The sequence below is a fragment of the Phocoena sinus genome, chromosome 11 (genome assembly GCF_008692025.1).
Source record: "Phocoena sinus isolate mPhoSin1 chromosome 11, mPhoSin1.pri, whole genome shotgun sequence".
NCBI classification, from domain to species: domain Eukaryota; kingdom Metazoa; phylum Chordata; class Mammalia; order Artiodactyla; family Phocoenidae; genus Phocoena; species Phocoena sinus.
Window position 1 is genome coordinate 80,464,439 of NC_045773.1, and position 52,671 is coordinate 80,517,109.

Sequence of the window (52,671 nt, forward strand, 5' to 3'; positions counted from 1 at the left end):
GGTGGAGGGGGCAAGGATGGGAAGGATGCTAATATAAATATCATACTAATATAAATATTCACATAATTAGAAGAATTAGTACTAGGTCTATTTATATAGTAGGGGTGAAATAGTCAAGGTCATCGACCTTACGAGGGCGTTTGCCTTGGCAAGAAATTGGGATCAATTCTGAGAATGCGGGGAAGGGGAGGATAGGTGTGATTTCATAAAATTTTGAGACAGAGGAGAGGAAGTTGAGGACACTGGATTGTTGGGCCTTGCAGAAAGTTAAAATATCTTTTAGGCCGGGAGCGCTGAGTTGGTTACTAGCTTCAGAAGAGTTGGAAAAATCTGGAAGTGTGGCTGGAGGAACTGTGAACATAATCAACAAGGGATGCAGGCGTGGGCAACAGCAACCAACATCTCGATAGCCACGGGGCGGTCTGGGACCCCGGGAGGGGCGGTGGCTGCAACTCCGGCCCCGCTCCGCACAGCTGGGCCAGAGCAGCACCACTCCCGCGAGCAGGTGGCAGCGCCGCCCGCGGGGAGCCAGGCAGGCGGGGAGCGCCGGGGGCGGCGGCGCGCATTGGGGGCAGAGGAGCAGGCTGCGCCGCGGGCAGCCGGGAGCGGGAGGCGGGCCCGAGTGAGCGGGCCTCCGCGCGGTATTTGGCACGCACGCGCAGACGGGCCGCGGGGCCCCGAGGCACAGAGGAGGGGGAGCCAGAAAGAGGGGGGTGCGGAACGTATTTCCTCTCTGGCGGACAAATAATACCGGCCAAAGGAGAGGCCAGGCCGTCCGGCCCTTTAACCGTGTAGGGGGGGCTGGTGAAGAAAGGGGGGTCGGGAAAGGGGGAATCCTGCTCCTTTAATTCCCTCCCCTCTTCCTCCTCCCCGAGTTCTCGCCGACGCCGCCGCGCGCGGGGCCTGGAACACACGCCACGAGCCGCCCCCGCCCCTCCCCCCTTACGCCCACGCGGAGCCGGCCCCGCGCGCGCGCCCCGTGCACCCCCGCGCCTGCGCGCTGCCCAGGCCCTGCCCGTGTGTGGGGGCGCAGTCGGCCCCGGGGGGGGTGGGGGAAATAGGGGGGGAAAAAAACAGCGCGCGGAACCCGGCCAGGTGAGAGGCGCGTGCACTCAGGGTCGTGGGGCGGGGGGGGGGGCGTGCCACGGAGTTCTGAACGTTGTAGGGGGGGGGCCGTGCACGATGCGTGCAGGCAGGCAGGAGACGTTAAAGTCGCGTGCAAACGTGCAAGGGGGGGTGGAGGAATGAGGCAGCGGGTAAAGGGGGCGGGGTGAGAAGAGGCTGCAACCGGGGCCACCCTAGAATCCAGGCCTCTGCTCCCGCTTCCGCCGGCCTTCCCCCGTGGGCGCGCGGGCTCGCCCCATCTTCGCGGGCTGTCGGGCTGGGGGGTGTGGACGCCGCTGCCCCGCCCCCGGGAACCACGCCTCCCTCCTTTCGGAGGGAGAGCGCCTCCCCGGGGGCTGGGGAAACTGAGGAAGAGGCTTGAAAACTGGATGATCTGATGCTGGGAGGGCCAGGCAAGAATGGGGGTGCGAGGCCTGGAGCCTTGGCCTAGGAAAGCCGGAGACCTTTGTCTCTGACCGGTTTCCTTCCCAACCAGGGTGGCCCACCCCCGCCACAATGGCCTCTGGGGTGGAAGTCCTGCGCTTCCAGCTGCCCGGCCACGAGGCCGCTACGCTGCGGAACATGAACCAGCTCCGCGCAGAGGAGCGGTTCTGCGACGTGACCATTGTGGCCGACAGCCTCAAGTTCCGCGGCCACAAGGTCATCTTGGCCGCCTGCTCGCCGTTCCTGCGGGACCAGTTCCTGCTGAATCCCAGCTCTGAGTTGCAGGTCTCCCTGATGCACAGTGCACGCATAGTGGCTGACCTGCTCCTTTCTTGCTATACGGGCGCCCTGGAATTCGCAGTCAGGGACATTGTTAACTACCTGACGGCCGCCTCCTACCTGCAGATGGAGCACGTGGTGGAGAAATGCCGGAATGCCCTCAGCCAGTTCATCGAGCCCAAGATAGGCCTCAAAGAGGATGGGGTCAGCGATGCCAGCCTTGTAAGCAGTGTCAGTGCCACCAAATCCCTCCTCCCTCCCGCCAGGACCCCGAAGCCAGCCCCCAAACCCCCACCCCCACCCCCTCTCCCCCCTCCACTCCTGCGGCCTGTGAAGCTGGAGTTCCCGCTGGATGAGGACCTAGAGCTGAAGGCCGAGGAAGAGGATGAGGATGAGGACGAGGACGTGTCTGACATCTGCATCGTCAAGGTGGAATCGGCCTTAGAGGTGGCACACCGGCTCAAACCTCCCGGAGGCCTGGGAGGAGGCCTGGGCATCGGAGGCTCTGTGGGCAGCCATCTTGGGGAGCTGGCGCAGAGCAGCGTGCCCCCCAGCACTGTGGCTCCACCGCAGGGCGTGGTGAAAGCCTGCTACAGCCTGTCCGAGGACGCAGAAGGGGAGGGCCTGCTGTTGATCCCAGGAGGCCGGGCCAGTGTGGGGGCCACCTCAGGCCTGGTGGAGGCAGCAGCGGTGGCCATGGCTGCCCGGGGGGCGGGGGGCAGCCTGGGGGCGGGGGGCAGTCGGGGACCCCTGCCCGGAGGCTTTTCCAGTGGCAATCCCTTAAAGAACATCAAGTGCACCAAGTGCCCGGAAGTGTTCCAGGGCGTGGAGAAGCTGGTCTTCCACATGCGGGCGCAGCACTTCATATTCATGTGCCCGCGCTGCGGCAAGCAGTTCAACCACAGCAGCAACCTCAACCGCCACATGAACGTGCACCGCGGCGTCAAGTCGCACTCGTGTGGCATCTGCGGCAAGTGCTTCACACAGAAGTCCACGCTGCACGACCACCTCAACCTCCACTCGGGAGCGAGGCCCTATCGCTGTTCCTACTGCGATGTGCGCTTCGCTCACAAGCCTGCCATTAGGCGGCACCTCAAGGAGCAGCACGGCAAGACCACGGCCGAGAACGTGCTGGAGGCCAGCGTGGCTGAGATCAACGTCCTCATCCGCTAGCGCTAGCGTGGCAGGCGCTGGGTCCCTGGGCTGGGGGGGAAGGGGGCTCCTTGGTCCAGGAGAATAGGGGGGTGTGGGGAGCAGGGGCAGGCAGGTACGGTGGGGAGCCTGAGCAGACACACACATCCTGAGGGAGGGGCCGAAGATTCCTTAGAGAGAAGACCCTGCCTCTTCAGAAGAAAAGGATGGACAGGGAGAGAGTTCTTTGAGAAGGCCAAGGGAATAGGGGGTCCCAGAGAAAGATTTTCTTCTCTTGGAGGTGCATGGATATGTGGAGGGAGGGAAAACGTCCCATGGGATGAGGAGGGAAAAAGACTGGAAAATATTTTATTCCTGGCTACGGCTGCCCAGGAAGAGGTTCTGGCATTTCGTGAGGTAGTGGGTGGGTGGGTGGGAATTGGGAGGGAATTTGGCAGGAGGCAGCTTACCTGCTCCTGCTTGGACTAGATCCTTGGGAGAGGGAGTGGTAGGGGGAAAGGATTATTGAATTCCGGAAAAGGAAGGGGGAGACAGTTCTTGCATGCTGGGGAAATGGGATGGATACAAGGCTCACCAAAATTCTAGGGAGAACAAAGGAAGATGGCAGGTAAGAGAATACGGGGGGTGAGCATCCTGGGTAGATACTGGGAAGGGGGGTACAATAGCAGGAACTACGAATAGTGGTGGGGTGGGGGGTAGGGCACTGAGATGAGAGGCGGCAAGGAGGGCTGTTGCGGTGGGGGAGGGAGAGGAGTAGAGACTTATACAGTATTTTTTAAGAAAACAAAACGTATTTTTTAGGATTTTTTCTGGAGTTTGGGGTTTTAGTTTTTCTGCTTTTGTTTTCCACAAAATAAAAAAAATACTTTTTTTTCTTTATACTCTATCTGGCAACTGCGTGTAAATGACTATCCCACCCTACACCACCTCACCCTCTGATGCAATTTTCTAAGTACCCAGAGAACACAACTCATGCAGGTCTCATGCCTGAAGGAGCCTCGAAAGGGGAAGGGGAGTGTGACAAGTGGGCTCCTCTGGCCAGAGACCCTCCCAGTTCTGCATCCTCAACTCCTGGCAGATACCTCACAGCCCAAGTGTTCCGTGATTGTTTGGCGGAGGTGTTAACAAATGACCTACTCTAGTTGAGTTTGGTATCAGGGCTAGGGATGGGGTGTAGGCGTGATCATTGTGCCCACCAAAATTGTAAGCTGGAGCCTGTGTTTGGGCGTTTTTGGTCTGGGGAACGGGTTCCTGTCCTGAAGAAAGATAAAAACTACTGGGTTAAGATGCGGAGAAGACTACAATTCCCAGAAAGCTCTGGAATAGTTCTTAACCGAAGAGAACTACAGTTCCCAGAAGGCCTTGAATTGGCCTCAGGTGCCCTATACCCTATCCACTTGCCTGTGTCAAATATCGCCTGTGAGATACAGCCATTTTCCAAACTTTGACCAGATGTAAATACCTAAAGAGATGGTACTCTAAATACTGCTTTCAAAGTTGTGTGTCCTGGTGTAATATCACCCATACTTCCACTGTCGGCTGGGCTATGACCAACGGTGTGCCTGCTATGCTTGTGAAGTGTTTGGCAAAAAAAGTTTACTTATTAGAGTGTTACCAGACAGTAATGACTCGGGCCTCTGGGGGCTTACCTGGATCTCTAGTGCGTGTGGTGGCATGACATGTCTGGCATAAATGGAAGAGACATTTAGCCCCAGGTTTTCAAAAGGGATCGCTGCTCCAGGGGACACCTGAAACTGCATGCTAGAACCAGCCAAGAGTAAAGGTGTCCTCCGCGCGTCCCCATCGCCCCCTTCTTGCTCGTTAGAGAAGCAAGGCCAAAACTGAGGCCGAGTCTTCTATCTAGTGACCGAGAAGCTAGAAAGCAACCAGAAGCGGGAGAAGCACACATGGGCAGGACTGGAAATACAGCCACTGCCGAGAGCCGGGAGGCTCAGTCGCTCCGCTAGTCACCTAAAGCCAGGTGGCAGATGGAGTAGCCACACCTGGACCCAGGCGTGCCTCGCCTTCGGTTCCCAGCTAAGCTGAGGCCAGGAATGGCAGGAATTCTCCCTTGCAGCCCCCAGCTTAGTACAGGAACTGCCATCTCTGAGGCCGCCCTCCGGGGAAAATGGCCAGAAAGTGCGTAGTGGCTCCTTTAAGGCTCCTCCTAGCCCGCCTACTCGCCCACGTGACCCGGGGCGGCCGCGCGCCGGCTCGGCCCCCAGCGCAAGCGGCGATGGCGGCGGCGGCGGGAGCTGCAGCGGCGGCGGCCGCCGAGGTGCGGAAGGGGAGGGGGAGAGGCGGGTGCATGCCCGCGCGCGCGCCCGGGGGAAGCGCGCGCCCGTGCAATGCTCCGGGGGTGCATCGGGGCCGGGGGGCCCGGGCGAGACTTGCAGCAATCCGGAGGGCCAGCACCGGGGGCGGATGAGGGGACCAGGGGGTGGGAGGTGGGGGGAGTGGGCACCGAGGCGCGCGTGCAGCCGCCGGCTGCCCCCGAGTGGGCAGCGGGCGCCGGCGCCCCAGGAACACGCGCGAGGGGCACGAGGGGCCGTCCACCGGGCTGGGGGACAGTGGGTGCTGGAGGGGTTGGTGCCCGGGGTCCCCGCGGCCTGGGGGACAAAGGGGGAGAGGCGCGTGCAGCCGGGAGGAGGGGGCGGGGCCGGGGTGCGGAGGCCCCGCCCCCTCCCCCTCCTCTCTTCTCGGTCCCTGAGATGCGGGGTCTACCGAGAGGGAGGGGGCTGATGCGGGCCCGGGGGAGGGGTCGTGCGGCCCCTCCGGGCAGCCGTGGCCGCGGAAGGGGGGGGACCCATAGAGGAAGAGGTAGGCCCCGGAGCCTCCTGTCTCTTCCCAGGGCCCAGGCGTCCTGGGCCCCTCAACTTCCTACGGGACTGACCAGCTCTCCTATCCCTTGTGTCCCCTCCCAGGGGGAGGCCCCCGCTGAGATGGGGGCGCTGGTGCTGGAGAAGGATCCCAGAGGAGCCACCGAGAGAGGTGAGTGCAGCAGAAACAGGCCTCACTGGACCTTCACCTCCGCCAGCACAGGATCTCTTTGAGCCCTTAGCCCTGAACTTTTTCTCTTCCATTACAGTTCATGGCTCTTTGGGGGACACCCCTCGTAGTGAGGAGATCCTGCCCAAGGCCAACCCCGACTCCCTGGAGACTGCTGGTCCCTCATCCCCAGCCTCTGTCACGGTCACCGTCGGCGATGAGGGGGCTGACACACCTGTAGGGGCCACACCGCTCATTGGGGATGAACCTGAGAATCTCGAGGGAGATGGGGACCTCCATGGGGGCCGCATCCTGATGGGTGAGAGGCCAGGGAGCCTGGGGGTGAGGTGGGGCATTCTCTGACTTTGTCTTCCCTCTTATCTTGTCTCCTGCCTGCTTGCCTGTGTTTTTCAGGCCACGCCACGAAGTCATTCCCATCTTCCCCCAGTAAGGGGGGTGCTTGTCCCAGCCGAGCCAAGATGTCAATGACAGGGGCCGGAAAATCACCCCCATCAGTCCAGAGTTTGGCTATGAGGCTGCTGAGTATGCCAGGGGCCCAGGGGGCAACAGCACCAGGGCCTGAACCCCCTCCGGCCACAGCCAGCCCGGAGGGGCAGCCCAAGGTCCATCGAGCCAGGAAAACCATGTCCAAACCAGGAAATGGACAGGTGAGGCTTAGGGGGAGGTTTGTGGGGGTGGGAGAGACAGGGTAATTAACCGTGAAACTCTTGTGGGCTGCTTTTTTACAATTTACCTTCAGGTCTTTTCTTCTCCAGTCACTGCTTCAGGTATTTACCAAGGTGCTACTGTGTGTCAGTTTCTCTACTGGGGCTTAATCTGGAACAGACAGGTTTCTATCTTCCTGGGGTTTACATTCTTAGGCAGAGGGGAGTAGAAAACACTAATGTTAAAGAGTTAATTATGTAGTTAATGTCTTAATTACTCTTATAATAATGACTAGAGAAACTTCAAACCACTTTTCTTTTCTACCTCAAAGCAGGCCCCAAGGGAACTTCTCCCTTCTTTGAAACTGCCCCTGCTGTTTTAAAGGTTTTACTATGAATCTCTACAGGGAAGGAGCTGAGGGCCACAGAAACATCCGAGGAGGGAAATGACAAGAGCCCCAGAATCTCAGAAGCTTTATGACAGTGTTTTTAGGGCTCTTGGCATCAGTGTTAGATGTGGGATGTGCTTGACACAATTCTTATTATTGGCACAGAACTTCAGATGGCATTTTTTGAGGGTGTGGCTCACCACCCCACCCCGACCTGGGGCTTGGCTCTAAGCTAATCCAGGCAGAACCATAGATGCTCCCTGACCCTAAGTGTGCTCCCTTTCTGCCCCCAGCCCCCAGTCCCTGAGAAGCGGCCCCCTGAAGTGCAGCATTTCCGCATGAGTGATGACGTGCACTCGCTGGGGAAGGTGACCTCAGGTCAGTCCCACCCCCCACCTACCTGCGGCTTGCTATGGCCTGTGATAAGGGTTTAGAGTACGGGCCTCACTCCTTTCTCTCTTTCCAGATGTGGCCAAAAGGAGGAAGCTGAACTCAGGAGGTGGCCTGGTGAGCCAGGAGAGGCAGGGAACAGGGCCTGGGCCTCTCCACCTGGGGGGGCTGCTCTGAGGGATCCTAGGAGCTGGGGCTCCATCTCGCCCTCAAGGGAAATGGGGTGTTGGTGAGGGAGTGCCAGCAGCTTCCATTTTTTTCTTTAAATCTTTTTCTAGTCAGAGGAGTTGGGTTCTGCACGGGGTTCGAGAGAAGTGACCCTGGAGAAGGGGGACCCCGGGTCCCTGGAGGAGTGGGAAACGGTGGTGGGGGATGACTTCAGCCTCTACTACGATTCCTACTCTGTGGATGAGCGGGTGGACTCTGACAGCAAGGTGAGAGGGAGCCAGCCACCCTCCCGGCCAGTGCTCCCCCACGTCCAGGGCTCGCTCTCCAATCTTTCCTGCCCCACTTTCTTCTCTCTTTCCTTTTCTGAACACCCACTAACTCACTGCCCCATACTGTCTGTAACTTATTTCCAGCGTGTGCTCTACCCCATACCATCCCCTTGCCCCTCTCCACAGTGATAATCACCATCCTGGACTTCGGGTTTAACATCCCATTTTATGGTTTATTTGTTGTTTGTTTGCTTGTTTATTCCTTTGCTCCTTGTTTGGTTTTATTTCACATATATGTTTTTCTATGCAGCAGAATGCTTAGTCTTGCCTGTTTTGCTTTTCATTCGTTTTATCGTGGAAACTTTCAAATATACACAAAAGAGTAGAATAGTGAGCCCCCGGGTAGCCATCACCCAGCTCTAAGGCTTATCAATACACAGCTGACCTTGACTCATCTCTTCCTCCCCAACACCCACACTTACTGGATTATTTCAGAGCAAATCGCAGATACCATATCATTTTATCTAGAAATATTTCCACAAGTATCTCTAAACATAAGACCTCTTTCTGTTTTTAAAAAATTTACAAATAAATTTTTTTTTTCCACCGTGCGGTATGTGGGGATCATAGTTCCCCAGCCAGGGATCAAACCCATGCCCCCTGCAGTGGAAACGGGGAGCCCTTCCACTGGACCACCAGGGAAGTCCCTACAAATGATGCTTTAACACCATCACCTTGCTGCCAGTCAGTCTTCACATTTTCTCAGTTGTTTCATAAATGAGTTTTCGTCTGTCAGGTTTCAGTGGGGTCCACACGTTGATTTGATTATTTTTCTTAGGTCTCTCTTGATGTATAGGTTCCCTACTTAAAAAAAAAAAACAAACTTGCCATTTATTTATTGAAGAAACCAAGTCGGTTATCCTACAGAATTCTTCACATTTAGGAGTTGGCTGTTCGGGTGGGGATTAACACATAACTCTCTGCCCAATGTTGCATCACATCAGGCGTGGAACATTTGGTCTTTTATTAGTGAAGTTAAGATCAGTGGATTCAGGGGATATCAGCCTGACTTCATTATAGTGTTTCTAGTTTTTTTTGTTTTTTTTTAATCTTTGGCTGTGTTGGGTCTTCGTTGCTGCACGTGGACTTTCTCTAGATGCGGCGAGCGGGGGCTGCTCTTTGTTGCAGTGCGTGGGCTTCTCATCGCGGAGGCTTCTCTTCTTGCAGAGCATGGGCTCTAGGTGCACGGGCTTCAGTAGTTGTGGTATGTGGGCTCAGTAGTTGTGGCTCGCGGGCTCTAGAGCACAGGCTCAGGAGTTGTGGCGCACGGGCTTAGTTGCTCCTCAGCATGTGATTTCTTCCCGGACCAGGGCTCGAACCCATGTCCCCTGCATTGGCAGGCAGATTCTTAACCACTGCACCACCAGGGAAGCCCCTCTAATTCGTTTTTCATTTAGTGTATTCAGTCTTGCCTCTTTATGAGCTTCATCAAGAGTCTCCTACTATACGTGTGTTATCCAGAACGTATTCCTTTCTTTTCCTGTTTACTATTATGTTGCAAAGATTCATCATGTTGTTGCATGTCACCATAGCACCTTATTTTATTTATTTATTTATTTATTTTGCGGTACGTGGGCCCCTCACTGTTGTGGCCTCTCCCGTTGCGGAGCACAGGCTCCGAACACGCAGGCTCAGTGGCCATGGCTCACGGGCCCAGCCGCTCCGCGGCATGTGGGATCCTCCCGGACCGGGGCACGAACCCGTGTCCCCTGCATCGGCAGGCGGACTCTCAACCACTGCGCCACCAGGGAAGCCCCAGCACCTTATTTTTTATTACAGTATAATATGCTACACCCCCTCTCCGTATCCAACCCTTTCCTTCCTTTCCTGTTCACACTCATCAGCACCAGAGAGCCATCCGTGGAGAATTGTTGTTTTCTTGATCCCGCCTCATTCTCTGAGTCCCGGGGGTCGGATGTGTCCTGCTCTGCCTGTCTCCCATGTTCCCCCCAGCAGACAGCTGTGGCCTGGGGGTCACTGTTTCTTCAGCCTCACTTTGCCTCTCTTCCAGTCTGAGGTCGAAGCTCTGGCTGAACAACTGAGTGAGGAAGAGGAAGAGGAGGAGGAGGAAGAGGAGGAGGAGGAAGAGGAGGAGGAGGAAGAGGAAGAGGAGGAGGAAGATGAAGAGTCAGGCAATCAGTCTGACAGGGTAGAACTGGAGGCTGGCGTCCCCGGAGGAGTGGGGGCTTCGGGGACAGCGGTCTGAGTCCTCAAAGGAGGCTTTTATGGGCTGGGGGCCGGGCTCTTTAACGCTCTTCCTCCCCCCCAGAGTGGTTCCAGCGGCCGGCGCAAAGCCAAAAAGAAATGGCGGAAGGACAGCCCGTGGGTGAAGCCATCACGGAAACGGCGGAAGCGGGAGCCTCCGAGGGCCAAGGAGCCACGAGGTGAGAAGGCTCCTCTGTTTCGGGGTCCCCTCCTGCAGCCCCCTCCCGGTCCCCAGAGAGCATGCACGCACACACACACGCTCAGCATGCACGCCCGCATGTACCCCCGCATCCAGGCACCTGTGAGCTCGCACTCTCACTCTCTCTGTCTCTGTGTCAGGAGTGAATGGTGTGGGCTCCTCAGGCCCCAGTGAGTACATGGAGGTCCCTCTGGGGTCCCTGGAGCTGCCCAGCGAGGGGACCCTCTCTCCCAACCACGCTGGTAATTGCCAATTGCCGGGATAGGGAGCCACTAGGGGGCGCCCTCGGGGCCGGAGGGAATGGGGAGGAGGGGAACCCCGCTGGAGCTGGGGTGTCCGTGGCCAGACTTTGGGGGTTCTGGAGCACGGAGGGAAAGTCAGGGCGGGGGTGAGAGGCCCCAGGAGGGGTCCCGGTGGGTGAGAGGCTGGGCCTCCCTCAGCTCCCTCTATCCTCCATCCAAGGGGTGTCCAATGACACATCTTCGCTGGAGACAGAGCGTGGGTTTGAGGAGTTGCCCCTCTGCAGCTGCCGCATGGAGGCACCCAAGATAGATCGCATCAGCGAGAGAGCGGGGCACAAGTGCATGGCCACGGAGAGCGTGGATGGAGAGGTGGGCCTCTGGGCTGGTAGGTGAGTCGCCAGGGCATCCAGCCCCAGAGCCCAGCCTCACCTTTTGTCACCCATCCTCACTGCACACAGCTGTCGGGCTGCAACGCTGCAATCCTGAAGCGGGAGACCATGAGACCCTCCAGCCGCGTGGCACTGATGGTGCTCTGTGAGACCCACCGTGCCCGCATGGTCAAACACCACTGCTGCCCAGGCTGTGGCTACTTCTGCACGGCGGTGAGTGACCAGTGGGGCAGACAGGCAGCATGCCCCATGGGGGTAGGGGCTCCCAGAGCCTGGCCACATTGTTTTCCTGCCCCCAGGGCACCTTTCTGGAGTGTCACCCCGACTTCCGAGTGGCCCACCGCTTCCACAAGGCCTGTGTGTCCCAGCTGAACGGGATGGTCTTCTGTCCCCACTGTGGGGAGGATGCATCTGAGGCCCAGGAGGTGACCATCCCCCGGGGGGATGGGGTGACCCCACCGGCTGGCACTGCAGCCCCTGCCCCCCCGCCCCTGGCCCAGGATGCCCCTGGGAGAGCGGACACTTCCCAGCCCAGGTACTGGCTTTGCCCTTCCCTTCTGTCTGCTCCCTGCCCCAGTTCCCATCTCCCCTGAACGTTCACACCTTCTCCCACAGCGCCCGGATGCGAGGACAGGGGGAGCCCCGGCGTCCACCCTGCGACCCCCTGGCTGACACCATCGACAGCTCGGGGCCCTCCCTAACCCTGCCCAATGGGGGCTGCCTCTCAGCTGTGGGGCTGCCACCTGGCCCAGGCCGGGAGGCCCTGGAAAAGGCCCTGGTCATCCAGGAGTCAGAGAGGTGAGTAGGGGTTTCTCTCGGGCACAGCAGCTAGGACTGGGGCTGGAAGTGTGGAGCTGCAGGTGTGGGGACCGATGCTTGAATCTGGGGAGTCAACCCCCTCTCCCTCCCTCACCACGGCAGGCGGAAGAAACTCCGTTTCCACCCCCGGCAGCTATACCTGTCCGTGAAGCAGGGGGAGCTGCAGAAGGTGATCCTGATGCTGTGTGAGTATTCCACTCCTTCGTTCAGCAAACCCTGCCTGAGCACCGATTATGTATCAGTCACTGGACTCGGGGCCAGGACGGCAGCAATGAGGGACATCGTCCTTGCCCTGAAGGACTTCGTGTGGTGGGGGAATAACACGTGATGATGGGGACTGGGGACTGTTCTGAGTGCTTTGCACGTTCACTCACTTAAATCTTCCCAGCGGAGGCCCAGAGAGGTTAACTACCTTGCCCAGTGCACAGCAGTACTAAGGGGCAGGGGCAGGGCCGTTTGAACTCAGGCAGAGCTGGTGCTCGTAACTTCTTACCCTGATCAGTGCCGTGCTGCAGTGCAGGTGAGCACAAAGAAGGCCCAGGAGGGCCCCCGACTCAGGTTGGGGCCCTGAGAAACCTTCCTGGAGGAGGTGCCACCCGCCCCCTAGCTTGCTTACCACCTGTCCCTCCCTCTCCCGGTATGGCGGGCCCTCCCCGCAGTGGACAACCTGGACCCCAACTTCCAGAGCGACCAGCAGAGCAAGCGCACGCCCCTGCACGCGGCTGCCCAGAAGGGCTCTGTGGAGATCTGCCACGTACTGCTGCAGGTCAGTGCGGGCCCAGCCCTAGGACCCCCTCCCCTGCCCAGCCCCTCCCTGGTGCCAGCCTGCGTGCCCTCTCCTTGCAGGCTGGGGCGAACATCAACGCTGTGGACAAGCAGCAGCGGACGCCGCTGATGGAGGCCGTGGTGAACAACCACCTGGAGGTGGCTCGCTACATGGTGCAGCGCGGGGGCTGCGTCTACAGCAAGGTGCGCGGCCGGGCAGGCCAGGGCCAGGGCTCAGGGCCTGGGCTTGAGGTGCCAGCCAGCCGGCTCATCTGCCTGCATCGCCCTCAGGAGGAAGACGGCTCCACCTGCCTCCACCATGCAGCCAAAATTGGGAATCTGGAGATGGTCAGCCTGCTGCTCGGCACGGGACAGGTGGACGTCAATGCCCAGGTCAGCAGCCGGGCTTCCGGCCCAGCCCCCGGGGTCCTTGCCTCAGCCTCAGGCTTTAGGTCCCCTTTCTCCCTCGTCTGACCTCTGACCCTTTCCCTGCATTTCACACTGTTCCAGTCTGTCCCCGTCTCTTTTTCCCCCTTCATTTGTATTTCTCTTCGTTCTCTTCTGTTTTCTTTTTTCTCCTTATCACTTTTCAAAATGAGTTGTGGCCTTAATCTCTGGAACTGTCCAGTGAGATTCCTTACTAAGTCAGTTTTTCATGTGTTGGAGGTGTTTTAGTCTGTGTGTCATTCTTCTTGATCTTTGGGTTTTTTTATTTAATTAATTTTTATTGGCGTATAGTTGCTTTACAACGTTGTGTTAGTTTCTACCGTGCAGCAAAATGAATCAGCTATACATACACATACATCCTGTCTTTTTTGGATTTCCTTCCCATTTAGGTCACCACAGTGTGTTAGGTTCCCTGTGCTATGCAGTATGTCCTCATTAGTTGTCTATTTTATACATAGTATCAATAGCGTGTATGTGTCAGTCCCAATCTCCCAGTTCCTCCCACCCTCCCCTTGGTATCCACACATTTGTTCTCTAGGTCTGTGTCTCTATTTCTGCTTTGCAAATAAGATCATCTATACGATTTTTCTAGATTCCACACATATGAGTTAATATACGATATTTGTTTTTCTTTTTCTGATTTCCTCCACTCTGTGTGACACTCTCTAGGTCCATCCATGTCTCTACAAATGACCCAATTTTGTTCCTTTTTATGGCTGAGTAATATTCCATTGTATCTATGTGCCATATCTTCTTTATCTGTTTCTCTGTTGATGGACACTTAGGTTGCTTCCTTGTCCTGGCTGTTGTAAATAGTGCTGCAGTGAACATTGGGGTGCCCTTCTTGATCTTTGAATTGTTCTGTCCCTTGTCCAGAAGAAGCCCCTTGCCATAGGCTCCTGTGACTTTTGAAATGACCCAGTGGCCTTTGAGAGCATCCTTTTCAGCACCTATCCTGCCCCCGACTCAGGATCTACCATTTCTCTAAGAAACTCTGGTTCCTTTAAATGGGAAATATTTTTTAGAGACTACAATTTGTGTACCTAGGGGTGGTCAGCGTTGTTGGGTCCCTGCTTCTAGGACTTTTGAGTGGGCAGATCGAGGAAATAATGTATTTTTTCTTTTTTCTTTTAATTTTTTTTTTTAATTCATTTATTTATGTATTTATTTATTGGCTGTGTTGGGTCTTCTTTGCTGCACGCGGGCTTTCCCTAGTTGCAGCGAGCGGGGGCTACTCTTTGTTGCGGTGTGCAGGCTTCTCATTACGGTGGCTTCTCTTTGTTGCGGAGCACGGGCTCTAGGCGCGTGGGCTGCAGTAGTTGTGGCTCGTGGCCTCAGTAGTTGTGGCTTGCGGGCCCTAGAGCACAGGCTCAGTAGTTGTGGCGCATGGGCTTAGTTGCTCCGTGGCATGTGGGATCTTCCCGGACCAGGGCTCGAACCTGTGTCCCCTGCATCGGCAGGCGGATTCTTAACCACTGCGCCACCAGGGAAGTCCCAAGGAAATACATACTTTTTAAAAAGAGAAAAATCACTTCGCGGCCTTGAGCAATAGACACTTACTAGTCCCATTTTGTAAACGAGGAAACTGAGACCCAGAGCCGTTAAATGATTTGCCCAGGGTTCCACAGCCTGTGAGTGGTGGAGCTGGGACTCTGAGTGTGAGTCTGGCTCCGGAGCCTGTGCTCTTGACCCCATCTGTTTGGGTGAGCAGGGCTGGAGCTGCCTCTCCACGCTCCTCCTTCCCCCCACCCACCCACAGGACAGTGGGGGGTGGACGCCCATCATCTGGGCCGCAGAGCACAAGCACATCGAGGTGATCCGCATGCTGCTGACACGGGGCGCCGACGTCACCCTCACAGACAATGTGAGAGTTTGGTCGGGATATGGGAGGTGGGTTCAGCCCCCCCGCCCCTGAGCAAGGTGCCGGCTGGGTTCACACCTCTCCCCCTGCCACCTCCACAGGAGGAGAACATCTGCCTGCACTGGGCCTCGTTCACCGGCAGCGCCGCCATCGCAGAGGTTCTCCTGAATGCCCGCTGCGACCTCCACGCTGTCAACTACCACGGGGACACGCCCCTACACATCGCAGCCCGGGAGAGCTACCACGACTGCGTGCTGTGAGTCTCCACCCCTCCCCCACCTGGACACCCCTCTGCCCCCTCTCACAGCCCCGGACCCCACAGGCTTCCCGTCCCCTCCCAGGTTGTTCCTGTCACGCGGGGCAAACCCTGAGCTGCGGAACAAGGAGGGGGACACGGCGTGGGACCTGACCCCTGAGCGCTCTGACGTGTGGTTTGCACTCCAGCTCAACCGCAAGCTGCGGCTCGGGGTGGGAAATCGGGCCATCCGCACTGAGAAGATCATCTGCCGGTGAGCTTGGGCTCTCTTTACCCAGAGCGACCTCCGCCCCCTCCCCTGGCCCCTGGAATCCTCTGAGCCCCCCAAACCACCTCTGCCCCCCATCCACCTGCCACACGCACACGTCAACTAGACGCACCACGTAAAAACAGGGAATATCCAGCTGAATTAGAATTTCGGGTGAACAATGCATACTTTTTTAACGTTAGGAGGGTCCCATGCAGTATTTGGGACATACCTGTACTAAAAAAATTGTTCCCTGATACCCTGAAATTCAGATGTCACTGAGTGTCCTGCCTTTGATCTGGGAGCCTTACTCCCCACGCCCCAGTGGACCCCCAGAACCACCCTCTTCCCTCACCCAGCCCTCTCCCCACCTAGGGGAGTCCTCACCCCATGCTCTAGCCACCCAGCTCCATCTCCCCTCCTGCCAGGGACGTGGCTCGGGGCTATGAGAACGTGCCCATTCCCTGTGTCAACGGTGTGGACGGGGAGCCCTGCCCCGAGGATTACAAGTACATCTCGGAGAACTGCGAGACGTCCACTATGAACATCGACCGCAACATCACCCACCTACAGGTGAGTGCAGGGCCCTCCCTGGGCCTCCTCCCAAAGGGACACCCAGAGCCACCAGGTACAGCTGGGCACACTGTGGGCCAACGAGGGCACCTGGCCAAGGTGGTGGGGCTGAAAGGGAGCTCCGGTGTGGGCTTGCATCCACCTAGGGAGGGGGTCCTTTTTCTAGGACACGTGAAGGTATCACATGGGCTCATGGTGGCCCTAGAGACACCCCAATCAGCAACATCTCGATTCCCCCTCATCCCGGGACCATCACCATCACTGTCCTACAAGGTGGACCCTAGAGAAAGGACAGCAGTTGTGGGGCAGGGAGCACTGGAAGCTGAGGGGCCGAGGCCGATTCTGGGGGGTGAGCTGACCCTACCTCCCGCCCCAGCACTGCACATGCATGGATGACTGCTCCAGCTCCAACTGCCTGTGTGGCCAGCTCAGCATTCGCTGCTGGTATGACAAGGTACGTGCCCTCGCCCTGGCCGCACACACACTCATCCACTCCTTTGGGGGAGCTGGCCTCTGACACCAACTCCCTGGGACCTTGTCCCTCACCTTCTACCCTGTGGGGGAAGCAGCAAAGAGGGCAGGGCGAGACCTGGGGTTCCTAGGCTGTTGCCAGGACAGCGAGGGGCCTGGCCCAGGTATATGCAAACCCAGGGCGATGGTTTCGTGTTTCCTGTTGGATAAACTAAGAGCATATGTGGCCTCCCCCAGCCTGTCCTCCCTGTGTCTGGGTTGGGGTCAGCAGTGGATTTTTCTGTGAAGTCTTGGGAGTCCTGGGCAGCTGAGCTGGGCACCACACAGAAACCACTGTCCTCCCCTCCCTCAACCCCAGGACGGGCGGCTGCTCCAGGAATTTAACAAGATCGAGCCCCCGCTGATTTTTGAGTGTAACCAGGCGTGCTCCTGCTGGAGAAACTGCAAGAACCGGGTAGTGCAGAGTGGCATCAAGTGAGGCCCAGCCCCTCAGCTCCCCTCGCTCCCCTTTCTCCCTTCTCCCTCGGGGCGCTTCCAGGTCACGCCACTGAATATCACCCTCTCTCCCACCCCCAGGGTGCGACTGCAGCTCTACCGAACTGCCAAGATGGGCTGGGGGGTCCGAGCCCTGCAGACCATTCCCCAGGGGACTTTCATTTGCGAGTGAGTGGTGGGGAGGGGGTACTTTGGCTCCTGGGGGCGTGGGGCTGGATGCAGGGCACGGCTGACTCCCAGGCCTCCCTCTCTGCCCTCCTCCCTGATGGATCCCAGCTCTTCATGCTACCCCCACTCTGGCCAGCCTCCTCTGACCCCCATCCCCAAGCCTCCGCTCTGGCCAGACCACAGTGCCTGCGTCTTTCCCTCCCCTTCGGTGTATTTCCAAGCCTGACACTCCCTCTCCCCTGCCCTTCCCAACTGCGGAAAGCCCCGGTTTTACAGACAGACAGAGCTGGGTGTCCTTGGCCAAGTTCAAAACCTCTCTGAGCCTCATTTTTCTTGTCTGCAAAATGGAGGTGATAACAGCTACCTTTCTGTCCACCTCATCAGGGGCCTCAGGCCTCTCCATCCATCAATTCTTTCTCTTCCCAGTATCCATTACCTCTTCCTGTCCCCTGGCTTTTACTCCATAGCCTTCAAACATAATCTAGGTCTCCTTTGGCCTTAAAAAAAAGAAAAAGAGTCATCCAGCCCCAATTGCCTATTTAAGAGACCATTCATTTTTCCTCCATCATGTCATCTCTCAATTTGACTGAGGCAAGCGACCCCTGCCTCCTGGGCCTCAGTTTCCCCATCATCCACTCACTGCTCATCCCTGTCCAAATCTGCCTCTACCCTCACCCCTCTGCTGATGCTGCGTCTCAGCAGTCCCACTCCCTGACCAGTGTCTCAGTCCTCATTCTCTTGGCATCTGCCACCCCCCTCAGCTCTGGCTCCCATGACACCGTCCTCACCTGCGACCCATCCATTCTTCCTCTTCACCAGCTCCTCTCCCTCTACTTTCCAAACGTGGGTGTGCTCACCGCCAGTTCTTCGTAGCTCCTGTGGCTCCGTCCCGTCCCTGCTGTCCTCACCCCTCTCCTGTCCTCAGCCCAGCGTTGCCCCCATCTGCTGGGTGATCCCTAGTCCACAAACCCCCGTGTCTACGCCTGAACAGATTTCCCCACCCAGGCCGACTGCCCGCAGATACTGATCCCTTCACCCCAGAGGCTGGGCGCCGCCGTGCTCACCCGAGTCATCGTCTGGTGTGGCTCGAGCCCCTTCCTCTAACTTCCTCACCACTGCTTCTCCAGCTCATCCCTGGCCCCACTCTGTCGGTCCTGCCTGTTGATCTAGTTGTCTGGTGGGACTCCAGCTGGCGGGAGTGTGTCCTGTGTGTACCCTCACGTGCCTGTGTCCCCAGCTTCCTCCTCCTGTACCCACCCCCCTTCTGGGTGGGGGCCACCCAGCCCCTCCCTCCCAGATGATGTCCGCTATCCTTGGGGGCCCACTGTGCCTTGGGTCGCCCACCCCAGCCCCAGCTGTGCTGATCTGTGAGATTCACAGACAGCTGACAAACAGTGGAAGAGGAATCCTGGGACTGTGAGGAGAGACAGGGCCTGGAGCCTTCTCCCGGTAACGCCTGCTCACCTCCAGAACCACCACTCCCTGCCCAACAGGTATGTCGGCGAGCTGATCTCTGATGCTGAGGCTGATGTGAGAGAGGATGACTCTTATCTCTTCGACTTAGACAACAAGGTGGGCAGGAGACCCCTGTGCCGCCCTCCTCTCAGTCAGCAGATGGAAACCCGGGGAGGAGGGGCTGGGTGGTCAGGGGGGTGGGGAGGTTGGCCCAGCCAGCGGGGTGGTGGTAGATGTGATGAGTGACGCCCTCCCGTCAGGATGGAGAGGTGTACTGCATCGACGCCCGTTACTACGGCAACATCAGCCGCTTCATCAACCACTTGTGTGACCCCAACATCATCCCCGTCCGGGTCTTCATGCTGCACCAAGACCTGCGATTTCCACGCATTGCCTTCTTCAGCTCCCGAGACATCCGGGCCGGGGAGGAACTGGGGTGAGGCGTCCTGCGGCTCGGCCAGGGTGTGGGAGATGCAGCAAGTCCAGGACCAAAAGCGGGCGGCCGGCGAGTGCCTGATTTCCAGGCGTGGATTAGAGCAGAGCTTGTCCGATGTCGCTGTAAACATAGTCCTGAGCCTCACGGATTCTGAGTCAGTAGGTTTGGGATGGGGCCTGAAGAATCTTCACTTCTAGCAAGCTACCAGGCAGTGCTGGTGCCGCAGGTGCATTAGAACAGAGGAGGGCTTAGAGCCCCTCCAGAGATGGGGGTGGATGCTTTGGAGTGGGTCTGGGTCCCACAGACCTCTTGTGCTTCTCTGACAGGTTTGACTATGGTGACCGCTTCTGGGACATCAAAAGCAAATATTTCACCTGCCAGTGTGGCTCTGAGAAGTGCAAGCACTCGGCGGAGGCCATTGCCCTGGAGCAGAGCCGCCTGGCCCGCCTGGATCCCCACCCCGAGCTGCTGCCTGAGCTCGGCTCCCTGCCTCCCGTCAACCCCTGAGAGAGGACCACGACCCCCACCCCAAGCCCTGGACAGCCAGCTCCGCCACTTGCTGCCCACACCTGGGGGTGCTACCGTCTCCTCTCCCCCTACCCCTTCGCACATTCCTCGGTTAGATCCCAGCCAGGCCCTGGAGGTCTGACAGCCCCTCTCTCCCAGAGCTGGTTCCTCCCTGGGAGGGTGACTTCAGGGCTGGCCACGCCCCTGTTTCCCACCCTCAGCTGAAGTCTAATGAATTGAAGTTGGGCCTCTGTGCTAATCGGTTTCCTTTGTTCTCAATAAATGTTGGGTTTATAATAAACTGGGTGATTGCTGGCGGAAAAGCACACACAGCCAGAGGGAATGTGGGTCCAAGGGGGGAGAAAGAGGATGAGAAGCAGGCTGGACAGGTGTGGCTGGTGTGGATTACCCTCCAGGGCAGGGGGAGGGTTGTGAGGGGATTACTGTGGGGCAGGGTCTAGTCAAGGGCAAATCTCATCTCCACACTTAATCTTTGGCAGGAGGGTGTAGGCGTGACTGTACTATGATTGAAGTAGTTTGCAAAATTCTGAAGGGTTTTCTTAGAGCGTGGGAGTCCTTCAGGCCATGGTCCATGAGGCCCGAGGAAGCAGCCCTGACCTGACCCACGTACCAGGCTTGCCTTCCAGCTTCCAGCCCTCCAGCACGGAGTCTAGGAGGAACTAGAGTGTGTCGGGGACCACAGGCAGGGGTGGGGCTGTGACGTGAGGGTGGGAGGGCGGGGCTGGTGGCAGGTGAGCTGCCAGGTCTCCCAGGCTCCAATCACTCTGGAGACTGAGCCATGGGGGGAAAACAGGACCAGAACGAGGTCTACGGTGAGGCTGGGGTGGGGGCCCAGGACCCGGCGAGGGAGGGGAGGCCTGCTCCGGGGAACGGTGGCTGGGCCGGCACCAGGGAGAGGAGCAGAGGGGAGTCGTGGTCCCCGAGGGGAGGGCCCAGGGAACAGCTGATGGAAGGAGACAGAGTCGGGGTCCTCGGAGGAGGATGGGGTGCAGGGGCTGGGAGCCATTGCTGAGGAGACTTTGGGGTGTGAAGCTGAAGTCTGTGTGAGGAGGGGCGCTGGAGTCCCTGGGACGAGGGGGTGATGCCACGCCTGGACTCTGGGCACCTCAGGACAGGGCCCCGGGAAGCAGAGCCTGAAGGAGGCAGGGTCAGGGTCCCGAGCAGAGGAAGGGGCTCAGGGGCTGGGAGGAGTGAGCTGGGCTCTGGGCCGCTGTCAGGAGGAACAGCTTGGGGTCCCTGAGAAGGAGGCGGACTTTCAGCCTGGACTCTGGGTCTCTGAGGGGAAAAGGCGCTGGGGATCTGCCTGCCGGGGTCTGTGAGGAGTGGCGGCGGAGGGGGTTCTGCTGGGGGTCCCTGAGAGGAGTAGGGGCTGCAGATCTTGGTGGAGAGAGAGGGCTGGGGACCAGCCCCCCAGGTTCTCTGCTAGGAGGGAGTCTATCTCAGAGTGGGTTAGGAAGAGAGGCAGCACAGGGGCTCCTGTGAAGGGTAAGGCCTGAGGAGAAGGAGCGGGCAGCCTATCTCCAGCATCTCTGTGAGGGGCAAAGGCTGGGGGGCTGCCCCGAGGGGTCCTGAGGACAAGGGCAGGGGGCAGGGTGAAGGGGTCTACAGGGAGGGGGAGCTGGGACCAGCCTCTGGGATCCCTTTGAGCATGAGGGCTAGGGAAGGAAGGAACCCCAGGGGAGGGACCTTCCAGAGGCGAGGCTTGGTCCAAAGGGAGTCAGGGGAGGGAGCAGTGGGGACACCCCACAGACTTCCTGGAACAGCTTTGGGTCAATCATCGACACCGCGTCTGAGAACCACGGAGGGACAAGAGTCCAGAGCACCTGGGAGAATGGACCACACCCCTTTCCACGCTCTGGTTCAGCCCTCTGTCCTCCCTCCTCCCTGCCCACACGGGACGCTGGCTGCCTGGCCTCACCTCCTTCCTGTGTGTACTCAGGGAGGACCAGGAACAGGACGGGCCACAAACTGCCCGGCTCAGGTGTCACCCTGACTGCTCTCCCAGAGAATGGCAGTAGCCTGGGGACTAAGCTCCCTTCCGGGTGGGGGTCTACAGCCCCCCCCCAGCCAGTCCCTGCGGGAATTGATGACTTTGGCTGAGGGCCTTGAGGTGTGACCCATAAATGACCCATAAAAAGCTGCCCTTTCCCCTCCCTCCAAGGCCGCCTGGTTGGAGTTCACAGTGATCAGTGAAGCTGCTGACCAAGCCTTGATCCTACCTTTCCTGTTCTCTACTTTCCCCTCCTGCCAGCCCTGCCCCTGTCTATCTCCCCACAGACTCCTGAGGGCCAGGTAGGACCCTGGTGCAGGGTAGCTCCTGCTGTGGGGAAGGGTTTGGAGGGACTGGAAATGGGGGGAGAGACCCCTCTCAATGCCTCACTCTCCACACTCCTCCCCATGCCCTTCAGGGAAACCAGCCAAATATGACCCCTCCTTCCAAGGTCCCATCAAGAACAGGTGAGTTCTGGGCGCTGTGCTGCTGGGGTGGGGGGGCGGATGGGGGCGGTGTCTAGGTTTTGCTTCGTATTTGCTGAAATATTGGTAAGAAATTTGTGAGGAAAAAACCTCCTGCCCCAGGAGGGTGGTGGCCCTGGGGAGACTGTTGTGTGTGGAGGGGGCACAAGGGGGCCTCCCGGCTGCTGGTGATGTTCTGTCTTGGCCTGGGAGCTGGCTACACAGGCATGTGTCCTTTGGGAAAATTCATCCAGCTGAGCACTTCTGAACTGTGCCCTTTCCTGTTTTAAACTTCAGAAGAAAGTTTACCCACCCAGAAAAAGGTTTTCTTAAAGAGAATAAAATGAAAGCTACCTATGCCTACTTTCCAGCACCCCCCAACTCTCCAAAGCACTACTCCTCCAGACCATGCTACCCCCCACTCCCCAGCATCCCCTCTCCAAAGGTTTCCCCCATTTCTCTCCAAGGAGCTGCACAGATATCATCTGCTGTGTCCTCTTCTTCCTCTTCATTCTGGGTTACATCGCCGTGGGGCTTGTGGGTGAGTTTCTGGCAGTGCAGAGCTGGGCAGTGGCTGGGGGACATTATTGTCCCAAGGAGGGACCACACCCACAGCCTTTCCCTCTTAAGTCCCTGCCGCACTCCGGTGATTCATCTGTGTGTCTCTGTCTCCAGCCTGGGTGTATGGAGACCCCCAGCAAGTCCTCTACCCCAGGAACTCTACTGGGGCCTATTGCGGGATCGGGGAAAACAAGTGAGTATGAAGGCAAGAAGAGGGGGCAGGAGGGAGATGAGATGGGGGATGGGTAGGGGACCACTCCACTTCAGCCTCCCTGAATCTCACCAGTCCAGGCCACGTAGAACAGCCTCCACTGCTGGCCAGTGGCTTCTGAGTCCCCCTAGAATTAGGAGGCAGCAAAGAGTCATGGTTAAATGCACGGGTTTTAGGGTTCAGAGATGGTCATTTGAATCCCCAACTGGGCTAAGTAAGTTTTGGTTTGTGACCTCTGGCAAGGTACTCAATATCTCTGAACTTTGATTTCTTCTTCTGAAACACAAGGATGATTCCAGAAGCAAGGCTATCAGTCCCAGCATGCAGGAAACATTCAGTAAATAATAAAACCACTAACCTTTATATGGCATTCCAGGCAGGCAGTGTACTCTACACACACGAACTCATTTAAACCTTGTGAGGTAGGTGCTATAATTTTACATGCGATGGAACGGAGGCAGTGAGTGGTTAGATGACTTATTCAAGGTCATAAAGCTGGCTCCAGAGTTCAAGCTCTTAACCATTTTGATAGCAGTGGAGATGCTGAATTACTCCGGGCAATCTATCAGGTGTCTCCCATACCTCCCCAGCTGAGCTGAGCTTCCAGAGGCCAGGAACTGGGCCCATTGCACTCTTTTTTTTGGTTTTTTGGTGTTTTTTTACGGTACACGGGTCTCTCACTGTTGTGGCCTCTCCCGTTGCGGAGCGCAGACTCAGCGGCCGTGGCTCACGGGCCCAGCCGCTCCGCGGGATGTGGGATCTGCCCGGACCGGGACACGAACCCGTGTCCCCTGCATCGGCAGGCGGACTCTCAACCACTGCGCCACCAGGGAAGCCGCCCATTGCACTCTTGAGGCACAGCCCTGGCAGTCCCTCTCTTTCCCCAAGGCTTGACCAAGCCCTTATGCATACGCTTCCTCCTCTCCTACAGAGATAAACCATATCTCCTATACTTCAACATCTTCAGCTGCGTCCTAACCACCAACATCATCACGATCACCCAGAATGGCTTGGCGTGCCCCACACCCCAGGTCAGAGTCTGGGACCTGCCTCTGTCCCCAGATCTCCCCCAGGGTCTGGATACCAGCCCCTCAGCATGCTCTCTGCCCCCAGGTGTGTGTGTCCTCCTGCCCAGAGGTCCCATGGACTGTGGAAACGGACCAGCTCTCACAGTCGGTCGGGCAGGTCTTCTATGCAGCAAATAGGAACTTTTGTCTGCCAGGGGTGCCTGGGGACATGGTGAGCGCTGTTCCCAATGTCATTGCTAAGGAGGGTCCATAACGAGGGAGGGTGAGAGGGGGAGTTGGGTAGATGATCGTGGTGATAGAAAGGGGACTCACTCCTTCATCTTGCTCTGTGTCTGTGTGTCTGTCTGTCCTCCCCCCACCCTCCAGCAAGTGCTCCAAAGCCTGAGACAGGAGCTCTGCCCCAGTTTCCTTCTCCCTTCCGCTCCAGGTGAGAAGCCACATTCCTTCCTCAGACATCATCCAGTCCTAGATTTTTTTCCCTCAAACAAGGGAACCAGGCTCAGAGAGAAGCAAGTCACACAGCTTGTCTGTGACAAAATCGCACCAGGTCTTCGTCTTTTTTCTCTGCTGCATGAACAGCCTACAGTCAGATCACCAGGGCTTGTTATGTACCTGCTGTGTGCCAGGTACTGGGGACAGGTGAAGTGAAGATGAAAACTGCTCCGCTTTTGGACTACATCCTAGGTGGTGAGATCAGAGATGTTCACGAAGCGACTGCATGAGACTGCCACGAGAACATACGTGGGTGAATGTACACACATGCATTTATGTGCAGGCACAGGAAACAGACTGGAAGGATGTTCACCCAGATGTTAAAGTGACTGTGCTGGGTGGTGGGATCACAGATGACTTTTTTTGTTTTTGCTCTTTTTCCCAATTTTTTTTTTTTTTTTTTTTTTTTGCGGTATGCGGGCCTCTCACTGTTGTGGCCTCTCCCGTTGCGGGGCACAGGCTCCGGATGCACAGGCTCAGCCGGCCATGGCTCACGGGCCCAGCCGCTCCGTGGCACGTGGGATCTTCCCGGACCGGGGCACGAACCCATGTCCCCTGCATCGGCAGGTGGACTCTCAACCACTGCGCCACCAGGGAAGCCCTTAAATGTTATTTTTAATAGGAAAAAAAAATGTAACTATAGCATGAGAAAAGATATCCAGCTCTCAATAGGTACAATAGGAAATGTCTCCAATGAGTGCTCCAGGGTCAGATAGATCTGGATTTAAATTCCAGCACTTTCCAGCTGTGTGGTCTTAGGAAAATGACTCAACCTCTCTGAGCCTTGTTTCCTCATCTTTAGAATGTAAATGCAAAGCAAGCCTGCCTGGCAAAGCTGTTGTGAGGGTCAAGATAAATGGCTCTGTAGGCACATAATAGGTGCCACGGGAGATAGGGGTGGGGCCAGAAGGCTTCCTGGAGGGGGTGAGATGGAGATGGAGCTGAACAGGGCATCATGGATGGGATTTCTGGAGGAGGAAGCGCAAAGGTACAGAGGGGAGGGGAAAGTGGCTGGGCTCAGACGATGGGGCCTTAAAGCCTGGCCATGAGCTTGGGCACTCTCCAGGGCAAGGCATCTGGAGGTGTCTGGGCAGCAGAGTGACCTAGAGCCCTGGAATGCCAAGGTCCGGGCTGTGCCGTGTCTCCCGGGCACTCTGGCAGGGGCTGGATTGAAGGGTGGCAGGGGTGGGCGTGGAGGTGCTGTAAGAGGCAGGCCAGAGGACAGGAGGGTCTGAACCCAGGCAGTGGCAGGGTGGGGAGGAAGGAGCATTAAGAGACAGTGAAGGAGGCATGGGCTCCTGGGCCAGGAGCTCCCTTTCGGCTGTGGAATCAAGAGCAGCCCTCTGAGTGGGGCAGAGCCCTTCTCAACTCTGTCCCTAAGGGCACGACGGGCTGGGGTGGGGGCCAGAGACTTTCAAGACAAACTCTGGGCCCTCCCACCCAGTCGCCCGGTTCTCTCCCTCCAGCTCTGGGGCGTTGTTTTCCATGGTCCAATAGTACCGTGCCTGAGCTCCCAGGGATCTCCAACACGTCCATCGCCCAGGGCATCAGGTGGGCATTCCCTTGCCCCTACATCTCTGTCCCGCTCCCCCTTCCCACTCACAGCCCCATCTGACTCTGTCTCTCCCCACCAGTGGTCTTCTTGACAGCCTCAACGCCCGTGACATCAGTGTCAAGATCTTTGAAGACTTTGCCCAATCCTGGTATTGGATTCTTATGTGAGTCACCACATTCCCCTGCTCTCTCATCCTTCCCTTCCCCCGACTCTGACCCTCTATCCCTTAGCCCACCGTCTGAAACAGAGCCTTTGGGCAGGGGAGGTGGAGCCAGAGCTCAGAATGGATCCCAAGTCCAACAGGATTTATAAGAGAAAGCGTGCGGGGGGGGCTCTGATCTGGGGACATTGGGGGTTTGAGGAAAGGTATTTGGGGGCCTCTGAAAGGGGAAAGATATGGGGGATGTGGGGTGACCCTCATCTATGTTTCCCTGCCCGCAGTGCCCTAGGCGTGGCTCTGGTCCTGAGTCTGCTGTTTATTCTGCTTCTGCGCCTGGTGGCCGGGCCCCTGGTGCTTGTGCTGATCATAGGGGTGCTCGGCGTGCTGGCATACGGCATCTATCACTCCTGGGAGGAATACCGCGTACTGCGGGACAAGGGTGCCTCCATCTCCCAGCTGGGCTTCACCACCAACCTCAGCGCCTACAGCAGCGTTCAGGAGACCTGGCTAGCAGCCCGTGAGTGCCCTGCCCACCCATGAACCACCAGCCACCCAAGGGCTGCCCTGGCCATGACCCAGGCCACTCTGCCCCCTGTCCACCCTCAGTGATCGTGCTGGCTGTGCTTGAAGGCATCCTGCTACTGATGCTCATCTTCCTGCGGCAACGGATTCGCATCGCCATCGCCCTCCTGGAGGAAGCCAGCAGGTCAGGGCCTGTGTGGGAAGGAGAAGGGGCAGAGGGCAGGGGGGTGGGCCCAGGATGGGAGTGCTGGAAAGGTGGCAGAGCACTGGAGGAGAAAGGCAGCATAGCACAGTGTTTAACATTGCTGTGTGGCTTAGCCTTTCTGCGCCTCAGTTTAACCGTCTGTGAAATGGGGGTAATAATAGTTCCTACCTTGTAGGGTTGTCATAAGGATTAAGTTAATTAGTGTCTTGTCAAGTGCCTAAAACATGAAACAAGCCCTTACTCACCCTGAAGCCGCCCCTGGTGGCTTCTCTGTGGCTCTAGTTTCCTCTAAAGTCCCCTTGAGCCTGATTTATTCAGTTCAGTTCTTTTAGGGAGCTCCTACTATGTGCCCGGCCTTAGGGGGAAGGAGCAGGCCCTGGAGAGGGCAGAGGTGTGGCCTGTGCCAGGGTCAGCACCGTGAGAGGATGGGTGGGGACTGGGGGGTATCTTCACTGGTGTGCTGCTCTCATCTCCCTGCAGAGCTGTAGGACAGATGATGTCTACCATGTTCTACCCGTTGTTCACCTTTGTCCTGCTGCTCGTCTGCATTGCCTACTGGGGCATGACTGCTCTGTATCCTTTGCCCACATGACTGGGCCCTCCTGGAGCCCTTGGGGGTGGGGGGCAGGGCAATACTTTTGTAGACAGTATGCCTTAGTGTGATTGGAAGAAGGCACCCCTTCCTCCCAGCAGACACAGCCCTGCCTTGAAAAAGCAAGCACAGGCTGAATTTCAGCCCCTCTGTGCAGTGAACAACCTGCTCAAGCACCTGGAAAGGGGTTGCTGAGGAGGGGAACTGTGGAGGCCCCCGTGTCACCATGCTTTCCTTGACTCCCCTCTGGGTACCTGGCCACATCTGGGCAACCCCAGTACGTGTTCTGGGCGCCCAACGTCAGCTTGTCCGGCTGTGAGAATGTACCAATGAATACATCATGCAACCCCGTGGTGAGGATTTGGGGTGGATGTGGAGGGGCACCAGTAGGGCTGAGGGGACCTTAGAGAGCAACTGGTTCAAATCCCTCATCGTGCAGAGGAGACTGAGGACCAGAGGTGGCAAGGGGCTCACTCACAGGTCACACAGCAGGCCCCTAGCAGAGCCAGAAAGGGAGTCTGTCTGCAGACTCCAGATCTCCCGCTGAGCCACCCATTGTGCTGCAAGAGGATGCGTGCTGTGCCCGAGGGCTGGACTATGCCCTGGGGCAGGTGGATCTCAGAACTTCTCCATCCCTCCCCAGGACATTTCTCCACCTAGAGAACCATGAACCACTTCACCCTTTCAGTCTCAGTCTGCTCACCTGTAAAATGGAGATAATCTTAATATCTGTGCCTCAGCGTGGCCCTGGCCATGGCCCTGGCCGTGGCCGAGAAAATTAAAGGACACTGGGCACATGAAAGTATAATGGCTGGCACCTGATAAGAGCTGATAACTGTAGATGGGTTTTGTTTAGGTTATCTTTAGTTAGGCTTCCTCAGAACACACTATTCTAGGCGATAGGCAGGTGGGCTCCCTGGGGGCCTGGGAGAGTAGCTGCTACCCCAAACTCTCCCCTGTGAAGTTCCCAGGGAGTGAGGCTGCACTGCTGGGTATTTACTGTCAAAGCTTTCATGTGGCCACCACATCAGAACTGGGACCATGGGCTGTGCCCACAGGCGTTAGCCCCACTCTAAAAAAGGAGAGGGAGGTCGTTTACATTTAAGAAGGACCCATTATGTGCCAGGCACTGGCTATACAAAGCCCCAAATGAAGTACTTCTTGCTTTCAACTTGCTTATGACCTAGCGGTGGGGACTGAAGCAAACCCACAATTACATACAAAGTGGAAAGTGGTTATAAATTCTTGTTATAAAATTTCAAACAGAGCAGTCCCTCCCTTAGGAAGCTTGCACAAGCCTCTTAGATGGCCTCATCCACCAGAGGGCAGACAGCAGAAGCAAGAACTACAATCATGCAGCCTGTGGAAGGAAAACCACATTCACAGAAAGATAGGACGAAAAGGCAGAAGGCTATGTACCAGATGAAGGAACAAGATAAAACCCCAGAAAAACAGCTAACTGAAGTGGAGATAGGCAACCTTCCAGAAAAAGAATTCAGAATAATGATAGTGAAGATGATCCAGGACCTCGGAAAAAGAATGGAGGCAAAGATGGAGAAGATGCAAGAAATGTTTAACAAAGACCTAGAATTAAAGAACAAACACCTAAAAAAAAAAAGAACAAACACCTAGAAGAATTAAAGAACAAACAAACAGAGATGAACAATACAATAACTGAAATGAAAAATACACTAGAAGGAATCAATAGCAGAATAACTGAGGCAGAAGAACAGATGAGTGACCTGGAAGACAGAATGGTGGAATTCACTGCCACAGAACAGAATAAAGAAAAAAGAATGAAAAGAAATGAAGACAGCCTCAAAGACCTCTGGAACAACATTAAATGCAACAACATTCGCATTACAGTGGTCCCAGAAGGAGAAGAGAGAGAGAAAGGACCAGAGAAAATATTTGAAGAGATTATAGTCAAAACTTCCCTAACATGGGAAAGGAAATAGCCACCCAAGTCCAGGAAGCCCTCCAAGTCCATCCATGTTGCTGTAAATGGCAACATTTCATTCCTTTTTATGGCTGAGTAGTATTCCGTTGTATTTATGTACCACATCTTCTTTATCCATTCATCTGTTGATGGACACTTAGATTGCTTCCATACCTTAGCAATTGGAAATAATGCTGCTATGAACATTGGGTGCATGTGTCTCTTCCAATTAGTGGTTTTGGGTTTTTTTTTTTCAGGTGTACAGCCAGAAGTGGAATTGCTGGGTCATATGGTAGTTCTATTTTTAGCTTTTTGAGACACTTCTCACACTGCTTTCCACAGTGACTGCGCCAATTTACTTTCCCATCAGCAGTGTACAAGTGTTGCCTCTTCCTCACATCCCTGCCAACATTTGTTGTGTTCTTTTTGATGATGGCCATTCTGACTGGTGTGAGGTGATATCTCCTTGTGGGTTTGATTTGCATTTCCCTGATGATTAGCGATGTTGAGCATCTTTCCATGTGCCTGTTGGCCGTCTGCATTTCCTCTTTAGAAAAATGTCTATTCAGTTCTTCTGTCCATTTTTTAAAATATATATTTATTTATTTGTGGCTGAGTTGGGTCTTTGTTGCTATGCGCAGGCTTTCTCCAGTTGCATCAAGTGGGGGCTACTCTTCGTTGCGGTGCTCAGGCTTCTCATTGCGGCGGCTTCTCTTGTTGCAGAGCACAGGCTCTAGGCGCGCAGGCTTCAGTAGTTGTGGCGCACAGGCTTTTGAGCGCAGGCTCGGTAGTTGTGGCGCACGGGCTTAGTTGATCCGCGGCGTGTGGGATCTTCCCAGACCAGGGCTTGAACCCATGTCCCCTGCATTGCCAGGCGGATTCTTAACCACTGCACCACCAGGGAAGCCCCGTTCTGCCCATTTTTAAATCAGGTTGTTTGTGTTTTTCATGTTGAGTTGTATGAGCTGTTTTTACATGTTGGATATTAATCCCGTATTGGTCATATCATTTGCAAATATTTTCTCCCATTCAGTAGGTTGTCTTTTCATTTTTTGATGGTTTCCTTTGCTGTGCAAAAGCTTTTAAGATTAATTAAATCCCATATGTTTATTTCCTCTGCTTTAAGAGACGAATCTGTGTTTTTTACTTTTTATTAGGGAAATTTTCAGACACACACAAACATGGAGAATCCCTGTACTCAGATTCCATAACCTTCAGCCTTCTGTTCTTGCTTCATCTATTTCCCTACCCATCCCCCACCCCTTGAAATTTTTAAAAATTATTTATTTATTTGGCTGCACTAGGTCTTAGTTGCAGCACATGGGATCTTCGTTGTCACGTGCAGGATCTTCGTTGCAGCATGCAAGATCTTCAGTTGCAGCATGCAGACTTCTTAGTTGCGGCATGCAGACTCTTAGATGCAGCATGTGAACTCTTAGTTGTGGCATGCATGTGGGATCTAGTTCCTTGACCAAGGATTGAACCTGGGCCCCCTGCACTGGGAGCGTGGAGTCTTAACCACTGGACCACCAGAGAAGTCCCCCGTGCAATTTATTTTTCTTGAGTTTTTGTTTGTTTGTTTGTTTTGGCGGTACGCAGGCCTCTCACTGTTGTAGCCTCTCCCGTTGTGGAGTACAGGCTCCGGACGCGCAGGTTTAGCGGCCATGGCTCATGGGCCCAGCCGCTCCGCGGCATGTGGGATCTTCCCAGACCGGGGCACGAACCCGTGTCCCCTGCACTGGCAGGCGGACTCTCAACCACTGCACCACCAGGGAAGCCCTCGAGTTTTTAAAGGCAAATTCTGAACATTGTGCCATTTCACCTTTAAATATATCAGGATGGATCTCAACAGATAAGGACTTTTTAAAAGCATAACCACTACACCATTATCACACCAAACAAAATTAATGGTTCCTTAGCATCATCTGATACCCAGTCTGTTCAATTTTGCTAGAAAGTGCTTTGGTTGAAGTTGCAGAGGCTGCTCTGGGACGGGACAAGCTGTTCAAGTGCAAAGCAGAGCTAGGCATTTGTCACACTGCCTTCATACCATTAAGGCTTAGTCCACACGGCCTGGGAGCTCTTGTGCCGTCCAGAGACTGGAGACTGAAGGAAACTAATTACACTCACACAATAGGCAAGCTGAACCCTGTCTGAACCCAGAGATGGATCTCCTGGAAGGAATGGGCTTCCCCAGTTCTGGGGAGGCTGTTACCACCCTCTGCTCTGGGAGGGCAGGAGCTGGTTGGGAATGAGCCTCCTCTGCCTGCCTCCCCAGGACCAGCCGGTGAACTCCTCCTGCCCAGGGCTGATGTGCGTCTTCCAGGGCTACTTGTCCACAGGCCTAGTACAGCGTTCTCTCTTCAACTTGCAAATCTACGGGGTCCTGGGGCTGTTCTGGACCATCAACTGGGTGCTAGCCCTGGGCCAGTGTGTCCTGGCTGGGGCCTTTGCCTCCTTCTACTGGGCCTTCCACAAGCCCCAGGACGTCCCTACCTTTCCCCTGAGCTCTGCCTTCACGCGCACACTCCGGTAAGCCTGGGGCAGGGGGCTGGGAATCATGAACCCGGGAGTCCTCTGACTACCTCACTAACCCCTGTGCAGTTACCACACTGGGTCGCTAGCCTTTGGAGCCCTCATCTTGACCCTGGTGCAGATAGCCAGGGTCATCCTGGAGTACATTGACAACAAACTGAGAGGTGAGTCGAGGTTGGGGGCTGGGCAAGGCTAGGCTGATCAGCTGGACCCTTGGGCGCTGGAGTGGGGCCGGTGTGCTGCCAGGGGCCAGTGCCCAAACATGAGCCCTCCTTACCCCCAGGAACCCAGAACCCTATGGCCCGCTGTATCATGTGCTGCTTCAAGTGCTGCCTCTGGTGTTTGGAAAAGTTTATCAAGTTCCTGAACCGCAATGCATACATCATGGTGAGCCCACTACATGAGCAACCCCTTGCTCTGGGGGCCCTGGATGCAGGTCTCCTGCCCTGGCCTAGGTACGCTCGCCACAGGTAACCCTGAACTTTCCGCCTCACCCAGATTGCCATCTACGGGAAGAATTTCTGTGTCTCAGCCAAAAACGCCTTCATGCTGCTCATGAGGAACATTGTCAGGTCAGGCTGTCGCCCCCCCACCTCCGTGATCTCCCACCCATAAGCATGCTGTGCTCAGAAGGGCCTTGAGCTTGGTTTAATCTCTGCTGCCTCCATCTTGAAATGTGAACAGTTTTTGTTTTGCACCTGTCATGGCAAATTATATAGCCAGTTCTACTCCCACCCCTGCCAGGCCTCTTACCCCCAACCTACCCCAACTCCTTGTACAGGGTGGTCGTCCTGGACAAAGTCACAGACCTGCTACTGTTCTTTGGGAAGCTGCTAGTGGTTGGAGGTGTTGGTAAGGACCAGGGCAGGGAGTTACAGAGGACAGGGGTGCTGGGCAGTTTAAGAGGAGTGATGCTGACCTCCAGATCTCTTTCACAGGGGTCCTGTCCTTCTTTTTTTTCACCGGTCGCATCCAGGGACTGGGTAAAGACATTGAGAGTCCCCAACTCAACTACTACTGGCTGCCCATGATGGTGAGTGACACCCCCCAAACCCCCCAGCTCCACCCTCCACCCCACCCCATCCCCGACGCCCGCTTCACCCTCCAACTCTCCAAAGGAACCCTAAAGGAAACCTTGCATCTTGCAGACCTCCATCCTGGGGGCCTATGTCATCGCCAATGGCTTCTTCAGCGTTTTCGGCATGTGTGTGGACACTCTCTTCCTCTGTTTCTGTGAGTCACACCTCTACCTCCTCTCCTCAACTTAAAGGTACCAGATCATTCAGGCTTTTTTGGAGACTTGGTGCTTCTAGAAACAGCGACCTCGTGAGTTACAGGAGCCAGAGGCTCTTCTAACATCCTCAGGGCAGGTGTTTGGGAAGAAAGGAGGGAGTGAGCTCCCAGGCTCCTGGGCTCTCCCAAGAAGGAACATTCCAGGGGAGAGGCCTCTGGTATCTTCCCCTAGAAAATCTGGGAAAGAAGTTAGCCACAGGACTCTTCCCAGCAGGTGGCTATAGTGAGTGGGGATTTTCTCACCCTACTGTATGTGTTCATTCAGGGTTTCATATGTACCGGGCTCTGCGCTAAGCAACTGACATGTGTTTTTTCGTTAATCCTTATCACGCTATGAAATATTTTTGACACCCCCCCCTTTACAGATGAGGAAACTATTACATAACCTACCCAGTAGGTTGCAAAAACTGCCCCCCAAAATCAGCCCGTGGTGGCGCAGCCTGGAAACCAGGGAGCTGTCTCTTAGTCCCTGGTTTTCCCGGGGAGTGGGGTTGGCTCCCAGCGGTGCGTTCTTATGAGTCTATGTCGTGCCATAGTGGAAGACTTGGAGCGGAACGACGGTTCCGTGGACCGGCCCTACTACATGTCCAAGGCCCTTCTGAAGATTCTGGGCAAGAAGAATGAGGTGCCCCCAGGAGACAAGAGGAAGAAGTGAGAGGCGTAGCTCTGATCCAGGACTGCACGCCGCCTGTACAGCCTCACAGCCTCAACCCGCCTTCCAGATCTCGATTTTGTAGTAAAAAGATTTTATTAAAAGACTGATATTTTGTTTTCTCAAAAACTCTGGGACTTTTATTTCCTCCTACATGCTGCTCTTTTTTTTTTTTTTTTTTTTTTTTTTGAGGTACGTGGGCCTCTCACTGTTGTGGCCTCTCCCGCTGCGGAGCACAGGCTCCGGACGCGCAGGCTCAGCGGCCCAGCCGCTCCGCGGCATGTGGGATCTTCCCGGACCGGGGCACGAACCCCTGTCCATTGCATTGGCAGGCGGACTCCCAACCACCGCGCCACCAGGGAAGCCCCATGCTGCTCTTTTTAACCTCGCCTGGCTCTTTAAAATAGATCCCGCCCCTATGACGTAACCCAGGTGCCTCGACCAATCAAAAGGCTCCTGAGGAGCAATGCACGCCCCCTTCTTCACCCCAGCCAATACGCTTCCGGCCGGGGTCACGCGCTCCGGCGCTTCAATGGGGGCCAATTGGAAAGAGGTAGCTCTGAGGCGCTGAAGGGTCACGTGGGGAGTCGTGCCAGGGCCAAAGAGAGTCGCGGAAGCGTGGCGGGCGGGCTGGGATTGGGGCGGGTTTGAGGGTGACATCTGAGCGTTTAAAGGGCCGGGGTCAGTTGACGAATCCAGCCCGCGTCTAGTCCTGGGGGGGCCAGGGTCGCTGCTGCCGCGAGGGAGCGATGACTGCGGAGCGACCCGGCACAGTGCCCCTGGGCAGACCCGGGAGACCGCGAATGCTGGGATCATGGGGAGGCTGTAGGGTTCAGGTGCTTGCCGCGATCTTCCTGCTGCTGTTGTCTTCAGCAGGAGTCGGGGCCCGGGCAAAGGACGACTTCAGTCTGGTGAGTCACCCCTCGCGTAGCCCCATCCCCGACTCACGCAGGCGGTCTGTGCCCAGTTGTACCCCGGGACCTAGGCTGCTGAGCCCCCTCTCCTCCGAGGAACTCTCTGACCCCGTTCACTCCTTTCCCAGTCCCTTTCCCTCTCTGGGCCCTTGTCCTCTTTCCCTCTGAGTCTCCTCTTTCGAGCTCCTTACCCTTTTGAGGTCTCCCTGTCCCTGAGGGCTCCTTGTCCCCTCGTAGTCCCTCCCCCTCTCCGAGCCCCCAGTTTCGCTCCGAACTCTCCTAAGGGTTCCCCTTCCTTGTTCTGGGACCCCTTCTCCCACTCGGGATCCCCATCACCCTGCCTCTCCCAGGGGAACCTAACTCCGAGCCGCTATTCATTCACCCTAAAACCCCAAGTTACGTTTGTTCTGTTGACCCTCCCTCCTCGCTTCGTAGGTTCGTCCGCTTGTGACCATGGAGCAGCTGCTGTGGGTGAGCGGGAAGCAGATCGGCTCTGTGGACACCTTCCGCATCCCGCTCATCACCACCTCTCCTCGGGGCACTCTCCTTGCCTTTGCTGAGGCCAGGAAAATGTCAGCATCGGATAAAGGAGCTAAGTTCATTGCTCTGCGGAGGTCCACGGACCAGGGTATAAAGATGCCTGGGTCACAAGAGGCTGGATGGGTGGGGAGCTTGACCTGCCTTAGGGCCTTGAGGCTGCTGGATCCCTGAAGAGTAGAGGGAACCTAAGGCGGGAAGGTGTCCAGGGCAGTGATCTGGAAATTGGGCTTACCAAGGAGTTGAACATTCATTCAGACATTTACTGAGCACTTACTATATACCTGGCATTGTTCTAGGTTCTGTGAATACAGTTATGAACAAAACAAAGCAAAATTCCTTGCCTTCACAGGGCTTGTATTCTACTGGGGTGGGGGGAGACAGACAATAAACATAATAAATAAGTAAATGTATTTTTTGTATTGGGAGCTGATACGTGCAGTAGAGAAAAATGAAACATGGCAAGAGGCATGGAGAGTGCCAGAATTTGACTGTGATTTTGAGTAGATGACATTTGAGCAGACTCAGAGGAGGTAAGTGAGCCTGGAAGAAGAGCCAGGCAGGTGTAACAAGCTTAGACAGAGTTCACCGCGCCCCCCGCAAGGAGGGGAGTATTTGAGGAATGAGAAGGAGTTTGTGCGGCTGAATGGAGTGAGCAAGGGTAGAATAGATAAGGTCTGAGAGGTAAGGAGGGGCAGGTCTCGTGGGGCCATCATAAGGCCTTGGGTCCCTAGCAGGAGGTGAAAATTGCAGCGAGTGGTGGAAAGGGAACCTCCAGAGTGCTCACCCTGGGTTTCTTCCCTGTTCTCTTTAGGCAGTACATGGTCTCCAACAGCTTTCATTGTGGACGATGGGGAGAGCCCAGATGGGCTGAACTTGGGGGCAGTGGTGAGCGATACAACAACAGGAGTGGTCTTCCTTTTCTACTCCCTCTGTGCTCACAAGGCTGGCTGCCAGGTGGCCTCCACCATGCTGGTGTGGAGCAAGGATGACGGCATTTCCTGGAGTTCTCCTCGGAACCTCTCCTTGGACATAGGCACTGAGATGTTTGCCCCCGGACCGGGCTCTGGCATTCAGGTCTCTGTCCTGAGATGGGTGGAGGGAGGTGCCTCATAGAGAGTCTGCCCCGTTATGGACTCCTTTGCAAAGAGAAGATCCTGTGAAGTCAGATTTTTCTGTCTTAGGTGTCATTCCTTGGAAGAAAGGGACATCCTGGGAGGAACACCCTGCCAAGGGAAGGTGGAATTTTGCCATTGGCTTCCCATCTGGGGGTTGTCAACAGGGCTGCACTGATCCATATGCAGATTAGAAAAAAGTTAGAAAGTCCTGTGCAGATTAGACGAAAGCCCTCCTTTGGGCAGACACAAGCCTGTGCCATGGTCCACAGCTTGGCCTGTGAACACAGGTTGGGTTTAAGCTCCCATCTCCCCCTGTGGCTGGGCCCCCTTGTCCTATGCACAGCCTGTCCAGAGTACACCCTGAATGTCCCGAAGGAGCTTATTCTGCCAAAGAGCTTCTTAATTCAGACAGTGGGTGTTTGTAATGCTTGTGGAACCCTCAGCAAGCAAGGACAGAACGGAAGGGGACAAGGTGTGTCCTCACACTTAGGAGGTGGTTGGTTCCCCTCCCCTGCTTCTGAGCCCCCTCAAGGTCTCCGTCTGTGGCACCCCTGTCCTTTTCCCACAGAAACAGCGGGAGCCTCGGAAGGGCCGGCTCATTGTGTGTGGCCATGGGACGCTGGAGCGGGACGGGGTCTTCTGCCTCCTCAGCGATGACCGCGGCGCCTCCTGGCACTATGGGAGTGGGGTCAGCGGCATCCCCTATGGCCAGCCCAAGCGGGAAAATGATTTCAGCCCTGACGAGTGCCAGGTCAGGAGGAGTCCATAGGCTTGTCCCCCACCTGCTCAACCTGCTCTGTCCTCCAGAGCACCATTTCACTCACGGACCCCGGGCCTGGCTGCCCAGCTCCGTGCCACCCAGCCTTGCTCCCTCAGGGACAGGGCCCTTCACCCCACCCCCACCCTGCATCTTCCTGAAGCCCTCTTCTCTCCGCTCAGCCCTTTGAGCTCCCCGATGGCTCAGTGGTCATCAATGCCCGGAACCAGAACAACTACCACTGCCACTGCCGGATCATCCTCCGCAGCTATGATGCCTGTGATACTCTGAGGCCCCGTGATGTGACCTTCGACCCTGAGCTCGTGGACCCTGTGGTGGCCGCAGGGGCTGTGGCCACCAACTCCGGCATTGTCTTCTTCTCCAACCCAGCCCATCCAGAGTTCCGTGAGTATCTGCCAGGTGGGGTCGGCGAGGAGCCCCTGTGACCTAGAGAAGGAGGCCTTCTCTAGGGGGAGACCTTCCTTCCCCTGACTCTGCTGCTGTTCCCAGGAGTGAACCTGACCCTGCGCTGGAGCTTCAGCAATGGCACCTCATGGCAGAAGGAGACGGTCCAGCTGTGGCCGGGGCCCAGTGGCTACTCCTCACTGGCAACCCTGGAGGGCAGTGTGGGCGGGGAGGACCAGGCCCCGCAACTCTATGTCCTGTATGAGAAAGGCCGGAAACAGTACATAGAGAGCATCTCCCTGGCCAAAGTCAGCGTCTATGGGACACTCTGAGCTGTACACCTGCCAAGGGGATAGAAGGCCCTGGACTCAGCCTCAGGACCATGGGTCTGTAGAGGGTCTACTGGAGGAGCCTAGAAGACGGTTCCACCTTCCTTTAGAGTCTAGCGTTTTGCAAAATCAGCTTCTCTTTGACAGGGAAATCATTCCTTAGGACTAAAAACCTGGCTTCTCCCACATAGGAAGAGCTGCCCACACGTGGGAACACTTCTCTTCCACATTGCTGGGTCTGCCCTCTCAGGGCAATGATTGGTCCTTTTCTTGGACAGGGCTAGGTGGGCCTGTAGCATTAAATAAATGTGAACTCAGGGAATTGGGGAAGGCTTACCTCTTTGGGGTAAGATACTGGCTTTGGAGAGGGTTGGTGAAAGTTCCAGAAGGGCAGGACATTTGGTTTCAAGGTAAGGAACGAGGTGCACCACCCACTTTGACTATGTATGAATCAAAATGTTTATAACTTAACGTTCTTAATGAAGGAGAATGAATATTTGCAGAGTCTCTGTGGTTCTGTCAGTGCACATCTTCATGTCTGTTTTCCTCGTGCATACTTGTGGGACTGGGAGTGAGTTTTGGGGAGGAAGCTGGTGTGCTTATTGCCTGTGAAAATCTGTGACTTTGGCAAATCAAATCCTCCTTTCTTTTTCGCATTCCTTCTTATCACAGAAATGCAACTTGCTCTTAACAAGTGTAATGAGGGGAAGGAGGAGGAGCCTCATAAGATAATTAAAAACTGGCTGTTTTGTATTTCTAAGGTGGGGTGAGATACTGTCCTCCATGAAACAGGGAGCAGGTGTGTAAAATGCAGATGAGAAGCCTCTCCCAGGCCAGCCTGGCAGAGAAATAAGCACTGTGGCAATTATGTGAGACAACAACATCTCATCCTAAAGGAGATGCTGTGAAAAGAAAGAACAGCTGAGTGGGACAGCCACAGCTTTTCTCCATATGGAAAGAAAATGCAATGCCTGGATGAGACGGTAGGAATGTTCAAGACATTCTTTTCTTTTTAAAAAAATATTTATTTGTTTGCTTGCTTATTTATTTATTTATTTGGCCGCGCCAGGTCTTAGTTCCAGTTCCGGCATGCAGGATCTTCGTTGTTGGTGTGGGATCTTCGTTGCAGCACCTGGGCTCCTTAGTTGTGGCATGCAAACTCTTAGTTGCGGCATGCATGTGGGACCTAGTTCCCTGACCAGGGATCAAACCCGGGCCCCCTGCATTGGGAGCGCAGAGTCTTATCCACTGTGCCACAAGGGAAGTCCCTGCACATTGCATTTTGATGTTTCTTAAATCTCAGTCTACAGTAGTTACGCCTCCTCTCCTCTCTTCTTTCTCTCTCTTTTTTTTTTCTTTTTGATACCGTCTACACAGAAATATGTTCATTTGTCCTGTAGAACGTTCCACTCTCTGGATTCATCTGTTTCTTCCTCAGAGTGTCATTTAACTTTTTTCCTCCATCCCTTGTATTTCCAGTTATCAAACCTGAAGGTTTAATTAGATTCATATTCCACTGGGTGAGGGAGGCGGGGGACAAGATTCCTTCCCAGAGCTCTGTGTTTCCTATTGTGCTCCCTCAGGAAGCAAGTGCTGCCCCCTTGTCCCTCTCTGAGTGAAGCTGAATTGAGTGATGGGTTCAGATGGCCATAGCCTGACCCCTCTTTTGTAAGGTTTCCCCATCAACCTTCCAACTGACAGTTTCATCCACAGATGACTTTTGCCTGAATCACTTATTTCATGAGGGGTTGTGAAATGTTGGTTTTTGAATTCTATTATTTTGTCCTCATTTATTAGCTGGAATTCTTTAGTAAAAAGGAACTGTCCCTCCTCAAGGCTGTTGGGTTACCCTGAAGCATGATTTGTATGGGAAAGTCAGGATAAATGCTTCATTTCTCCCCTTAACTTGCCAGGTCTCAGAGTAACCTGATGTAATATTTTACCTTGGCCAGTAAACCACATTGTTGCCACACAGGACACACAAACAGAGGCAGAATCTATGGGAGACGAACACAGGCAGCATGGCCGGGGAGGGCGGGCTCTGCTCTTCTAACACAGGTGGACGAATAGATATGACGCAGGAAGTGCGGTGGGGGGGTGGCATCTGCAGCAACTGGGACATCTGCTATCCACTGCCACTAAAAATGCACATCTGAGAAAGTCTTGCTAACAACTTTATCAGAAATAATGGAGGAGATAGAGGAAATGATACCATGAATGTCTGCCACATGAGCTACTGCCTCGTGAAGTAGACATGGCAGGGGGCTTGTAAGGAAGTAATCATGTTCCTTCTTCATAGCCAAGAACCCTCAGCTAAGAGAGAGGCTCCTCAAGGAAGGATCTCCCCCCCTGGAGGGGGCGGAGTGGAGTCATTATAAACCAGAGTCCTGGCCCTACCCCAAACCTGCCTGTAGGTTCAGTGTCTCTAGAATCAGTCCAGGACCTTGCTTTTTTTTTTTTTTTAATGTATTTTATTGAAGTGTAGTTGATTTACAATGTTGTTAATTTCTGCTGTACAGCAAAGTGATTCAGTTATACGTTTGTATATTCTTTTTCATATTCCTTTCCATTATGGTTTATCCCAGGATACTGAATATAGTTCCTTGTGCTATACAGTAGGACCTTGTTTATCCATCCTATATGTAATAGTTTGCATCTGCTAATCCCAAACTCCCAATCCATCCCTTCTCCGCCTCCACTCCCCGTTGGCAACCGCAAGTCTGTTCTCTGTGTCTGGGAGTCTTTTTCTGTTTTGTGGATAAGTTCATTTGTGTCATATTTTAGATTCCACATATAATTCCTCTAATAATTGGCGATGTCGAGCATCTTTTCATGTCCCTGTTGGCCATCTGTACATCTTCTTTGGAGAAATATCTATGTAGGTTTTCAGCCCATTTTTCAATTGGGCTGTTTTTGTTTTGTTTATTTTGTTGTTATTGAGATACATGAGCTGTTTGTATATTTTGGAAATTAAGCTTTTGTCGGTCACATCATTTGCAAATATTTTCTCCCAGTTCGTAGGTTGTCTTTTCATTTTGTTTATGGTTTCCTTTGCTGTATGAAAGCTTGTAGTTTGATTAGGTCCCATTTGTTTATTTTTGCTTTTATTTCTATTGCTTTGGGAGACTGACCTAAGAAAACATGGGTATGATTCATGTCAGAGAATGTTTTGCGTATGTTTTCTTGCAGGAGTTCTATGGTGTCATGTCTTATATTTAAGTCTTTAAGCCATTTTGAGTTTATTTTTCTCTATGTTGTGAGGGTGTGTTCTAACTTCATTGATTTACATGCGGCTGTCCAGCTTTCCGAACACCACTTGCTCAAGAGACTGTCTTTTCTCCATTGTATATTCTTGCCTCCTTTGCAGGGCCTTGCATTTTTTTAAAAAATAAATTTATTTATTTTTGGCTGTGTTGGGTCTTCATTGCTGCACACGGGCTTTCTCTAGTTGCAGCGAGCAGGGGCTACTCTTCATTGCAGTGCACGGGCTTCTCATTGTGGTGGCTTCTCTTGTGCGGAGCAGGGGCTCTAGGCGTGCGAGCTTCGGTAGTTGTGGCTCACAGGCTCAGCAGTTGTGGCACACGGGCTTAGTTACTCCATGGTATGTGGGATCTTCCCAGACTAGGGCTCGAGCCCGTGTCCCCTGCGCTGGCAGGCGGATTCTTAACCACTGCGCCACCAGGGAAGTCCAGGCCTTGCATTTTTAAAAGGAACTACAGGAGAGTCTAACACTGGGGACTTTAGGCTGCACTTTGAGAAACTGTCTCTTAGACGTTTTAGCCTAGACTTAGGAAGACTAGATTTCAAAACATTGAAGAAAAGATCTCAAAAGAGAAACTGTTTCAACAGGAAGAATTTGTGTTTAAAAAACACCAATAACCATAAAATATGGCAGGGACCGAACCTGCCTGTTTACCTGGGCATCTTAAATCCCGCCACAACACCTAGCACGTGGTGGATGCTTAATACAGGAGGAAAGACAAGTCCAGGGTGGGTAAGGAGCTGGGCCAGTGTTTCTAAGTGTGGTTCCAGGTAGGTGGCAGCCACTCCCTGGGAACATGTTAGAAACGCTTGACCTTCCCCCTATACTGACCACCCCTTTCCCCACCAGACCTGCAGAATCAGAAGCTCTGGGGGTGGGTCCCAGCACTCAGTGTGTTAGCAAACCCTCCATTAGAATGGGATTCTAATGCACATTCAAGTTTGAAAGCCAGGGTTAGAACACAAGTCAGGGGTGCAGAAAGGGTTGAAGAATTGTTGGTTGGTTGGCTTTTTTTCTTTTAATATAAAGGGGGAATTAGAAGGAGTGGCAGGAGACTGAAAGGGGAAGGTATGTGATTATTTGTACAAATAGGACAAAGTGGACTTTGAAAACTACAGCCTGGTGAGTGCCACCTGGATCAGCAGCGAAATTCTAGCATGGAGCCCTAACCCCCTAACACAGGCCCTTCTGCCCCCTTCGAAGCCTCTCACCCCTCCCCCCAGCCCCTTGGCTCGGCATTGAAAGGACTCTGGGCTCTCCCTGTTTATCAGGCTGCCCTTAAACAATAGAAGGAGCCTAACAGGTAATATTGAGCAGCAAATACCAGGGACCAGGCACCAGGTACAGTTTCTCACTAATTCAGTCCTCACAACCAGAAGTCATTATCAGGAAGGAGCAGGACGAGGTACATCACTTTTGCCCCAAAAAAAGGATTAGGAAAGAAGATCTAAGACATAGGCTTTCATTTCTTTTTGACAGAAAACAAAAACACACACACACAAAAAAAAACAAAAACGGACTTAAATTTACCACAAGGAAAGGGTAGGTCTTCCCTTTCCTAATATTCTGGATAGAATATTTTTTAAAACATATTTTTAGGGAATTCCCTGGCGGTCCAGTGGTTAGGACTGTGCGCTTTCACTGCCGAGAGCTCAGGTTCAATCCCTGGTCCAGGAACTGAAATAGCGCAAGGCGCGTGGCTAGGCCAAAACAAAAAAAAAAACAAAACAAAACACATTTTTACTGTAGGGCTTAGTTGGTGAGAAAGTAAGGGAAATCTTCAAAAACCATAAATAATGGACAGCAAGAACCCAGAAAAACAAATGAGCCCTGGAGCTGGCATTTGCCCTGAGGACATCAGTCAATGCTCAGTGACCAAATCAGGATTACAGTGGATCACAGATTTGCAGTCAGGATATAAAGCCAAGGTCCTGAAAAGTTCTGGAAATTGTGAAAGGAAAATCAAAAGGAGTTGGTACTGCTAAGAGAGCTCTCTAAAATGGAGCTGGGAGGCCATTAAGGAAATGTGACTTATACACATCTCAGCCTGGATGGAATCTGACCTTTTGACCTTATGAAGTCATCCAGAACACCTGCTAGAAACCCAAGATACATATAAAGTAACTCGTGACAGTCTACTTATCAGACCCCTACCCTAAAACAACCTGTGATTCCCTGTGGACAAATATTTTCTGACTTAGTCAATCATAATTCTCGCCAGGCAACTTTTAACAACCTTGTGGCTTTGTGTTTTTATAAGCCCCTGACTCTTTCTTTTCCTTGGAACACATTTTCAGGGTTACCCGAATCTGTGTCTCCCTAACTGTAATTCTTAAGACTCCAGATAAACTCTTTTCTTATTTGCAGCCTCCTGCACTATTTTTTTTTTTTAGTTGACAAAGTTAAAAAAGAGCATTTTTCCCACCCCCGCCCCGGGGTGGGAAAGCAGTACTGCCTTGGGTGCAAAATTTAAGAGAACACCAAAAAACTCAGGAATCAAGATAAATCATGTTTTAGTGCAATTAAAAAAAAGTCAAATTGGCAAACTACAGCTCACAGGCTGACTACTCTTTGTAAATAAAGTATCAAAAGGCCGCATCTTCAGTGTGCGAACTGGCCTCCATCTTTGCTCTGGATAGAGGGGGGGGAAGAAAAGGAAAATAAATAAAAGTATCTGGAAAATTCCTAACAAAAAGTTCATACTCCCGTGGGATTAACACCAGAAGTCACATTTCCTGTGGCCTCCAAATCTGCCAGCCACACATTTAGCAGTACCTGGTCTTAAGCTCAGTGGTGAGTACATGTTGTTTATTAGTCTTCTTTAAATTGTACATAATTATTATATACACTTTTGTGTATAATAATAAGTAGAAGGAAAATTTAAAATAAAATAAAATGAAACAGAAAGAAATAAAGGGACAAATAAATAAATAGAAGGAAAAAGATAAATGGAGACCTCTGGGTAACTTGGCAAAAATACAACCACAAAGGGACTTCCCTGTGGTCCAGTGGTTAAGAACCCGCCTTCCAATGCAGGGGACACGGGTTCGATCCCTGATCGGGGAACTAAGATTCCACATGCTGCAGGGCAACTAAGCCCACACTCCACAACTAGAGTGCCCACGCACCACAACTAGAGTGCCCACGCACCACAACTAGAGATCCCGTACGCTGCAACGAAAAATCCCGCATGCCACAACTAAGGCCCAACACAGCCAAAAATAAATAAATAAATATATATTTTTTTAAAAATACAACCACAAAGGTGGTGTCCAGAGCGAATGCCAACGTGCATCAAGAGAGGATGAGGTTGGAGGGAAGAGTGAAGATGCATAATGAGCTTTATGCTTCAGTATCTTAAGTCCATCTAACTTTGTGATGTTCCTATCAACCAATTTAAGGGAGGTGTGTTGTTTAACCTCCACCAAGCTTGGTTTTGGTATTTTGGAATCCCTGAAGCCGTTGTAATGCCCTTGCCATTGGAGGTGGGAGCCTGGTAGAGAGCAGCTAACATGTTCCTTGGCCAAGATTCTAAAAGGAGAGGTCAGGGGAAGGCCAGTGTCTCTGCACATCTGAGTCTCAGCAAGGCATTTGATAAGGTCAAGGGTACCACAGGGAAATTTCCTGGACCCATGTATACAAAAAAGAGGGAGAATTCATTTGCCACCCCTGGAGGACAATTTTACACCAACCCCTTACACACACAATACTGTAAATACAGGAAAAGAATGAATCATTTCTCCTACGTTTGCAGTAGGAAAAAATAATTCAGATTAGACAAAGTACGAGTTGATGAGATGACTTATTACTTGTTTTACAGAAGAATGTCAGCAAATAAGTGTAGAAAGAATAATCGAATTGGAAAATCATCATTTTGCAAACTTGAGTGAAAATTCCCATTTGAAAGGTGCCCTCCCTGAACCAGGAGCACAAGAAGTTGGCGACCAAGAGAATTCTATACAAACAGAACTTGTTGGGAATTCCCTGGTGGTCCAGTGGTTAGGACTCAGCGCTTTCACTGCCATGGGCCCAGGTTCAATCCCTGGTTGGGAAACTAAGATCCCACCAAAAAAAAAAACAAACACAGAACTTGTTAAAAGTAATTCTTACCTTCTTCAGCCTCCCCCCATAGTTTAGACACTTTTCCACAATTGTCTCTTTTGTTCAACCTTATGTAAAAGCAAGTATGCCATGTCTTTGGGTTTTCATTTCTTTATGAAGTCTCGTGTCATGTAAAACTTAAATAAATGTGTATGCTTTTCTCCTGTTAATCTGTCTTTGTCAGGTTGATTTTTCAAACCCAGCCAGGGACCCTAAGCGGGTCAAGGAAAACTATTTCCTCCCCTACACAGGCAAAGATCATCAGTGGATGCCAAAATCATTAGGTGAAGGTTGATGGAGACTGGATATTCATTCACAAGATGCTGAAACCAAGGGTAGTCAGCCGTTAGCCATTAATAAATAATAAACTGTAACCTGCCTTCACTGATCAAGCTCACTCCATTTTTACAAAAAACTTGCATGTCCTCTGAGCATCACATAGCCTAAACAGTGTTTGCCCAAGTTGTTTTTTTGAGATTTGGAGTTTTCTGTGTCCAGTTCAAGATAGAACCAGTTAAGACTGGTTAAGACCACTGACCTTCCATCTGGGCATGCAGAGTGTCTGGGCACAGAGTGTCTGCTCCGTGACATTTTGACATCAGAAGGACAAAAAATTCACCCTCAGCGCATACTAACACAGCCATTTTCTGAACATAGGTCCCAAGAAGAAACCTGTAGCTTAGTTGTGTCTGTGCAGAACGTTGATTGAGCACCTTCCTCTTATCTCTAATTACCTTTCCCCACACCTCAGCTTTATCCTATGAATACCCCAAGCCCCTTGCCTTTTTGGGAAGAAAATTTGAGACTTGTTCTCTCATCCCGTCAGTTGGCTGCCTTGTGGATAAACTCTCTGCTGCAAACCTAGCGTTTGGCTTGCTGCGCGTCAGGCAAACAAACCTGGTTTGGTAACAGTGCCAAAGAATTAACCCATCTTGCCACTCACAAGGGTGGAAAGCACCTCTACAATGAAGAGATCCTGGGGGTCACTATTGTAACCGGGCGATCAAACTAAGGTCAAGAATAAAAAAAAAAAAAAGAATAATGGAACCGGGGTGGGATAGGGAGGGTGGGAGGGAGATGCAAGAGGGAGGAGATATGGGGATATATGCATATGTTTAGCTGATTCACTTTGTTATAAAGCAGAAACTAACACACCATTGTAAAGCAATTATACTCCAATAAAGATGTTAAAAATAAAAAAGAATAATGGAACAAGTAGACTTTATAATCCCCCTGACACAAGGCCCTGTGAAGTATATAGCACGTGGTAGACTGAAAAAATGATCCCCTAAAAGATATCCATGCTCTAACGCCTGGAACCTGTGAAGGCTATCTTATACAGGGATAAAGAGGGTCTTTACAGATTGATTAAATCAAGGGTCTTGCGATGGGGAGATAATTCTGGATTATCTAGGAGGGCTCTAAATGAAATTGCGTATATCGTTATAAGAGGGAGGCAGAAGAGGACGCAATACACACAAGTGAAGAGGAAGAGGCAGCGTGACACAGAGGCAGAGATTGGAGTGATGTGGCCACGAGCCAAGTTATGCCAGCAGCCACCAGACGCTGGAAGAGACAAGGAACAGATTCTCCCATAGTGTCTCTGGAGGGGGCAAGGCCCTGTGGACACCTTGATTTTTGCCCAGTGAAACTTTTGAACTTCTGGCCTCCAGCATTGTGAAGGAATAAATATCTGTTGCTTTAAACCACCAAGTTTGTGGTAATTTGTTACAGCAGCCATACATGGTGTCATTCATGAACACCCATGAATGTTGCCCAAACCATGTAATCAGAATCTAATTAGGTCTCTAGGGAATTCCCTGGTGGTCCAGTGGTTTGATCCCTGGTTGGGGAGCTAAGATCCCGCAGGCTGTGTGGTGCAGCCAAAAAAAAAAAAAATCTGATTAGTCCTTTAAGTATAACTTCCAGGTTAAAGAAAATGCAGAAAGTTGAGGAACAAGTTAAACACACCAAGAGAGCACAGTTAGATGAAGCCAACATGTGGAATGTTCTACGAGACAACTGGCCTAGTCTCTTCAAAGGATCATTGTCACAGAAAGAAGGGGACTGTTCTAGAATCAAGAGACTAACAAGGGACTTCCCTGGTGGTCCAGTGGTAAAGAATCCACCTTCCAATGCAGGGGACACAGGTTCGATACCTGGTCGGGAACTAGGATCCCACATGCCACGGGGCAACTAAGCCCGTGCACCACAACTAGAGAGAGAAAACCCGCACGCCACAACTAGAGAAAAGCCCGTGTGCCACAATGAAGAGCCCGCGTGCCGCAACAGAGACCCTGCCTGCCGCAACGAAGACCCAACACAACCAAAAATAAGAAAGTAAATAAAGATTAAAAAAAGAGAGAGACTAACAAGATATAACAGTAAAAGAAAGTGCTTGATCCTTGAATCAATTAATACTGGCTCTTTAAAAGAACAATTACCATAAAAGATATTTGGGGAACAGTTGAAAAAATTTGAGTATTGATTTAACTAGTAAGTAATATTAGGAATTATTAATTTTCTCAGGTATAATAGTATTGTAGGACTTCCCTGGTGGCACAGTGGTTAAGAATCCGCCTGCCAGTGCAGGGGACACAGGTTCGAGCCCTGGTCCAGGAAGATCCCACATGCCACAGAGCAACTAAACCTGTGCGCCACAACTACTGAGCCTGCGCTCTGGAGGCCGCGAGCCACAACTACTGAGCCAGCGTGCTGCACCTACCGAAGCCTGCGAGCCTACAGCCCATGCTCCGCAACAAGAGAAGCCACCACAGTGAGAAGCCCAAGCACCGCAACAAAGAGTAGCCCCTGTTCGCTGCAACCAGAGAAAGCCTACACACAGGGAAAGACCCAACGCAGTCAAAAATAAAATAAATAAATAAATTTATATATTAAAAAAAAAAAGATCCTGCAAGCGTTGCAGAAAAAAAAGTATATATGCAGGTAAACGTCCTTAGATTGTGGATATGCATGCTGAAATATTTAAGCATAAAATGTCATGATCTCTATAATTCACATTGAAATGAGCCTGCTAAATATATATATTTTATATTTATATGTATGTATATGTATATATGCACATATATAATTTAATATATACTTTTGCCATTTGCCATATTTTCAAATATGGAAAAATGTTGACAATTGTTGGATTAGGTGGTGGGTATATGGGTGTTTACATTCTTCCTATTGTTTGAAAAGTTTCCCGATAAAAAGTTCAAAAAGCAATCTTTTGTAATGGTTGCTCAGCCTCCTGTAGAAGAAATCAACCCCCTGTGGAGCAAGGCCTCTCTCTGCGTGCTGAGAAACGGGAGGCTCCCAATCCAGGGTGGTGCCCGCCATTGATGCAAGGCCCTTTAAAGACAGCTCCCTCTCCCATGTTGTTACCCGTCAGCACATAACTGGGTTTGATTATTGGCTGACATCTCTATCTTCACTATGTTTAGAATTTAATGGTTTAATGACAGGCAATAGCCAGCCTGGAATGTGATCCATTTCCACCTGAGATTCACCTGACTGGGGGCAATAAAATTTAACATTTTAAGCATCAGCAGGTACTTTAACCCTTAGGATAATCTCTCTGTCCTTACTCTTTGGGAAATAACACAATTGAAAGACTATCTTGGGCAAGTAGGATGTTAATGGTCGAGAAAGTACTACAATAAACAAAGCTTCTCAAAGCCAGATGCCCATAGATGCCACTGCACAGAGCTAACCATGGTGCCTGCGCCTGTTCTGGCTGCAGCATTCTAACAAACCAGCAAGGTGAAGGCAACAATGCCAAATGTTGGAGCATCTCGCTTCACCCTTCCTAAAAACTCCTTTTCATATTCATCTCTGTTTTCTCTGCTCCACATTATGGATGATTTCTTCTTCCAGTTCACTAATTCTCTATCCAGTTGGTCTGTTATTTAACCTGTTTGTTGTGCTTCTTATGAATTTACCTGTTCATTTCAATTCTAGAATTGCTACTTGTTTCCTTTTCAAACACATCTGCTTCTTTATAATGCCCTCTTCTGCACAATGGATTGAATGAGCCCCTCTATCTCTTTGAACATCTTCAGTCTCCAAGCGTGCTGTCATCTGAGTTTCTTAGTTGTAAAGTCACCTGTTATTGTGACTCCTGACTTGTTCTCCTGGGGATGTTCTGGCTCATCTTGAGAACGGTTGTCTTCCAAGGGAGCTCCCTGTGTCTGGAGGTGTCTCTGGGGCTGACTTAAGCTTTTGCCTGTGCTCAGCCCTCTGGATTCACAGGTCCCAAACATTGTTTTTTAAGTTATTAAGAAGTAGTTTGGCATACGAAAATATGAATTACACAATGAGCTCCCATAGAGCCTCCTTGACTATACACCTCCTTGACTATATCACTGTCCCTGCCCACCCCATCTTGAATTTAGCAATCCTATGCATTTCTTTTTATATATATATAAATTTATTTATTTATTTATCTTTGGCTGTGTTGGGTCTTCGTTGCAGTGCGCAGGCTTCTCATTGTGGTGGCTTCTTTCATTGTGGAGCACGGGCTGTAGGCGCGTGGGCTTCAGGAGTTGTGGCTCACGGGCTCTAGAGCACAGGCTCAGTAGTTGTGGCACACAGGCTTAGTTGCTCTGCGGCATGTGGGATCCTCCCGGACCAGGGATCGAACCCGTGTCCCCTGCATTGTCAGGTAGGTTCTCAACCACTGTGCCACCATGGAAGCCCCAGTGCTATGCATTTCTTTTTGTTTCTACTATGATACTTAACTCCAAACAATATATATATTTTTTAATTTATTTTATTGAAGTATGGTTGATTTACAATGTTGTGTTAATGTCTGCTCTACAGCAAAGTGATTGTTATACATATATATATATATATTCCTTTTCATATTCTTTTCTATCCGGTTTATCACAGGATATTGAATATACTGTGCTATACAGTAGGAACTTTAAACAATATATCGTTTAGTGGTAAATGTTTTAAGCATGACATTACTGTTTTTCTGTTATCTGCTTTCTTTCTTCACATTGTGAGATTAATCCACACTGGTATGTTGCTCGTCCTACTGGTGCATGTAACACATTGTGTATTTTATGAATATACCCCCATTTCCCTATTGGAGAACACTTGGGTTCCTTTTTTTCTCCCCCTTAACCAACAGTACCATCAAGGATGTGTATATTAATCCTTGTATCTGTATGTGAGTGTTTAGGGTGCATCACCAGAAGTGGAAACACCGGGTTGAAGAGAGCATGCCTCATTTTTAGTAGGTACTGCTAAACTGTTTTCCAAAGGGATTCTATAAAGTTATATTCCTGCAAACAATATCCAAAACAGCTTTTATTTCTTGGCTCTAGGATTTCCTCACAAACCAAATTATATCCAGAAGCTTTGTTGGAGGCTGTTGCATCACACAGAGGAGCGAAGTGAGCCGATGGTGGATCCCACCAGAGTCAAGGAGCAGTAGAGTTGTGAGATGCGGCCAAATTTTGGTGTTAAGGTATCGCCAGCATGATTTGCTGACAAATTGGATATAGAATATGCAAACAGGACTCAAGCAGACTCCAGGGGTTCGGGCACAGGCAACAGGCAGGTAGAGGTATCATTCTGGAGGGGCTTGCGCACTAGCCAGTTGCTAAGGATTCCAGGGATGAGAGGCCTGGGGAAACAGGCCTGGGAGGCTCACGGTCTTCAGTAGCTGAGATGGCAGGCCAGGCTCTGCGTAGATGAATTTTAGAGAGTTGTGAGATCTGCCTAGTGGGTTGGGAGGACTGGTTACTTCTGAAAATGCTCCTGGGGGTGAAGAAGATTCAGTGTGCTTTGGGGTAGGGGTCTTATCAAATCACTGTCACCCCTGTGAAGAGAGGCTGTGGGGCTCAAGAATGAGAGGACTGCAAAGTGATTTCCATGCCTGGAATTAAGAAAAGTTCACGTGACCATCTTCACCATGGCTGTAGCTCAATCATTTTTTTTAATGCATTTATTTATTTATTTATGGCTGCGTTGGGTCTTCGTTGCTGCACGCAGCCTTTCTCTAGTTGCGATGAGCGGGGGCTACTCTTTGGTTGCGGCTCATGGCCTTCTCATTGCAGTGGCTTCTCTTGCTGCGGAGCACGGGCTCTAGGTGTGCAGGCTTCAGCAGTGTGGCTCACGGGCTCTAGAGCGCAGGCTCAGGAGTTGTGGCGCACGGGCCCAGTTGTTCCGTGGCATGTGGGATCCTCCTGGACCAGGGATCAGATCAAACCCATGTCCCCTGGATTCTTAACCACTGCACCACCATGGAAGTCCCTCAATCTTATACTCTAAACCTGGGACTGACACAGGAAGGAGGGTCTGAACACCTAGGGCAGGACTTGGATCATACAAATAAGGGCAAGAGAATGCAGAAAAGACCCTATGGACAAGAAATGAAGTTGACCATTTTATAGTAATGTCAAGGACTAAGGAAAACTGGATGAGGTACTGACTAGGCTATGTTAGCTAATGTCTAAACTATTTGGAATAATCTAATTGTAGCTAATGCCTAAATAAGGCTTTCTATGTTAGGCAGTTTTAAGTGCATTTACATATAGTTAAACCTAACAACTCCGTAAGAGTAGGTACTCTTTTATCCATTTACAAATGAGGAAATAGAGTGGCTAAGTAACTCAGCCAAAGTTGAACAGCTATAAGTATTCAGTCTGGCTCCCTACATCTTAACCAGTCTCCTGTGCTTCGTATGTGATACTGTCACCCTAGAAAAATGCACTTACAAATGCAAGTCCTCATGTACACTACCCAGAGACACCCGTCAACCTAGAATTGTTTTTTTGTTTTTTGCCTAAATAAAAATGGGCAGAAATGTGTTTGGAAGTGTAGAATCTAAACTATAGGGAAGTATGTGAACAAAAAAGAACCAAGCTGCAACGTAACTACGTGGAGTATTAGTCCATATTTATGAAGCTCAAAAAGATACAAAATACAAAACCGAACAATATTTTAGGGACGCATTGAAATCAGAGTACAAAGAAAAGCCAAAGAATGATACAGCCACAATTCAGCTGGGTGACATCCTCTGTGTGGGAGGGAGAAAAAGAAAAACGGAATCAAAGAAAGGTTTGCTTCAGTTATTGGAAATGTTTAAAGCTAGGCCGTAGGTATATTATATACTAGAAAGAAAGGAATTTGAATCCTGACTGACACTGATCTCGGACAGACCAGTGAGCGGTCCTGAAGACAGATCTTAGTTCCTGCCCGGGAATAGAACCTAGCAGCTAGTCCACCAGTGGCTAGAGGCTAGAAGCAAAGTTCCCTGGCTCTTGCCCCATTTGAAAGCAAGAATGTTTCAAGGAGGCAAAAACTGTAAGAACAGGTACAAAGTTTATTATTAGAGACACAGCACAATTGGGAGAACAGCACACAGAGAAACAGTTGCAAGGCAGAAATACACGGAGAGAAAGGATATGGGCATCCTCTCTGAGGAGTACCGAAAAGGGCAATTTAAATCACATATAGGATGGGTCTTCCGGGTCTATGGTTACCTTTAGCCAATTATCTTGTTTTCTTTTTTCACAGTAGACCAGTCCTAGGACCCTCCCCAAATTGGGAGTACAGCTTTTTGCCA

General features: G+C 52.5%; 4 protein-coding genes across 10 annotated transcripts; all 4 read left to right on the forward strand.

Annotated features, from left to right (window-relative positions):
- The first annotated feature begins 775 nt into the window (after positions 1–775).
- Positions 776–3,369, forward strand: ZBTB12 (zinc finger and BTB domain containing 12). Of its 2 annotated transcripts, none has more exons than XM_032650354.1 (2): positions 776–789; positions 1,601–3,369. In XM_032650354.1, exon 2 carries the CDS (start codon positions 1,621–1,623, stop codon positions 2,998–3,000), a length of 1,380 nt encoding a protein of 459 aa, XP_032506245.1. In that variant the 5' UTR covers positions 776–789; positions 1,601–1,620; the 3' UTR covers positions 3,001–3,369. The 2 variants fall into 2 exon arrangements, with proteins under 2 accessions (XP_032506245.1, XP_032506244.1); XM_032650353.1 differs by lacking the exon at positions 776–789 and adding an exon at positions 859–1,095.
- A 1,225-nt stretch (positions 3,370–4,594) lies between these two features.
- EHMT2 (euchromatic histone lysine methyltransferase 2) lies at positions 4,595–19,744 on the forward strand. 5 transcript variants are annotated; one of them, XM_032649766.1, is made up of 28 exons: positions 4,595–5,257; positions 5,904–5,970; positions 6,068–6,286; positions 6,382–6,635; positions 7,315–7,399; positions 7,488–7,528; positions 7,690–7,845; positions 9,920–10,057; positions 10,178–10,292; positions 10,453–10,554; positions 10,775–10,923; positions 11,013–11,156; positions 11,243–11,478; positions 11,559–11,741; positions 11,865–11,947; positions 12,422–12,528; positions 12,609–12,731; positions 12,819–12,920; positions 14,734–14,838; positions 14,937–15,091; positions 15,177–15,344; positions 15,767–15,911; positions 16,288–16,365; positions 16,741–16,856; positions 16,959–17,045; positions 18,539–18,617; positions 18,761–18,936; positions 19,263–19,744. In XM_032649766.1, the coding sequence occupies exons 1-28, from the start codon at positions 5,108–5,110 to the stop codon at positions 19,441–19,443; spliced, it is 3,744 nt and encodes a 1,247-aa protein (XP_032505657.1). In that variant the 5' UTR covers positions 4,595–5,107; the 3' UTR covers positions 19,444–19,744. The 5 variants fall into 5 exon arrangements, 4 of the variants coding, with proteins under 4 accessions (XP_032505657.1, XP_032505658.1, XP_032505655.1 ...); XM_032649767.1 differs by lacking the exon at positions 10,453–10,554 and having other exon boundaries at positions 5,201–5,257; XM_032649764.1 differs by lacking the exon at positions 4,595–5,257 and having other exon boundaries at positions 5,688–5,970.
- A 473-nt stretch (positions 19,745–20,217) lies between these two features.
- SLC44A4 (solute carrier family 44 member 4) lies at positions 20,218–33,937 on the forward strand. The gene is made up of 21 exons (XM_032648785.1): positions 20,218–20,276; positions 21,873–21,921; positions 22,386–22,459; positions 22,594–22,672; positions 23,622–23,721; positions 23,804–23,929; positions 24,085–24,145; positions 25,677–25,761; positions 25,845–25,928; positions 26,207–26,442; positions 26,532–26,631; positions 27,133–27,225; positions 27,495–27,597; positions 31,462–31,715; positions 31,788–31,882; positions 32,002–32,105; positions 32,217–32,290; positions 32,500–32,570; positions 32,657–32,751; positions 32,867–32,951; positions 33,548–33,937. The coding sequence occupies exons 1-21, from the start codon at positions 20,243–20,245 to the stop codon at positions 33,664–33,666; spliced, it is 2,121 nt and encodes a 706-aa protein (XP_032504676.1). The 5' UTR covers positions 20,218–20,242; the 3' UTR covers positions 33,667–33,937.
- Positions 33,938–34,246: 309 nt separating this feature from the next.
- On the forward strand, positions 34,247–45,256 carry NEU1 (neuraminidase 1). 2 transcript variants are annotated; one of them, XR_004352215.1, is made up of 7 exons: positions 34,258–34,574; positions 35,013–35,205; positions 35,929–36,191; positions 36,801–36,983; positions 37,172–37,394; positions 37,500–38,706; positions 44,806–45,256. XR_004352215.1 is itself a non-coding variant. In XM_032648792.1 (6 exons), the coding sequence occupies exons 1-6, from the start codon at positions 34,413–34,415 to the stop codon at positions 37,724–37,726; spliced, it is 1,251 nt and encodes a 416-aa protein (XP_032504683.1). In that variant the 5' UTR covers positions 34,247–34,412; the 3' UTR covers positions 37,727–38,242. The 2 variants fall into 2 exon arrangements, 1 of the variants encoding a protein (XP_032504683.1); XM_032648792.1 differs by lacking the exon at positions 44,806–45,256 and having other exon boundaries at positions 34,247–34,574; positions 37,500–38,242.
- The last annotated feature ends 7,415 nt before the right edge of the window (positions 45,257–52,671 follow it).

Excerpts from the sequence above, each read along its gene's own strand:
- ZBTB12 (XM_032650354.1), top strand. The coding sequence starts at position 1,621 with ATGGCCTCTGGGGTGGAAGTCCTGCGCTTCCAGCTGCCCGGCCACGAG.
- SLC44A4 (XM_032648785.1), top strand. The coding sequence starts at position 20,243 with ATGGGGGGAAAACAGGACCAGAACGAGGTCTACG. Across the intron at positions 23,930-24,084 it reads CAGGGGTGCCTGGGGACATG|CAAGTGCTCCAAAGCCTGAG; the intron begins GTGAGCGCTGTT and ends CCCACCCTCCAG. Across the intron at positions 31,716-31,787 it reads GCCTTCACGCGCACACTCCG|TTACCACACTGGGTCGCTAG; the intron begins GTAAGCCTGGGG and ends ACCCCTGTGCAG.
- EHMT2 (XM_032649764.1), top strand. The coding sequence starts at position 5,691 with ATGCGGGGTCTACCGAGAGGGAGGGGGCTGATGCGGGCCCGGGGGAGG. Across the intron at positions 6,287-6,381 it reads TGGGGGCCGCATCCTGATGG|GCCACGCCACGAAGTCATTC; the intron begins GTGAGAGGCCAG and ends TGTGTTTTTCAG. Across the intron at positions 18,937-19,262 it reads CGGGCCGGGGAGGAACTGGG|GTTTGACTATGGTGACCGCT; the intron begins GTGAGGCGTCCT and ends CTTCTCTGACAG.
- NEU1 (XM_032648792.1), top strand. The coding sequence starts at position 34,413 with ATGACTGCGGAGCGACCCGGCACAGTGCCCCTGGGCAGACCCGGGAGA. Across the intron at positions 35,206-35,928 it reads GCGGAGGTCCACGGACCAGG|GCAGTACATGGTCTCCAACA; the intron begins GTATAAAGATGC and ends TGTTCTCTTTAG. Across the intron at positions 36,984-37,171 it reads TCAGCCCTGACGAGTGCCAG|CCCTTTGAGCTCCCCGATGG; the intron begins GTCAGGAGGAGT and ends CTCTCCGCTCAG.